Below are 72089 nucleotides of genomic sequence, written 5' to 3'. Positions count from 1 at the left end.
TATGAAAATAAATTCTACTAGGTCTTTACCAGGGTGGCTATAAAGTCAATCATCTAGTAAGATGCTTTTTAAAGAAAAATGGACACTATTAATAATTATGCTGGATGATAGACATAAACTTATCATCCCTGTCCCATATAAATAGGAGTTCTCTCACCTCTGATCCACGTCTAGCACTCACCTGATGATTTTGAGGGGTGTCTCTTATGGTTACCATAAAGAATTAACACCAGGAATTCACCCTTTGCTACCAAAACTTCAAAGCTTGGATCTAGGTATTCAACATTTACATTCCTCCAGTGTGAGGTAAAGGCAGGGTCCTTCTTGGTTCTGGCACAGAATCCTAAGTACTCATGTAAGGAAAGCTGGTGTAAGTATCTGGAGGAGAGATGGCAAACTCACTTTGCCTTTAGTGGTCAGGCCTCCTTACCCATGTCAATCAACACAGTCTTTATTAGTAAGTGGAGGCAGGAGGAGAAGATCAGTTCACGGGCTGCATTTGGTTGGGTTCTGCCTGTGCTCAGCAGACCCAAGTCTTACTGAAGGATGTGTCCAATTCCTGCTCCAAGGTCATGCCTGAAGAAGAGAAGTTGAGCATGGCTAGCATCTCATGACTTCTACCTAATTTGCTTCATCCTAATCTGTTCTCAGAATATTAAAAAATAATAATAAGGGAGTATCCAGAGGCCAAGAATCTCACATCCTGCTTCCACCAGCCTCCCTAATCCCTGCTTTTCTACTAGAACTGGCTCAGAAACTGCTGGACTCAACACCCCCCAGTAACCAGGGCAAGGGATGACCCAAACAATCTGGGACAGGCTTTTGGAAGCAAGAAAGAGACTGATCTTCAAAAACAGAATGTACTTAGAGCAATTCTTGGAAGGTCAAAGGAGGTTGAAGCTGCAGTCAGCATCATTTTACCCCTGGTGGAATTAATGACCTTTCTCACTGATGATTCTCTCGTGATGGATGTGAACATCTGTCTCATAGTGGGGAAAAAGATTGAAAAAACATCTAAAGCAAAAATTTGAACTAGAAGCAAATGATCATCAGTAGTACACTATTTTGTGTGTGTGTGTGTGGTTAATGCCATGTGTTCATCAATTAATTAATTATCCAAGTGTCAATTTTTAAGTCCCAACATGTATTCCTGCTTTCCTAGAGTTTCTAGTTGGGTGAGGTGGGATATAAAATGGGTATGCAGACAATTAAATGGAAAAATACATAAAGTAAGATGTATGCTTTATTGAAGTACAAAATATTATGGGGGTCACCTAATCATGGACTCCCAACCTCAGTCAAGAAGTCAAGGGAAGTTTCTCAGAGAAAGTGATGTAAAAAATGATACTGATAGGATCAATCCTTGAGAAACTGAACTTGGAAAAGGAGAATGCTCACAGCTTGGAAGCAAGAATATGTCTCATTTGATGAACCATAAACTATGAAATAAAGCAGTGTCCCATCACAGGGGTGGGAGAAAGGGAAGAGTTGGCTGGGGATGGGGACACTTCCATGTCCTCTTTCCTTTCTTATAACATAGACTATTTGACTGAAAAGGGAATTTTTAGTCATCTTTCCTCCTAGAAATGAGGAAACCCAAGAACAGAGGAGGAAGTTGACCGGTTAAAACTTACACTTTTTCAAATGGGAAGAATGTGCCAAGTTGAATTCTGTTACCTGCTCTATGACCAGTTTTCTTGTCATGGTCTGGCTATTTTGTTGTTGTTGTTAGAATACCTGAAATTATAAAATCATTAGAAGTAGCATTCTTTGACTAGAGGTTTGTTAAAAATGAGGGACATGAGCTTATTGGAAATGAGGCTGAAAGATCTAATGTCTTTTATCTTCCACCTTTTGATTGTTTCCATAGGATTTTTGGCTCAGCGAGTAATTTGAAGGCCTTTAGGTTCTAAGTAAATACATCTTTTGCTGTTTTCATGACTATTAGCACTAGCACTGTGGCCAAGCTACTCCATGCTCAAAACAGAGGAAGAGTGTGTGTGTGTGTGTGTGTGTGTGAGAGAGAGAGAGAGAGAGAGAGAGAGAGAGAGAGAGAGAGAGAGAGAGAAATAAGGAGGAGGAGGAGGGGAAGGGAGGGGAAAAAGGAGAAGAAGAAAGGGAAGAGAGGAAAAGGAAGTAGAAGGAGGAGGTTGGAGGAGGAGAGAAAGGAGGAGAGCTGTGCGATGAGGAGGGGAGAGGACAGGAGAAGAGGACTGTGTTTCTACTATTTGAATAAAGCCCAGGAAAGACCTTGTTGAGGAAGGTAGAGCTCAACCACTATTGCGACCTATTAGACTGTAGGGCTAGGTAAAGGAAATTATGGTGTTTTAAACTTTCACTGATTAGTTTCGCACACTGTGCTTTATAAATAAACTCTGATAAATAAACTTTATAAATAAACTCTCCCTTTGTCACATGCACAAAAACTTCCATCAGAGAATGGTGCCTTCCCTTCTCTTGATCTGAATTCAGTTCCACATGCCTCCTAATCTGGCTCAGTGACTGCAGTCTTCAGTCTGTTTTTCTGTGAACCACTCTATCCAAAATCAGGTTGGCACACCTGTGAGCATTTGGCCTCGAACCATATCCAGACCAGTGCCCTATAGGTGACATTCAGAGTGCCCGGCCCATCCTAAGTCCCTCTTCCTCTGTAAGGTGGGGTTGATCTTCCTGGCTTCTCATCTGCTTCCTCAAATGTGCAAAAGTCACCAGAGGGCTGGGGATGTGGCTCAAGTGGTAGCGAGCTCACCTGGCGTGCATGCGGCCCGAGTTCGATCCTCAGCACCACATACCAACAAAAATGTTGTGTCCACTGAGAACTAATATATATATATATATATATATATATATATATATATATATATATATATATATATATAAAAGTCACCAGAGCCAACTGCTGCCCAAGATGGGAAGTGTTAATATTAATAATGATAAAACCTACCGAAACGTCTGAAAAGAGAAGCCCCTGCTCATGATGTGATGTTTTCTAAGCAAATGAGGAGGGAAAAAAGGGAGGAGGAAGAGAAGAGACACCAAGAACAATATCCGACTCGGTGCTGCCAGCCCATTCCAGGTCCTGGGAAACAGGACGCTGTATCCAGGCTGGCTTCTGGGAGAGAAAGCGGATCCATGTGTTTGCCTGGAGATACAGTAAGGAAGCATGTGCTTGCCAGTGCAGTGCTGAGACAAACGCTGGATCAACAGGGCTTCCTGAGCAGCTGTGTTCTCTGGTGAATGGGGAGCTAATTAAGGTGGAAAGTCTCTCATTGAGAATCCGCTGACTTCATGTGGAAACCATAATTTAAGGTCAATGAACCAAGGACTCTTGGAGATGAGATTCACAAGCTGAATTGGAGGCTCCTTCCACAGGTCTGCAGGTTGAACCTCTGCTGTGTAAAAGTGGCTTCAGATTTCACACATGGCCAGGGAATGATCAGACCAGAGAAGAAAAAAATAAAACACCCACCGTAATGTGTACCATGCAAAACTCCAAAATGCCTGTGGTCTCACAGGAAGTGCCAGAAACTGCCCGACAAAGACCCTCCCTTAAAAGATGCATTCATCTTACTCAGATGGTAATCTTAATTTCAGTAGGGTCAGCTGATCTGATAAAGGTTATCTTTTCCCTCCAAACTGGAGTGAAGTTACCTTCTCTTTGTTAGGTGACTATTTTCAATATTCAGACCTAAAACAGGAAAGATAGTTTCTACACCTTCAATAATCCACTGTGGGCTTTCCTAATCCCTACTACCATGTAATTGTTTCATTAAATTGTTTGGAAAAAATAAACAAAAGGAGAGAACACATTAACAAGTTGCTACTTGTAATTCAAGGGTGTGAAGTTAAAGAATGACATCTGTTTCCTCACCATCAGGACAAACTTGGCCACTCACCTGCTCTGTGGGCAAGTCAGGTAACATCTTAGTTTCCCTGTATATAAGGATAAAACTGACTATACCACTTTAAAAACCAAATGTAAATAATGTAAAAATGATTTGAAAAGTATAAAATGTGCTTGCAAATGGTAAGCTAGAGTTATGATTTAAGGAGGGCAAAGACTGGCTCAGTGTTGATTGAAAATTAAATTAAAAGATCTACTTTTTAGACATTTAAAAAATAATAAAGGAATCTCCTGCAATTATTTCTTGACTAAGAAATAAAATGTACTGTACTCACATTCCATTTTGCAGACTCTTTGAAAATTGCAAAAAGAAGTTAAATTTCAGTTGTGCGATAAACATCTTGACTCTGTCTGGAAGGGGAAATGTCTTTTTCCATTAAGTGATCCCAATTTCAAGGGCTTCATCTGAGCCATAAACCATCATTCTCTACTTGGAAGGCAGAGGAGCAAATTCTGACACAGGATGGAAATTAAAGAGGTTGGCAACTCACAAAGATTCTTTATTTTCAAAAACTATGGTGAGAGTTGGATTGGCAAATGACAATCATGTGCGTATGTGTGCGTATTTCTGTGTTTTTCCATTTCAGTATAAAGTAAATAATATGGATATGAAAGCAGTAAGTGATTTTTAGTTTCCTATCATAGTTCAAGAAAAGCATGGCTGATTTTGGAGGAGGAAACACCACAGAAAATTTAAAGGAAAATAAAATGAGAATTTTTTAGTGTTGGTTTAGTTACTGGCATTAAAGACTGTAGATTTTGTTGGCTGTCTTTCCAGAATTTCCCCCCTTTCCTTCTTCCTAAGAGAACCCCACTGTGGATAGGGAATTATACCATTCTCCACAAAGCCATCTGTTTCACATCACAAGCATGGTGATTCCAGAATCTTGCCAGCAACTGCTTTGGAGTGGGCATGTGCCCCTACTTTTGGCCAGACACAGATATATAAAGGAAGTTTTCTGGAGGTTTGTGGAAATAATTCCTTCACTTGCTTCAAGATGAAGCCTCTCTTTCTGTGGGGAGATGTCATGGCTGAAATGAGGCAGCCTTCTTGTGACCTTGAGAGGTGTTACCCTAAGGATGGCAGATCAGAAAACTGAAAAGACTCTTCTGTATAAAAGTAAAGAGGCCCTAATGTTATTATGGAGTGGTTGAAGAGCCAATTCTGGAGTTGCCATCCTTCTCAGTTCCTTTTTGGTTGATACATAAATGTCCCAGAAGCTGACTTGATTTGTATTGGGGACTTCCCTAGGTGGCAGCCAGTGCCATCCTTACTGATTCGTTATCCATTTATGGTTGACACTGGTGCTGACAATCAAGCATTGAAAGGACATGAGTGAATGTGAGACAGATGGGCTGAATTGGTGTCACTTAAATAAACAATAACAAATCAGATGAACGAATTGTCAAAGATCTTAGAGGCATTGTCTGCCCTGGGCATCATACTAAGTGCTTTGAGTTAAAGACCCAATTTCTGTTGCCAAGGAGCCTAAGATCTAGTATGTTCACAATTTCAAGTATATGACATTGCATTCTCACAAGCAATAAAGTCTACGTATACTTCTCTAAGTCAGAACTTTTCCCACTGAAGAATCTCTGCCTCTTTATGTGACAAATTGCTTATTTGCAATGATATACTTGCTTGCATATCTATATTTCTCTTAACCCATTTAAGGTAAAAAAAAAATGGGTGTGTTAGAGTTCTACTTCTGGGCTCAATTAAGACCTGCTAAGTAGATTTTTGTTTTCCATAAAACACCTGATGTTAGGCATCCTACCACCAAATGTAGTGGATATAAAACTTGAAAAGACAATTCCTGTCTTCAAATGGCCTACAATTGAAGAGTAAAGAAAGTTACCATCTAAGTGAATTCATACCATATCAACATCATGACTGGGAAACCTGTATGGAGCCGATGGTGAGCCAATCACTGATGTTCTCAGACAAGGATCTTGGAGTGACATGGAATTTGAGCTGCACCTTGAAAAGCATCTAGGTCATCAATGAGCAGGAAGGTGAACGAGGTGAAAGTACCTCCCAAGGGGAGAAGAGTATCACCTCAGGGTGACAGAAGGGCCCTGAAATCTTGTTCACACTGATGGGCTGATCACGTGTCCAACATCTCAGAACAGGGAGGAGACGGCTGAAGTATTTGGATGACTGTACCATTTTGCATTTGATTATTAAAGGGAAAAACATTCAAAATTGCAGCTGCTTAAGAGAAAAGAAAACAGCAATGTGTGTTGAATGTGAGTTTTTATTAATTAATAGTATTGTTTCCAAAAATGCAAAGACATGCCTACGTCACATTTCTCTCCAAAAGTACAGGATATCTTTCTGTTCAAAAGTGATCCTAACATTCCGTATTGGTTTTCTATTGCTACCATAACAAATGACCACACATTTTTTGGTTTGAAACAACAGAAAATTATTTTTTCTTGCAGTTTGGAGTTCAGAAGTCCAGCACAGGTCTCGCTGGACTCATTGTTTGCTGGAAACTCTATGGATGGAGAATCTATTTCCTGCTCTTTCTGGTTGCTGTTGGAATTCTCTTCTTTGGGTTTAAAGAACCAGGGTCCTTGTTTTCTCATTGGCTATAAATGGAGACCCCTTCTCAGTTTTTAGAGACCATCACGCCCCTGAGGTCACAGCCCCCTTCCTCCATCCTCAAGGCAGCAGGATAAACTGGGTCCTCTTCCAATCACATTTCTCTCTCTCTCTGTCACCAGGAAAGGGCTTTTGCTTTTAAGGACCCATGTGATTATATTGTGCCTATCTATAATCTGGAATAATCACCCCCTCTCAAGGTCTTAAGGCAATGTTTCTACAGGTTCCATGGTTTGGGAGATGGACATCTTTGGGGGAGGTGATATTCTGCCTCCTGCCCACTTTCTTCTCATCTGAACTGTTCTGCTCAGTGCTGAGTGTCACTGTCTTAGCTGGACATTGATAAATCGGGGCAGATCCCTGTCAAAGTGACCACAGTGGTTCAAAAATTCAAAACTGCATCACTCCTTTAGTAAGAGCTAAGTAGAAACTGAAAGTATTTCTCCTGGATATTTGGGAATAAGGAGAAGCATAAGACCTGTTTCAAATCATCTGAAAGCCTGTCATACAAAACGGATTTATTCTGTGCAGCACAGATTGCAGTGCAGAATGAATAAAAAATAAGGGCAGTGGTGTGGGTTTTAGCTTCATATAGAAACATAATCTTTGGTCCCAAAAGTGGCCCCAATGGACCGTGTCTCTTGATATGCATGTCCTCATGCAGCCCCCTCCCACACTGAACTTGGATTGGCTTATGACTTGCTTTATCCAGTGAGACACAACTGAGGTAATGACATAAAACTTCCAAGTCCAGCCACCGAGAAGCCCCAACAGCTTCCATATTGACACTGTGTTAGAAGTCCATCACTGCTGCTGTGGAAAGTTGCAGAACAAGGCCAGCAGGGCCATCCAGTTGAGCCCACTGCAAATCACCAGCTCCCAGCATCAAGAGCTAAATGAATGGTTCTTATTGGGGAGATTTGTGATGTAGCAAAAGCTAACTGATGTGCCTGCTCAGCTGATTTGTGTATTTGAACACATACCCAGGCACATTCTGAGTTTCTCATCATACAAACTGGAGTTTGTTTTCCCTTACTTTTGACTGAAAAAAAAATTGGCTTTTGCAAATCATTTCAACTTCCTGCCAGCATTGTGCTTGATTTAAATGTGTTATTTATAGTCACATGTGTACGGATATTTCCTTTTCCTAACCTGATGATTTCCTTGATAACTCATATGTGTAGAACACTCTTAGTCATTTTACTGTCATAATCTGTCTACCTTTTAAAAAATTAAAGTGTATTTATACTGAACTATAGGTCAGTAATTAAAAACAGATGTGTTACAGAGTAGGCCTGAAACAAGTAAAAATACAGAAGATAATGAAGGAGAAGAAAAATGTCCCAAGGTTTTGATGGACATCATGTAGTGGTGAAGGACACAGCACTGAACTTGACAGCAGAGATAGACGCACTACCCCAGTGAGTACAGAAAGTTGGAATGAACACTGGCTATCAGACTAAGCAAACACAGACTTACCCATATTTGTATTTTCTGTGGCAATTCACTGAGCCTAGCCTGAACTTTCTCTAAATAAACTGCTTGAAACTATAAGCAACAACACTTAAGAAAAGGTGCAATCTTGCATTAAAGATTTCAAAGTTTTTGACATCTAAAAAGGGAAAAGACATACAGACAAAATAATGTCAATGATGATTTTTGACATAGTACTTATATACTAGGCCTCGTGTGGAGTGCTTTACACATGTCACATCTTTTAAAGCTGATAACAATCCTGTATGTTAGATACTATGTTTTCCTTATTTTACAGATGGGTAAATCACCACTGAAGCAACTTTTTATTGTTATTTTTAATTGACAAATAATATTGTATGTAATTATGGTATGTATATACAACATGATGTTTTGACGCATGTGTACACTGTAGTATGATAAACTAAGTTTTTATATCCATCACCTCACATCTTTATTATTTTTTATGGTGAGACTCCTTGTCTAATTAAACTTTTTGAGGGGCTTTTTAAAGACGAGTCTCAGAGTCAATTTGCCCAGAAAAGCTTAAAACAATAAGAAAAATATGGTGGCATTATGCACTGTGAATTGTCAAAAACTACATGAGAGGGGGAAGAACCATCTAAGTTTTTCAAAAGTGCCATTATCAAATGACACTATTAAATATTTTTAAAAGACATGTTGAAAGAACAGTGCGAGGGAACAGGTCTTAGCCTGCATGTTTGATGAATGCATGGATTCTAGTTATTTCACTATTACATCGAGTTCTCCTATCTTGTTTATTTATAATGAACATATGTGTTAACAAGTGAAAAGAAATATGTGTGGGAAAGTGTGGAGAAAACTATAACAAGAAGGAGTCAATTCTTAGTCTTTAAGCACACGGTCATTTAGTCTTCAAAAACATCCCCTAAGATCTCAGATGGGTGCTGTGCCAGGTATACTTCATGTAGTCAAGGATTGTTCCAGATGCAGTCAAACCCTCTATTTGAGTTTTTCATTACAGGCATCCTGCATAATATGTGCTATAATTTTTACTAAGACATAAAATTAGCTCTGAGAGGTAAGTGCCATGTGAAGTTTTTGCAGGTACAAAGAGATGGAATAAGCCTTCTAGTTCACATCTTCCTGACTTTGCAAATGTCACTGTGTTTTTCTACCTGAAAGCTAATAGTAGGTTCCACTGGTCATGAAAGGAAAACAAAAGTGGGTATCATGTTACTCTCAGAACTCCATAACCTTGATGGACCTTGAACCATGAACAGTTGATGCTCTGTAGCTTCTAAGAACAGGCATAGATTCAGGCAGCATCATGTTGCTGCTCTGCACTAGTTTCATGAGCATCAGAATGAGGTGTTGCAGAAACAACTAGGACTTCAGATATAAAGGAGTAGTTTTGATGAGAGAGAAAACCTTTTCCAAATAGCTTAGTCAATTTATATTGCCACCAGCAAAAGACAACCTTATGGAAAGATACATGCAAAATATCCTCACTCAGAGACAGTCAAAATTATATTTTATGTGCTTCAACAATTCTTTTTTATTCTGTTTTTCAATAAGTCACCTGAGATCATTGGATCTCATCAGTTCATGAGACACAACTCTCATCTTTGACTAAGATTTTAGTCAAGAGTCCTGCAATATCTCACAGGTGTCCACAATCTTGTCTGTCAGGTACTGTGAACAAAAGGAGCTCAATATATTATCTGCTTCCAGCCCCTTATAGATGTCTAATGTCCATGAAGATAATGGTAATCATGGTTGCTACTGTTGCCTACCAGTGGAGATGAGGTGATCAAGCCAAGTATAGTTTTACTGACATTCCCCAAACCATAATCTTTAAAAATTTCTGATCAAGGTTCAGTTCCCTAAAGTAGAAACATGATCTTTCTTCAGTTTTGGCTGACTGATCTCTCTGTAGGATGCAGGCCCAATGACTTGGAGGTCAGTCAAAGGGAGAAAAAGACAATATGGTGCCTTACCCATGGCCCTGTGTAGCAACAAAATAAACCATGTGGGTTAGGCCCACAGCCCCAGAATGATTTGTTCTGCAGTGATTATGAACTATCTCATCTTCTCTTTCTTCCTCCTCCTTTTTTCTTTGCTTCCTTCCTTTCTTTTTTCCTTTTTAAAACAAAGAGTCTTCTTATGATGCCCAGGCTATCTCTGAACTGCTGCCTTCAAGCAATGCACCTGTCTCAGCCCCCCAATAGCTGGGACTACAGGTGTGTACCACTGTGCCCTGCTGAGTTTCTGTCTCTCATGCTCTTAGTTTCACCTTAAATACTAAGATCCTAACTGCTTAGAGTGTATAGTATAGACTAGCAGCTCCAACATGATTCTGGAGCTTGTTGGAAATTCCGACCTCACAGGAGACCTTTGAATCAGAATCTATAGGCGCTTCCTATGCACCTTAACATTTCACAAATGCTATCTTGGACCCTGTTTTTTCCAAGTCTTTTCCCTGCAGCTTTGGGGGAAAGGATGTATTTAAAAATTGGACTCCAGACAAACTCTCTTTCCATTTATTTCTACCTATAAACTATCTATTCATCCTAGTTCAATTAATGCACCTATATTTAAGTTGATTGATGTATCATTTTCTTTGCAAGCAGCAGAGGAAAACAGCTCTGGAGACACCCTGCAACTCTGAATGAGCCATGTGGCCTTAGACAAAGGTATTTATTTAATCTCTTCAAGCTTCATTTTTAGAAGGGACAGAAGCAGAGGTAATATGAAAACTTGGGCACTGAAATTTTCTCATTCTTCTGATTCAAAGACAAAACTCTAATAATGGGCTTTAATCATTTCATAAATGAAAATACCACTTGAGTGAGGGCCCAGCTAGCAATCAAGGAATCCTGGATGGACACCAGACCCCCGCTACCCTTTGGATGTTTAATCCTCTGCCGACTGTATCAACAGCGAAATGTCCTCAGGCATTGGTAAGCCCCTACAGAAGACCCCAAATAAGAAAACTAGAAGTGCCACCTCAAAGGGCTGGACATGATGTCTCTCTCTGTCTCTTTTACTTACTATTTTGATTGTCTCATCACTGGGACATGGAATAGAAAGTGCTGCCTCCTTCAGAAGACATTGGTTTTATAACTGGAGATTCTGGATCCTCAAAGCTTGCTTCAGGATCTCATTTTGCCCTTCTGGATACCACATACTCCTAGTGGAAGGAAGCAGGAGTAAGGAGGAGGTGAGGTTCCAGGGAATCACAGGCCTAAGCTTCGGACACCAGGACAGCCAGTCCTGCTTCCCACAGGTTGAACTTCGGTGTCATGTTATGTTTTTCATCCTTTATCTTCGTAGGTTTTTAATAGACTGAGCATCTGAAACTTAACATTTATATTTAATCAGCTAATGCTTCCAACTCTTCCTGGAGGCTGAGAATGGCCATTAACATTGATTTAGTGGATGCTAAACATACTGCAATGAAAGGGGAAAATGGTTTGACAGTAAGTTTAAGCAAAGCAGGAGAGAAGCACGTATGCACACAGGTACTTCTGCTTACGTGTGTGCATGTCACACAGCAAGCACACACGCACACACACACAGACCTGTCTGCCAACAGATAGCCCTGACTTTGGGAGGTAGTATTTACTGCTACTCTCATGATTCTCCTCTCTCTGCCTCCAGAGGCTCCCTCCCTCTTTCACTAACCTTCCTGCAGGTGTTACTGTAGGAACTCAGAACAAGTGCAAATAACTCCAGAGATAATGAATTTTCTAGGAAAATTCATAGGAGTTCAGGCCTCCTTCTGTGATGGTTCATTTGGGTCTCTATAATAAAGAAAAATGTTTAATAAAGCCACAATTAGGATTAGATGACTCTCAAATGCAGAAAGGGATGCTAGATAGCATATTTTGAGCAGTTATTCTGTGTTTTCATGTTCTAGCTCCTTTCGTCACAACCACCTTCAGAGGAGGATACTGTTATCCTTATTTTATGATTAAAGTGGGGCTCAGTCTTTTATATACAGCAAAATAAATTCAAATGAAAGGTTTGACATGAAGAGCCTCAGGCCATCTCCTCATTATAGATATTACTTCATGAGCACATCCAAACACAGAGTCTCTGATTCCAAAGAAGCATTTATAGATTAGTCTTTACGGACCCCATTTGAAAGGGAACTTGGGGGAGTTCTCTTTGGCACCCAAGAGAAGATCATATCAATGAAGGCTGTGCCTCTTTCCCTTCTCAAAGGGATTTTAGTATGCCTTTTGGAATGACACAATATTCTTTCATACACGTAAATACCAGAAAGGAGTCAAATGCGTATCACCCAACTTGGCAGTTTATTCTTTCTGCTATTAATTAACAGATGTGTCTTTTTATGTCATGTAATGAAGAATCTGGGGACAGGACCCAGATCTCTACTACCTATGTTAGAATTCATCCTATATTCTAGTTTCATAAGGATGAACCAAGTTGATGACAACAAAGGAAAAAATACTTAGGCCATCAATACAAGTTTTATTGTTGAGGGATAGTAAGGAAATCACAATCCTTTACCCATTGACTGTGGAAGCTGTGTGATAAGTTAGGGAAGGGAACAGCCGCAAATGTGCTGTAATGGAAGGAAGGAAGGGAGTGAGAAAGAGAGAAAGAGAGAAAGAGGAAGGGAAGGAGAGAGAGGGGAAGGGAGGGAGGTAAAGAAAGAGAGAGTGATGAAAGGAAGGAAGGATCGTGAATATATGAGGAAAGAATTAAGAGTGAAAACCTTGGATGTGAGTCCCATAGTCCTGGCACACAGTGGTCACTTCCCCTCTTAAGGACCCAGTGTTCACATGAAAGAAAAGGCCACCATGGGGGCAGGGGTGAGCTCTAAGATCTTCTTCTGCTCTAAAATCTTGTGTTCTATAGCTGTGCAACAAGAGGCAGTTAAAAACTGGGCTCTTTTCCCAGAAGAGCCTTTGGGTATTTGGCTCATTAAAGAGATTAGCTGTCCATTTGTAGGGATGTCTCTCCAATGAGGTAGGGACAGAATGACCCAAGAGTTTTAGTTTTGATTCAATTTATGAAGTGCACATCCAATTTCCTGGCAAGTTCAGTCAAACACATCTCCTATGTTTCAGCAATCCAGGCATTAGACCAGGACAGAAAAAATGCCTCTTACTAATGTGTGACAAATCCGTATGGAGAAAAACACTGTTTCTTCTCTCCCATATGGCACAGCTGAGGATAGTTGGCTGTTCTGGCTTTGAAATGGTTCCACGGACCAGGTGGGTGGTTTATTTCACAGGCTGGTGAAAATTCAGTGTGTCTCTTTCGTGAAGATGGGAACAGGTGAGAATTCTTCTGTTATAGCCTGGGGCTGTCAGCAAAGTCTAAGACACAGTTCATTGGTTTTTCTGCCAGGATGAAAGGGAAGGGAACCAACTACCTTCAGGAGGAAGGAAGGGCAATTTCAAACCCACTTAGGTCCTGCTTCAGAACTTCCCTTGAAGCCCAAGATCTTTGAAGTTTTGGTCTTGTAAGGATAGAGCAGATTTTTCCATGGAAAACCCTTAAACCACTTCACATTCCCATCTCAATGCAGAGAAGGACAAGGCCTTTGGTGGACAGGCAAGGCAAGGGGAAGTAGTTTCTTAAACCCTCTTCAAACTATAGTTACAAAGGATCAAGATTCAGTGGCTTCTAATTTGAAATGAGTCTTAGCCCTTTTTAAGACATAGTGGATTATCTGTGTCCCCCTCTAAGGGTTAATAGTACAGATTGACAAGCACAGAGACTATTGCACTGATTAAATAAAAAAAAAATCCCAAATGAATAGAAGCAACAAAATCCCAACTCATCTACACCTCTGAAATCATCCCACCTCTTTAAGAAGTGGGGAGTTACAAAGAAAGAAAGATAATTCATCTCCTCTGCTCTCAGTTTAATTTGATGTAAACTATAGAAGGATAATGATTTTCATTATACTTGGCGCGTCAAAATGAAACTCTTATTTTTTAGTCATCATCTTCTCAAATTGTTTCCAACTCTTCTTTTTCTTCTTTGCAGTGCTATGCGTGAGATACACTTTTAATACATATGTACTTTATTGATCTACTCATCACAAAGTCTTAAGACCACAATTAAGCAAATAGGCATAAAATTTTCCAGTGTGAAATTTGATGTCATATGCAATTAGGCACAAATATAAGAGGTTTGCTACAATCAAAAAGTAGCTAAGTGATGAAATTTCAGGTTTGAAAGAAAATGCCAAAGGTCTTATTGCAATTTAGAAAATCAGAAACTGGTAAGTTATAAAGATGGGCTTGGATGAACACATACATATACACACACACATTTTGTTCCCTAGAAATGGCAGCGGTAGACATAAAGTTGTGCATGCATTGGAAAGGCTCCGTGTTGAACATTAGAGAGGATTTCCTAACTATGGGTAACTATTTAATAGACCAAATGAATAGAAGCAACATAATCCTTTGACTAAAGGTAGCTATATTCTTTCTTGGATGTATTTGTGGACTCCAATAAAAAAGAAATTTGCATTTATAGAATTTATAAAGATCATTTAGTCCAACGAAAGAATCCCTTCTAACGTTTCTATATAAAAAATTAACACATCCTTGCTTGACCATCAAAGAACTGGAAGTTCATCTCCAGTCATGTTCCAATGTCAAATAATTACAATGATTATTCAAAATTCCCTTATCATACTAAACTAACATCTATAACATTAATTTGTGCTTCATTGGAGCAGTGTCAGATACCTAATTTGTTCACGTGATCAACTTTTGAAATTTTGAGTTTGCTTGTTATATCATCATATTTCTTTTGCTTTCAAATTAAATATATCAAATTATTTGAAACCATGTCATGGTAGAAATCGTAGGAGTGTGTAAGTCTAAGAGTGAGTGGACAAACTGGAAACTCCACCAAATTGGTGAAGATGTTTCAATCAACATTTATTTGTTACATACCATATATTCACAGTTTGCTAAGTTCTGAAGTTCCCTATTAAACTACAACTTTGAACTAAACTCCACTTTCCAAAGAATTATCCTTTGCTCAGAGAAGGAGGGATCTACCATCAGTTATTGTGCTTTGTGGGGCAGGATAGTATTACTAATGGAAAGAAAGAAGAAGATATGAGTAAACTCACAATAGCCTTCATAAGAAGGCTGATGATTCCATAAATAGCCCCAATTCTACAAAGGAGATCAAGATTCTTAGTTTGGAGGCCACAAGAGGGCACTAGACTACTATATGGACCTAGCTCAACTTGGCACAAATCAGGGGTCAGTACTGGCAATAATACACTGATTGCAATAATAGTAGATGGCCATATCTTGTGTGCTCTGAACCTGTGTCTCAGACACGGTGTGCAATGGTAGGTGACATGCAAAGTTATTGACTATGAAACATATTTAGATTCCAGCCTGGGGTTATGCTAAATAACCCCAATGCATGTGCAATTTGAGAAAGAATAAAAAGAAAAGAAGAAGGAGGGAGTGAAGGAGGAAGGGAAGACAAAAAAAAAAAGGGTAAAGGAAAGGAGTAAAGTTCTAAGAAAAAGTAAGGTGGTTCTTTAGGCTGTGAGTTCTGAAAGCAACATGGACATCCCGGTAATAGCCAGGGGTGAACAGCAGGAGTTAGACAGATGGTCTTTCGCATCTGCTTTTGGAAAGGTTGATATTTGATAAAACTCGCGTTGGCCACAGGATACTCTCTAGTTTATGACATTCCCATGGGCATCACCCAAGTCACTCGTTCTATTTCTGAAGTGTTCCGTACTTTACAAGATTCCCAGAAACATAGTCTCAGCCTAATGAAACCACAGTTAAACCCCTTTCATAAATACACTCTAGTCTATGCACTCACTGCTCCATCTGAAAAAGGCAAGAACAGTCAATTACGTTCTAGGTTAGTCTGGATAAAATCAACAGGTTATTTTTGTCAATTAAGAAGTGTCTCTACAATCCTAAAGTAGCCAATCAAGTTAATTCAGCCAAATATAAATCAATACATGCAGGGTGGGTGGGAGTGCAGATCAAAACAACTGCTTGGAATCATAGAGATCACATTCAACTCTGAAGTCCTAGGTTTCTCCATTCGCAACAGTTATCTTAGTATTGTATAGAAAATGGCTCCTCAGGCATCCTAACTATGCATGGGACATAGTTTTCTCTAAAGATAGATGATAGATAAATAGGTTCCAATTGTTGCAGAAATGAGTTATTTGATTGATCAAACTAGATGTTTTTACAGTAGCAAGAAAGATGGGAGAGGGTAATTTCTTGAGGCAGAGTTCAGCTCTTTGGAAGTAATAAAACACTTAAGGGGCATTTCCAAGCACTACAAAGAAGGTGACCATCCTCTCTGGCATGACTTTTTGAAGCTGCCTTTCTGGCCTATCTTCTCAATAAGATCAAAAACACACATTTTTGAAATTAGGAAATGAAAATAATAGTTCTAATCCTAGGCAGGATATGTTCCAGGAGAAGTATGATTAATTTCTGAGACAGGAGATGGCAGCTTGTGAGGAATAACTGAGACATACCTCACAGGTCCAGCCTCAAATCAGGTGAATTGAGCATACTGTTGGGCCCGTAAAGTTAGCCAGGGACTTGAGAGAAAAATGTGTCTCCAGTAAGTGCCTAGTGGGTACACATGACCAAAGGACATAGAAGTTTTCAACTCTTTTGGTTTGTATAAAGAACCAACCTGGACACACTTGGCCTATGGAAAGTTGTTAGAATTCCAGACAGGTTGTCCAGACCTCTTGCATTACATGGATAAGGGCAAATGCTTCCCTTCACTAAGTGCCATGTAGACTTGCTTCAAAGTCCTTCAATGACTTGAGGCCCTTCATGTAGTATGCCTTCATCAAGGGAGGAAAAGGAAAGAGAAAAATATGGAGAATTTGAGCTCTGCTTTGTCAAAGGCTAGGAACTGAGAGTAGAAAAATGTCATCTGATCTTGACTGAATGGTAGTTTTCTACTTCTGTCAACATTGAAATGAAACCACTTGTGGGAAATATTAAAAGTTGCAATCATAAAATTTTATTTCATCTGAGGTTTGGAGGGCCAAAGACTTGTCATACAAGTCCCCAGACGTTCTGGCTTCATGCCAGGTGGTACTTGGTGTTCATGGTCATGGCCCATCACTATCATCATTGTTAACCTACCTCTGCCAACCAAATTTTCATGCCCTACACACGACCCAACTGCTGTTTCTTCCAAGAGAACTCATCTAGATCCTCTCTCATTCCTCATGGTCCTCTAGTACTTGGTCTGGCTTTCTGGGCTCAACTTATCAATTATGGTCACTTTTTTTCTTCCTTAAAAAATGATTTACCAATGATGCCTGCAAAAATAAACATATGAAATAAAAAAGAATTTGCAAAAAATAAAACCTACCTTTGATGCACTTTTCTCAGAAGAGAGAAGAGCTCCTAATTATCCCAAGGACAGTGGGAACACTAAAGAAATGATGTTCACATTTGAAAAGCACTCCCCAAACAGATCACTTTAAAACACGTGACTGCATGTGATCCCTAGATGAGGTTCTTTTCTCTTTAATAAAATAGAGATGGGAGTGATTAAACCAAAGGAGTAAAATCACTCGACCTAGAAGTGGGGCGATTAGAATCAGACCTGGATTCCGCCTGTCCTTTTCTCCCCACTGTGCTGCCTCCCAGTACACCCAGCATCCTTCCAGACAAAGGTCTGGAGGAAGCACAAAGGGACTTCTATTTTCATCTTTTGGTCCCAGCAAGATGAGGATCAGCAGGCAGGCAGACAAACTTGGGAATAATGGCCCTGCTCTCTCAACCAGGACCCCCGCCCCTGTGCCTTTATCCCCACTCGGGGTGACCTCGGCAGAACAAGCTGGCTCTGTAATGACCACTTCGTCAGCAGGGGCTGTGTATTTAGTAGCAGGAAATATAATCTTTTGTGATTGCCGTGACGTCATCCCACCCACTAAACAGGCCTTTATAATTTGACCACAAAAAGGCTTGAAAAGGAGAGACACATCCACACAGGGAAAGAGGCAACCAGCCGGTTGTCCTTCTGCATGGTGAAAGGGACATTGTGTCTTCCAAATGCTTCTCCAAAGCCTTATGTTTGGTCTGCTGTAGACAAAACATCTAAATGATATATAGCGCTGTCTCTGTAGCCCAGTGCCCAGCTCATCCTCTTCTCCGCCCCTTCCTTCTCACCCTCTCTCTTTTTCTCCTCTATTCACTCTCTTCATCCCTGGGCAGTGGGAAACTTCCATTTTTCTCTTCCCTTTTTAACTCTCTATTTGTCTAAAATTTCCAAATATATTTCTTAAAATCCTTTGGTTGTTTTTAAATATGTGGCTATATGACGTGCAGGCACACACCCACACAAACACAAAGTTGATTACTTTTCTCCTGATGTTTCACTGTTAGAAATAGAAAAAGAATGAAAGAGAGAGAGAGAGAGAGAGAGAGAGAGAGAGAGAGAGAGCGAGAGCGAGCACCGCAGGAGCACACAGACATTTAGAAGATGGCTGCTAATATATTAATGCAATATTAACATTTTCTTTCCTTGGAGATCTTAGGGGTTTTTTTTTTTTGTTGTTGTTGTTGATGTTGGTGGTGGTGGTTTTTTAATTTTTTAGAGGGGTCAAGCTCAGTGATCCAGGACCTTTTAAGGTTACTTTGTGCAAACTCAAGATGATATTCCACTTACACACTCCATTTTGCTTTTTATTTTAATTTTAGGTGAAGAAAGGGCAAACATTAGGCATGAATACCCACAGTCTCATTGGTACAAAGAGAAAGAAAACAAAGATTGGTTGATATGCAAACTTTTTTTTAAAGCAGATAAACTGAGAAAAAAAAGATGTAAAACTGAAAGAAAATGTTTATATGATACATGTGTATAAAATTTTCACTAGTTTTTTAGATCTTTGAAGCTGGGAAGCCTCTGTGTGTGTGTGTGTGTGTGAGAGAGAGAGAGAGAGAGAGAGGGGGAGGGTGGGCTGAGCTCCAGCACCAGAGAAGGGAACAATGAGGGAGAGAGGAAGCTGGGAATTGGGGGCTGACGTGTCACCTCTGAATGAAGCTGATGGAAAAGTATGGCTCCCCCCAATTTGCACCGCTGTGGAAACCTCCCTCCCAGAGCTCTGCGCCTTCCTCCAAGGCATAGGAAGCAGGAAACACCTGCTCTCCTTCTCCCCTGACTTTTTTCCCTGTAGGGAATCTGGGTCTTCTCCCCCTCCCTTTCTGCGTACACAAATGGACAAGCAGATTTTCCACATGTCCCCATCTTTCTTAAGAGAGGAAGTCTGGAATCATCTATTAGCAACTGATGCACTTTGATAGCTTCCCCGCCCCCACTCTATTCTCTTTTCCCCTTCCAATTGACCTTATGTATTGCTTCCTCAAACCAGCTCCACCCAACCTTGTTAAGAATATTTTCCTCCCACAATAAATGAGGAATAAGAAGTCTCCACCAAACTGTTGGGAGACAAGTGTACATTCTGTTCATCTTGATTCTTAATTTTGAATTTTGTTATTTTCCTCCCTGCTACCCAGGAGAATTAAATGCAGTTCCACTTGGGAAAGGCTTTTTGATATATATATATATATCCTATACAATGATGCAGGAGGCTATGGCCACCTCTGCATAAGTATGACTACTATGCCTACTGTGCCTCATATATTTCAACTGCTAAAGACACAACCCTTGCTTCCTGAATCTGATCTGCCACAAAGCAACTGGCATAGTCTTTAGAATCTTTTGTAGGTGAGAGATACCTGAGCCCTGGTATATTAGTGTTGTTTGTTTGGAGAGCAGGGGGCACCTACAGCAATCAAGAAACATATAGAACTTATTGTCCACAATCCTATGATAATGTTTGCCTATGAAGACTCAAGATATGATGCGATGCATTTCCTGTAAACTTAAGGAAGGCTTCTGATTGCACTGTGTGTTTACAAGAACCCAGAAAGTTTAACTGTCAAGGACTACTTTAATCAAAGGCCTTAGTCTCTGGCTATGGAAAAAAAGTGGCAGCAGTATCACTGATGACTTGTAAAAATAGCCTAAGGACCATGTGTATGTGCTACTGCCACAGTATGAGTGGTTTCTACTTGTGTGACAGAAAAAAAAAACTGACATAAAGCCAGATGTGGTGGTTCATACCTGTAATCCCCCCTTCTCAGGAGGTTGAGGCAGGAGGAACCTGAATTCAAAGCCACCCTCAGTAAAGATGAAATGCTAAGAAACTCAGTGAGACCACACTTCTATATAAAATACAAAGCAAGGCTGGGATATTGCATAGGGGTTAAGTGCCTGAGTTCAATTTCCATTAACAACAAAACAAAATAAACAAACAACAACAACAAGGGAAAAAACTGATGAAATGTATGAGAGACTGACAGAATTAGAAAATTGTAAGACAAACAAGAAGCCTATAAAGCCAGAGCACAATCAGTAGAGGAGGATATCTGTACTTTGAAAATACCCATCAACTTTTCCCATAGTGTTGAGTGAGTCAGGGAAAGAGAAGCAGGATAAAAGCCAGCAAATCCAGTCAATGGTGATGCATAAAATGAAACAAGAGCAGTCAATGACTCCAGGGCTGGCCCAGCTATTCTATTGCATCATATTTTACCTATTAAGCAGAATTTGTGAACTTATGAAAATAAGTTAAACATAAAGCAAGAGATCATTGTCTGGTTTGTTTTTATGTCTGTATGGTTTAGAGATGAATAGCATTCTATGTAGTGCCTTGAAAATGGAGAAGTTAGCACTGCTCTTTAGAGCGAAAGTTGTAAAATACTCAATGCCATGAGGTTTTTATAGGGCCAAATGTGACTGAGAGCATTACAAGGTGGCAGGGCTTTCAGAGGGCTATGGTTTTAGTAGAGAGCAAAGGTTATAAACTCATTGATTCAGTATATATACTCAAAGTCATAAACATTTCTTGAGTTTATGAACTTACTTCAGTAAAATATTGGCAATGTGCCTTCTTTGTCTGACCTGCAGTTCAAAAAAAGTTCTATGAAATAATTTAGGGGGCTGAGAGCTAGAAGCTAGAGGGTGGCTAGAGACAACTGTTACCTTCAAATAAAGCAACTCTACTATCACACCTGCTCCTCACATCTTCTTTAACCTCCTGGAGCCCTAAACCTTGTTTATGGGGTCTCAGCCCATGCACAGCAGGCAAAGACCTGAAAACCATTTGTAATTTGAGGCTAATAAAAATCCTCTGATTTAAAGCAAGTTCCAAGGAGTATCATTTTTTTTTGTATTTTTGTTGTTGTTGTTGTTATACTCCCAGATGGTATTCTTATAGTGGAGATATGTGTATCATTTGTTTTATAGATCACAAACATTGCCATATTTACTTCTCTCCTTCATTTTCTTATGTGAAATTTCATATTTTCAATTTGAAAAAGTTTTTTTTTTTTTAAACTAGGGATTTAACTCAGGGGCACTTGAACACTGAGACATATCTGAAGACTAATTTTTTATTTTATTTAGAGATAGATTCTCAGTGAATTTCTTAGCACCTCACTTTGCTGATACTGGCTTTGAATTCACAATTCTGATACCTCAGCCTCCAGAGCCACTGGGATTGCAAGCATGTGCCACTGCAACCAGTGGCGATTTACAAAAAATGTTGAAATACAGATACAGTCTTCTGGTTGCAGTATCCATAGAATGTTGCATTATTAACATGCCTATAATAAAGCATATCCATTTTAAAATTTCTCTCATGAGAAAATAAAAACATATTTATGTTTCTTAATTTCTTCATTTCAGTTGTCAGCCTTTTTCCTAGTTTACTTGAAGTTCATTCTAGAGGTTTTGTAAGTCTTTGCTCAAACATATTATTCCCATTGGGGGGATAAAACAGTATGATGTGAATGGAAATTCTACTTTTATCTTATTTATTTGTTTTTTTAAAATAATATTGAGTATTTAATTTAGGGGTAATTAACTACTGAGCTATATCCCCAGGTTTTGTGTGTTTGTGAGCTTGTGTTTGTGTGTGTGTGTGTGTGTGTGTGTGTGTGTGTGTGTGTGTGACTATGTGCTTCTTTTGAGTATTGAACCCAGAGCCCTGTGCAAATGAGGCAAACACTAAACTAATTTAGCTGTATTCCCATCCCTTTTTATTTTTCTCTCTTTTTTTCACAAGTATTTAAATTTCTTTTTTAGTAATTTTGAGACAAGATATTGCTGAGGTTCTTAGAGACTTTCAACATAACTGAGATTATTTTTGAACTTGTGATCCTCCTACTTCAGGCTCTAAATTTTCTAATATTATAGCCATGAGCCACCACATGTGGCTAATCCTATTTTTTAAAAAATAAATGTCATTATTTGCCTTCAAATATAATAATAAAAGAATGAAGAATCATGTGATCTAGGTAAGGTAGGTTCTCCCTGTGGGGTCAAGCATATATAATCCTGAATCCAATTCAAGCTTCTTAATAATTGTGAGGCTGCTAAATGTGGTGGTACATACCTGAAATTCCAGTGATTTGTGAGACTGAGGCAGTTAAGATTGCAAGCTTGATAAAAGCTACAGCAACTTAGGAAGACCTTATCTCAAAATAAAAGTGAAAAGAAAAATAAGAAAGAAAGAATCAGAAATATTAGTCAGGAGTAATAATCTCCTCAGTTTAATTACCAGTACCTGCCCACACACACTACTGGTGGTGTTTTGAAATGTTCTTTGACACTGAGCAGCTCTATTGGCTTTATCTACTACAAAAGACAGAATTATACTGACTGCCAAAATACCGACTGTTCTTTCCTTTATCTGTATACAGAAAGTTGGCAGTGTGCTTTTTCTCCTATTCTAGCATAAATTCAGAATGTGTTTCCCAAACATTGAATCTGGGCTCTTCTTGGTTTTTATGGCTTATGTTAAGCTGTGGTATGAAAAATTTCTAATCACGTACTGTTACCGCTGTTGACCGGTGATGAGTTCTTGCTCCCCGGTGTTGAAGAATAACACCAAAGAAGCACACCGAGGCAAGGTCAGAGTAGAGATTAGAAATTTATTAAAGGACAGAAGAAAAAGACTTCTTCCGGAGGAAGAAGGGGACCCAAAAGGTGGAATCCGTGGAAGTGCAGTTGTTTCCCCTTTTTATAGTTTTGGTGATGGAATATAGGTTGGAAGGCCCAAAGGGTGAGACACAGGTGGGCCTAATTATCACCTTTTGGGATGAGATTATCACTTCTCTGGGATGGGCTATTTCCAAATCTGTTGGGGCTGTTGGTTAACACTTCTTTGAGGTGGACTTTGGCCTAGGGCCTTTTCAGGACTTTATAAACATTCCATGAGTTGTCCTGTGTTTTCCCTGAGTCATTCCCAGCATGGCCTCCATTTTAGATTTCACTCGGTATTAGACCCGATTTACCTAACTACACTAACTACCTAACTTTAAATCTGGCTTCATTCCCCCCTCTAATTTGGGAACTCCTTACTGCTGTAAGGAAACGGGGCGAAGAAGATCTTTCTGGCTTCTTCAGGCTGAAAAGGGACGATGTGGGGCAAGCAGTTTGGAGTCCCCCTTTAAAAATCGGTTCTATCGAGTGGTCCATGATAGGCTGGAGGGCCATTTGAGTGATGGGTGGTCTATAAGAGAAACAAGAATTCATTAGTACTGGAACCATATTGATGTAGCAATAAATCCCATAGCACAGGAATATGCCAATGAGTATGATGGCAAAGACAAAGACTAACAATGTTTTCCACCAGGAAGTACCAAGAACCAGAAGCTAAGATATTGTTTCCATGACAAAGTTGCTGAGGACATGGCTTCTATCTGAGCATGTAAATCTTTAAGGACATTTGTCACATTGCCAGAAATGTCAGGGATGTAAACACAACATTTAACTTTTAGGGTTATAGTTGTCCATCCCTTAAGATATAGTTTAATAATTTAATATCATCTGATCTTGCAAAATTCTTTTACTAGTATGACCTGTGTCTAATAAATTTTGTTACCTAGGGCTGGATAACCATACTAGCAAACACCAAGCCTACCTGTGTAGGTTAGGAATATCTGTGGGCCTTAAACTAAAAACTACTCTGGCAGTTCCTTTTGATAGTTATCAGGCATTTCTACCTAAGAATCTCTTTTGCAGCCTCCAGTTTTACTTATGGTTGGAGGTTACATTTAACTATTATAATTATTTAAAAATGTCCAGGAATAGCTATGTTTTGGCTTTGACTGTCTTTGCTAAGTGTTTAAGATGAAGCAAGTCAAACTGACTTTGTTTCCATCTATTGTTACCAGTCAGCTGAATTACTCTGGGGAGTCCTCAGGAACTTCACAGCAGCTTCTCAGTTCTGCTAGTGCCATTTGCGCTAGGATGGGTCCAGGCCTTGCTTGACCATGTGGCTTCCCTCGGAAGCATCAGGAATATCTCCCTTTTCTGATGACCCTCCTCTTCACAGCAAATGCACTGATTGGCTTTCTGTCCTCCACTGGTCTCATTAATCTCCCTGATCAGGAGGTTATGTGGCCTAGAGTTGCAGAGCCCTTTGGAGAAGACCCTATCCCCTGATTCAGACTGACTCAGAGGGCAAGAGCCAAATATTGGTTTTCTTGGCCCCTTTAATTTAACTTTAATTTTAAAACTTAATCTTAAACATCTAGCAAATAAGTTTCAACAGCCTTATACTAAGAGTACTGGACTTTAGTACCTATCTCTATCCTGTAGATGATAACTCCTTATCTTAAGTTAACCCAGGTTGTGAGTTCTTAAAGCAGTACCTCTTTAAAACATTAACAGGCAATCCTTAGACCATCTAAAAGCAAACTACAAAACAAAACTAACTAGGATAAAAACATATTTAGTTTATGTAATAGCTACCTTGTATTCTGGCAGAGTTTTACATTATAATCCCGTTTGAGATCCTGGCAATCGTGACAAAAACAAACTTTTGGACACAACCTTAAATGCACTGAAATCTGGCCTACTTCTTTCATAGTCACTTTCACATACAGTGAGATGGGACATAGAGCCTTATCTCAAGGTGGGGCTCTTCATAAGTCTTAAATACTATAGTTCTGAAGCTGATCTTTGCTTTTTAGACATCATTTTACAAAGCCTACATAAATTGTTGCTCAAGTTTACATAAATATTAGCTAACACAACATAATATCACATCTAAAACATGAATTAAAGAAAGGCCGAAAGCTTTTAACCTTTTGTAGAAAAGTAGCAAAGTACTTTGGTGTTTTGCAATAAAATCTTTACATAGATTAGGCTTTCATTAAGCTTTCATTAACTTAAAAATACATTTAAATTGTATCTCAATGTAAAAAGTAATATGGAACTTTACATAACTTATTGATAACAAGTCCAGTTATAGAACACAAATGATAAATAAACTTCCAACATGTTTTTTTTAAGCCTAAAATTACCATACAATTTTAGAATACCAGCTTGATATAATGCTCTTTCTAAAGCTTCTACCTTACAGACTTGTATATCTGGAAGATATGAACACATTAATGGCACCAATTACATTGATGTTTTTATATTAACTAAGTTTAGCTTTTAAAGAAATAACATAGCACAATTCTCTAAAACAACAGCACTTGTTTAACCAGCTGTTTAATTTCTTTAAGATTACTTTGCTCAAAAACTTACACTTATAACCAACTTGCACAGACCTTCTTTATCACTTACTTAAACCCTCTTAATTACTCAATCCAGAAACACATTTTCCCTCTATTAAATCCATATCTAAAACCTTCTAGTTTCTCTTTCATCTGTTAACCTCCTTCTGTTCATATCTTGAAACAATATTTGTAAACCTTTGAATCTGAGCAGATTACTTCATAGACATTTATTAGGGCCTTTTTTTGAACACCTAGAATAACTTATAAGCTTAAGATCTCCTTTTTTAATTTGTTTACCAAATTTAAATTGAGCCATTTGAATCACATGAATCAAAGATATTTGGATCCATTTTTAATTTTTTAGAGCGCTCCTCATCTGTCAATTGTCATATCACTGCATGATATATGGACATACACACAGACATACTGACATACAACACTAACACAAGTGTAACACATAACACAAAAGGCCTTGCAGATTTCTCAGGTGAAATCTCATTGCAATGTTTAAAAAAAACTTCAGTTGATCAAAAATAGAACTTATCAGAAAAACATTAACTTGTCTGTAGGAACAAAATCATGAGCTCAAAAGAATATAGAATCTAAGAAAAGGCAAAAGTCCTAAAAAAAATTGACCGGCCAGTAATTAGTAAATGCCATACAATTTACTCTTTGGTTTAATCCAGTTTGAGTTCCCATAAAAAGACACTTTTACTCTTTTTTTTTTCCTTGGGCCTGAGCTCCAAACTGCTTCTGTTTGCATATCAGCGTAAGCCCTGGCTGAGGTCTGGAAGGACCTGGAAAACCGGAATTCTGAGCAGAAATTTTATGCCTAAGGCATTTTAACCATAAGTCACAATTTTTAGGTTTGGAAGTAGAAATAAGATACAATTTACAAAATTTCATCTTTATATCTTCCTACACTAGAAAAACTTGCTCACACAAAACTGAAAATAGGATCTTTCTTGATAATATAAAAGCCACCATCAGAAAAAGTTCCTTCAGGATCATTAAGCTACTTTCTTTGTTCTGAAGTTTCTAAAGTTACATTAAATCACCTGGAAAAAATCCACACACTACCATGTATATCTAAAATTAAGCTTTGAAAATTTCCAAGACTGTTGCTAATTAATGTCATTTTAGTAAGCCAGACCAATGTTTTAATTCAACACTTTTCCTAAATCCTACACACTGAGAGAAACAGATACCAAATCATAATTTACTATCCTTGCCCAAATCAATGCACTGTATACCTAGTGAAATCTCCTTAGGCTACCAGGTTCAACAATTGATGAAAAAATAAAACAATGATTGGGAGTTACTTGCCAACTTGGAAGTAGAGTTCTTTTAATTTTCTATTATAAGTATTTAAAGTTCTCTGGTATTACTATCTGAAATCACAAACTAAACAATTACCTAACCCTAACTTTTAACTGCAAGATTGTGCAATGCTTGAGAAACCCATTCAGATACCAGATTGTTACAAAAAAGCACATTTAGCCAAAATCATCCAAGAAACAATCTATAACCTTTAAAACAGACCAGATAAGAAAATATCTCTCCAGGTTTTGAACCTTCATTTAATTATGACTCCTATAAGTGGCACCTTAGATTTCCCATGAGTGGACCAGATGTTCTAACATAGGGGCAACTATAGGTGTAAAATCAAGGGTCTCAGTGTGACTGACTTTACTGCATTTAGGTGGAGTAATTCTTAAAGTGCAGGGAAATTATGACGAAATTTCCCCAAAGCGAAAATGGCTTTGGCAGCTGCTGGGAATTCCTCAGTTTCCCTTTCACTTGCAGGATTAGCTCCTTTGGATAGATACAATCCCAGGCAATGTGGCATATCTCCTAACTTTCCAGTAGAGTCAGTTTTTATCTGCCTTAGGTCTTGAAGGGGGAAGGGGGTATGTACTTTGATCAGCCCAAATTTTTCTGATTCTTTTTCCTCAGTGAGTCCAAGATTTTTTTCTCTCCATGGCAGATATCATAGCTAAGTCTACTTTACACTGTTGGCATAATTTAGGATTTTCCCTTAGAGCAAAAAATCTGAACATACAACACCTCACACCATTTCCTTTTTTGTAAATTTTATCAAACTGTAAAAAGATATTTTCCTCTGGTGGCCAGGTTTCTCCATTAGAGAATTTGTATTGAGGCCAGGCCAAGAAAATGAGGCGCTTGTTCTTGAGCGTCTGAGGTTCAAATTTATCCCAATTTTTCAATACGCAGGCTAGTGGTGCACCTAGCGTATTGGAGAGAGAAGCTTCTGTCTGAGTGAGGAAAACAGGACTCAGGTGCCCATGCTGCGCCGGAGAAAACTGTTCTCCTTAGGGATGTCTCCCTAACCTTGAGCTTCCTAAAAGGTCCAGAAAATCCGTCTCTCACCTGGCTTTGCCAAGGGGTTTCTGGTCCCCTTTAGCAAAGTGCTAGGGTCTCGGTTTGCCCTGTGCCAAAGACCCTGGGAGGATTCAGACTTAAGGGCCTTACTGCTTTCCTCCCGACCACTAAAAACCAATTGAATTGTGTGCTCTTTGTCGCCTTTGCTCTGTAGACTAGCAGATTACCAGAGCTGAATCTAAAAAAATGCTTCTCTTAGCAGCTTAAGGAACACAGCTCATTTTAAACATTGGGCGGTAAAACAGACTATTGAAAGTTACCTATGCACCTTAGAGAATCCTGGGCAGATTTTACTAATTATCTCATGCCTTTCTCAGTCCTGCAACCTGAATTGCTAATGTTTCTGACCTGCGAAGGAAGGGAAGCATCCAGGAGGAATGGATGCGGGGTTGGGAGTGTTGCATGGCCCATACGGAGGCAAATGTGATTGGGTCTTTCTCTCAGTGCCATTCATCTACTGATCACCCTAGATACCCCTGAGGGCTGTCGGGAGGGGGCTCAAGAGAAAGGAACCTTTGGAAACGTCTGAGAGTAGCCCAGACCGGGATTCCGCAGTTGTTCCAAACTCCTTCCTCTACCTCCACCCATCCGAGGCAGATCGGGATTCGGGACACTGTGTACTCACGCCAATTGCTCTCCAGGCCCAGACATAAAAGTTGAAAACGGCTTTGGCAGAACCCAACATGCCTGCTCTGTACCGAACAGGTGATTGAGAGCTGCTTAGGCCGAGAAACCTCTCACCCGAGTCTTGTAGAGTGGCGGCTGCACTAGTTGCGTTTAAGTAGCCGACGGTTGCCCACCTTACCCTCCAGAAAGAGAGAGAGAAAGATGCACCTCAAACAGACACGGGGTGCGTAGAGAGGGGCTTACCTCGGTGTAGAATATCTCGGTATGGGACCTCCAATATGTTAGCGCTGTTGACCGGTGATGAGTTCTTGCTCCCCGATGTTGAAGAATAAGACCAAAGAAGCACACCGAGGCAAGGTCAGAGTAGAGATTAGAAATTTATTAAAGGACAGAAGAAAAAGACTTCTTCCGGAGGAAGAAGGGGACCCAAAAGGTGGAATCCGTGGAAGTGCAGTTGTTTCCCCTTTTTATAGTTTTGGTGATGGAATATAGGTTGGAAGGCCCAAAGGGTGAGACACAGGTGGGCCTAATTATCACCTTTTGGGATGGGATTATCACTTCTCTGGGATGGGCTATTTCCAAATCTGTTGGGGCTATTGGTTAACACTTCTTTGAGGTGGACTTTGGCCTAGGGCCTTTTCAGGACTTCATAAACATTCCATGAGTTGTCCTGTGTTTTCCCTGAGTCATTCCCAGCATGGCCTCCATTTTAGATTTCACTCGGTATTAGACCCGATTTACCTAACTACACTAACTACCTAACTTTCAATCTGGCTTCAGTACCCAGTCAGAAACCATTTTGAATGCTTTTGCTTTTACTTTTAGAACACTGTCAGCTTCATGATAACAAGCCCACATTAGTTTGATCATGAGATATTCTGTTGAGGAGAATCAGGGTGATTTTTTTCAAAGTGAGATCACCCTCTAAAGTTAGGTAATCTTATCAAACATCAGCTAAACATATGCAGCAAAAGTATCCCAGATGAACTCAATGTAACTGGTGGAAAAAAACAAATATGATTTAGTAAGTTTACAGTGATTAAAAAAATACACTCACTGTATGCAAGATGTCAAGAATCAATAACATGTCCTACTGAAATTATCTGGAAAACAGCATATATCTTATAGGTAGTGATTTAATTTTTTCTAGCTTAAGATTCTGTTAGGGTCCGGCGGAGCATCAGAGAAAGAGACCACACAAGAGACTGGCTCCATGCAATTGGCAAAAGGGGATATATTGGGGATCCATTCCAGCACGCTGGGGCTCTGTGCTCACACAAGAAGGGAGAGCAGCTCAGAGCCCAGAGCAGAGGTCAAGCAGAACTTAAGTACACTTTCTGGAGAGGGCGGTGGGCTTTGCATACATCAGAACAAATCATCATGAGGCATGGGAAAATTGAACAACAACTCTGAGATGTGATTAGCACATTCATTGGCGGGAACAGGTCGGGCGGGGGTGATTGGTCACTCCTAAGGGGGATACACATTCAAACTGATTGGTTCAGGCCCTGTGACGAACTGCACAGTGCCCTAGGCTAAATGGCCAGTAGGGCGTTGTCTTAACTATCTCAGGAATCTGGGTGTAACAGAGGAACTTAATAATACCTAATCTTTTACATTCAAGCTTTCCAGCTTAGAAACTTTACCCTTTCAATTCAAGTTGAATCACTCAATATATGGTATTTAATTAGTTAGAAATATGTGAAGACACATATGCCTTTCATTTGTACTAATATTTTCACAGTAACCTATAGCAAAAAAAAAAAAAAAGACATCACAACCCTGCCATTAGGCTAAGAACAAAATTGAAAAATAAAATGTTCTTTAATATGTTTATACTTTAGATTCTGGGCTACTGAAAAGTCTGAATACCTGACAACCTCCACCTCCTGAAACACCAAATTTTTTTACTTACAGTTTGATATCTGAAGTGTGAATGAATCTGTGGCCAACATCTAGTAAGAAACAGTTCACACATTTGTAAACTTCTTTTTTGGAGCCACCAGCTGTCTCAAAATGCATCGTTGCTCCTTTTTTTTTTTTTTTTTTTTTTTGACTCTGATGAGAATATATCCAGGAAGTGTATTCCATCACCTAGGACATAAAAATGAGTGGTTCAGACTTTTCATCTTCCTGGAGTCAAGAAATTCATAGCTCTCAAACATGAAATTAGGATCAGTAAACTGAGATGTGCCTGAGACTTCAGGTAAATAGTGAATATTAATATGAATTTCCAAAAATACCTATATTCATTAATTAACTTGTGTGGTCAACCTATGATAATATTCTGGGTAGAGTGGCTTAAGTTATTACAAGTTATTTCATGTGTTCTTGTTTTAAACATTAATACTAGAAACTTTAAAGTAATACTTTTGCTTCACAAATATTTTGATGGATATTGCTGCTTCAGGGATGGATTACAAATTGAAAACTCAAAGATTCTTCTCCCTAAAACCATAGAGCAGAATTTTATGTAAAATTTAAGGTATTTTTTATCATGTAATGAGGGGGCATTACCAGGAATTGGCAAGGGAAGTCAACTACTGAGCCACATTCCCCAGCCCTATTTTGCATTTTATATAGAGTCAGGGTCTCATGGAGTTGCTAAGCACCTTCTGTAGAGAGTGGTTTTGACTCATTATTTTTCTGCCTCACTCTTCTGAGCTGCTGGGATTGCAGGGGTACAAATCATGCCCAGAAGCATTGTTTCTATTTATGAGTAATATATACAAATATGTTACTCATAATTTGAGTTGACCTTGTATATAGTCATAAATGAAAAATGCTAGATCCTAGTACTGCCTTAAAATAACCATGTTTTGAGCTGTGGATTCAGTTCACTGTTACACAAATCAAAAAAAAATAAAAACAATAGGTGCATTTGTGCATTTCAGTAATATCAAGTATTTGAGAGACCATGGAAGGAGGATTTGAGGCTACAATGAGCAAATTAGTGAGACTCTGTTTCAAAAAAAAAGCAGAAGTGATTATAGGCATTCACAGCAATCTCCCTTGTAGATTCAGTGCCAGTATTAAAAAAAAAAAGCCAAGAACTTGTCATTCTAGTCTGTTTCCTTGTTGGATGCAATAAACTCAGAACATAGGTTCACTAAGTTTAGCCTGGGACAGTGCCTGAAACCCTGTCCAGTCATAGGCACTTTCATTAAAACTGTCCAATCCACACACAGCCAATGACGAGGTGGTGAGATTTCAAAGTCTGGGTTATTATGGCAAGTCTGCCATTTTACACATTTGTTTCTAGGTTTCCTCTTCTATCCTCAGGAGCCCCATGCTTCTGTGTCACACAGATGCTGAAAGAATCATAGAGAGAAGTCTGGGCACTGTGAAAGCCAAGAAATGGTGAGTATCTGGTATCTTGAGATTGGATAGGAGGCTGTTTGAGTTAATGGGCTTGGTAATATAGGGCATTATAAATGGGAAATGGGGACACTGCATTTTCTTCTTCAGTGTCTGATGGCCACAAGGCTTTTCTGTGGCAGCTCTGTTCTCAGTTGCCTCTGACCATTCTAGTGAAGTGTAGGTAATTAGCTAGATTCTGGGCATCCTGTCACATCACTTTATCATGTTTTTAGTAATTTTTGGAAGGCCTGATTGAAAATCAGTGTGCCATAGCCCAGCAGGTCCCCATATTGTGTGATGAAGACTTGGAAGATAATGGGGAAAACCCTAACTTTATGTACTCTTTTTAATCATGAAAACAGATGTGTTCTGAAGGAGCCCACATTTCTTCTTTCTCCTGAGCTTCCCAAATGACTGAAAAGCAGTACCTAAAATCAAGAACTCTGTCTTCCAGCCTAGCTCTTTATATGTCTCAGGATATATTTCTACATTTCCAGGTTTCTATTAATATTCTGTTTTTGGTGGGGTACTGGGATATAACTCAGGGACACTAAAACCCTGAGCCAAATCCCCAGCCCTATTTTGAATTTTATTTACAAAGTCTCACTGAGTTGCTTAGTACCTCACCCTTTGTTAGCCTGACTTTGAACTCATGATCTTCCTGCTTCAGGCTCCTGAGACACTTTAAGATTTCAGGTGTGGCTCTGTTCAATTTTTAGAGCTTTCATTGTGTCCTTTTTTTGTCGATTATTATTTTTTTTCATGCTATATTTAAAATGGATGCAGTATTTCTAATTTTTTTCAAGAACTGAATGGAATTGTTTGAAGTTTTGGTTTCTTTTTTTGATCATTTCACATGAGAGGAAAAAAGACAAGTGTAACTTGACAATTTGAAAAATAATAACAAAACCCTGTCTCTCCTCCCTTTGCCTTCCCAGGTAACAGAAATTATATCACAACCTCTCATTTGAGATTTCTCCTTGAAGAATTATTGTGTGATTTGTCCTCATTGCAACTCCCCATATTTGAATGTTTTGGGTTTCCTAATGTCCTGACACAAATTTTTAATAGATACAATGCCTAAAGTCTTTGGGGGTGCCTAGAGATTATAATTCTGTGAGACTTTCCTTTCTATAAAATAGTATGAAGTATGAAGTAGAGGCTCTCAAGGGCATCTTTGGAAGCCCTTCAGCTGACAAGAATCTTTTAGTAATACATGGCTGAAGCCCTCTGGGAAACTGAGATAGTGTGAAGACACACCCATTTAAATGCATTTTTTTTTCAATCAAGACATAAAGTTTTTATACTTATCACTCAGAACAGGAAGCCATGTGTTTATTAGAAGTGATGTGGGAAAAAAAAGAGGCACTCTGCAGGGAGACAGTGGATCCTCTAAGAGATGAAAAAGACAATATGGCTCTTATTCACTCCAGTTTTATTGGGGATATAAGAAAATATTCCAAAGAATCCTGCCCCAATCCACTTTTTGACTTTGGACAGAGCATAGGATAACATCAAAAACTCAAGTACCCACATTCATTAAAACTTTAGGTTAACTATGCCCATGCTCACAATTTATAATTGGATTCTTAAGCATAAATTGTTGTAAATTTTATGGCTAATAGAAATTATTTTTATGTTCCTGAGTTCTGATCTTTGATAGGGTGAAAATTTTTCCCTTTAGTGTAACTTGGGTTACTCTTATAGACAATATTTAGGGACTGCATTTGTTCTTCATATAATGTTTTGTGGAGGAAAATGACATATCCTCTCTAGTTAAGCTAGGCAGTGCTGCAGGTAAATTGCTTCTTGGAAAAAAAAGGATGGAATTAGAATATTGGGCCCATTTTAAAGACTTTTTCTTAATGTGCTTCTACCATTCACATATTTCTGTCCCCTATCAGTAGGGTACCATTTATTTATTTATCTATTTATTTATTTATTTATTGGTTGGTTGGCTTATTGTTGGCACTGTTTATTAAAACAAGGGCTACTCAAACAGTGATCTATATAACTAGCCTTTTTATAAATATTATTTTATAAAAGTGTTGATAGTCTTTTGAGTTAAAATCTTGTTTAGTCACTTAGTGGCTCCCTGACTTTTTAAAGCTTGTTTTTAACCTATGACCCTCCACTTTTAGCCTTTAAAACTGCTGAAAATTCCCAGCCTACCCTTTAACCTGAAGGTGCTTCTGTTCTTTTACCAGGTTTGTGAATAATTCTACATGGAAAATGGGAATACAGTGTTTTCTATGATGTAATGACTCAAATTTCCTTAGGTAGATACACAGAATTCCTAACATTGAATCATTAGGCATTTTAATTTTGAATATTTTGCAGAACCTTAACACCATTTTCAATAACATCTTTATTCAATTTATGCTCTCACTGACATTTTTACAAGATCCATGTAAATATGATCTAGAGTACCCACTATCTTTTGGTAGGTACATTTTTTTGTTGTTTTACTCCTAAGTATTCTTTTATTTACTTTTGTTTAGTTGCAGGTGAACACAATGCCTTTATTTTATGTTTATTTATGTCTATGTGGTGCTGAAGATCAAACCCAATGTCTCACACATGCTAGATGAGCACTCCACCACTGAGCCACAACCCCAGCCCCTAAATCTCATATTTTTATATTAGCCATTCTGACATCACTGTACAGGTTGCAGGAAATTAGCTGTCTGACTGAGGCATTAAATTTTGGATATAATTTTGTTAGATTCCAGGCTGTCAAGTAGCCAGAGGAAGAGTGTATTCTAAATGTACTCTGGGTTAAAACAGGTAATGTGGTTTCTAATCTATTTTCTGCAATACTACTGTAAATTTTAGATCTTGGAAGTAGTTATAAACAATGCAAATCCAATTGTTTGCAATCTATGAAGATTTGCACATGGTCAGTCACCTTTGCTTCTAGAGCTTGATGTTTAGGCTATACTCCCTTGAGCAGAGTAGAAACTCAGTGCATGGACAAACTCATTTTGGGAAAATTATGTAGGCTTGAAATTATTTCTGGAGTGAGCAAGGGTAGTGGTGGCTCAGGAATTGCTAAGCTGTCAATTATTCTATCATTAGCTTGATGAATTTTGCCCTATTAAATATGTAATTGAAGCAAGAGAGAAATTCATGTTTTGGCAGTGGAAGTTGGAAAAAATGCTTCTAGGGATAAAATAACACCTTTGAGATGCAATTTCTCTGCCCTGCTTTCAGGTGATGAAACACATGGAGAGACTTGCTTAGCCATAAAAGATTACCACTTTGTCATTTTGATACTTGCATATCACCTTTTCTCTGACCACTAGGTAAATTAAAATGAAAATCACAGAGCATTCTACAGTTCTAATACTAATCCTCTTTATTCAAGGTGACCCTGACTTTGGGGAAATTTGTTCCAAATGTGTGGCACTTCATTCAGCAATTCTAATGTCCAGGTATACCCTAGCTTTTTCTACCTGTTTGGAAGGCAGGCATTTTCTCAGTTGTCTAATGGGTCTATGTCTCTCAACTCACTTATGACTTTGTCAAAGAGAAACACATAACATGAGTGGATGTTGATTCAGTGTATCAGTAGATTGAAAGAGAGTCAGAAGTCTCATATTCTGCATTATTTCTGTCATGATTTTTGATGTGACATATTCCCCAAAAGTTTATCTGTGAGACAATGCAGGAAGGTTTGTAGGAAAAAAGGATTGGGTTATAACCTTAACATAATTAGTGAATTTATCCATGGAGGGCTTAACAGTATGGTAACTGAAGTGGTTAGTTGTGGCTGGAGAAGGGTGGAATCGAGGGTGTGGTTTTCGCATTATATTTGCATATACCCCAAATTCAGAGACTCTTTCACTGATTCATGATTACTATGTGAGCTACTTCCCTCTGTCACACACTTCTACCTTGATGTTCTTTCTCACCTTGAGTCTTGAGGAATGGATCCAGTCTTGTACGGACTAATGCCTCTGAAACTGTAAGCCTCCAAATAAACTTTTCCTCTCTACAATTTAGTGTTGGGTCTTTTAGTCACAGTGGTGAAAATCCTATTTAAAACAAATTTCATCTTCTAACCTTACAAGTCCCATCCTTGAAATCTACATTTTGTTTTGAGTTTGAACCCAGAATTCTAACATACTCTGTACACAAACTCTCAGGGAACATTTTTTTTCAAGCCCTAACCACTGATTTTAGATTGCATTTATTATCCATTTAGATATAGAGTTACTTTTTATGAGCTAGATGTAGACCACTTTATTGCTCTTCACAATACAAAAAATTACATGTTTATGAAATCATCTTTATGTTTGGTTCATACTATGACTTTTTTATCTTTGTTATTGTATTATAGTTTTAGAATATACATCAGTGTCACTTAATGATACTGCTACTTCATTTGCTTCTCTACAGCATAAATTTTGAGGTACTTATACATAATTTTCTTCACAGATGAATTCTATGTATTTATTTATTTATTTCACTTTAAGTTTCTTCTTTCATTAAAAGGCAAAAATGCTCAAATTTGATGGAAAATATTATAGATTACATTGAGAGAAAATTCTTGTTTTTGTAAGGCTGAGTTTTATCTAAACACTTTATGTGAATAATTGAATATTTTATGTGCTTCTGTAAGTTTTTATTTCTCTGTAAAGTGTACATATTTTTCTTTAAAACTTCTATGTAATGTATGAAGTAGTATGCAAATGTGACATTTATAGAATACTGATGTGGTTTTTTGTACTGTTATACTACATGTGCATGTCTGAGCTTTAGCAAAATTCTTCCTTGCACTTTACTATTTGTCCCTTTTTAAATGTACTTTTTAAAAACTACCTACCAGATTTTAGCTGTATACAACAATACTAATGTATTTTTATATGTTATTATGTTTTACAGAGACATATATTTCAATAAGTCCATGCTACGGGTGGGAAATAATGATGTATATTCAATAGTCACATAATTTTTACAAAGAGTAACCAACTTATACTGCATTGGTAGTTCATGATAAATTTTTATTTTACATCATCATCAATACTTTTTAATTTTATGTATTTGTTATTTTATTCTATAATTCTCTAATTTCCTAAAGTGTTGACCTTTTTATGAGTATTGAACACTTAGATATCACCTATCTAAGGAGGCTATTCAAGATGCTTGCTATTCTCCTCTTGGTGTCATATTTTCTATTAAGTATTTGGTTATAAGTGAGATAATTATTTCATCTCATCTGTCACTTTGTATCTTTAATGGTGACATTTCATTAATTGATTATTTTAAAGCACAATGTATTTATTGTTTTTTTTTATATTTTTATTTGTAGATGGACACAACATCTCAATTGTGTTCATTAATTTTTATGTGGTGCTGAGGACAAATCAAGTGTCTCACATGTGTGTGGCAATTGCTCCACCACTGAAACACAGACCCATCTTCAATTTATAATTTTTTAACATTTTGTTTTTTGTTACTTTGAAAAAAAATTCTCTTTTTTCTTTGTTATTCTTAGGTTTGAAAACAATTGTTTCATTCTATTCAAAATTAGACCCCAGTATTATTGTTGTTTTGAGACAGGGGCTTTATAATCACACAGGCATGCCATTGTTCCAGCAGCTTTCTTTAGAAAGGATATCATTTATCTACTTATCAGCAGTGGAAACTCTCACTTATCATTGTGCAGTTTGTGTCTTTTTAAAGATTCTCACTTCAGTTTCACAGGTCTATTTATTTATAATATTTTAAGATATACACTGATTTCTCTAAGTTCATAATATACAGTAATGTGTGGCATAATGGTCTTTTGGTCAGTGATGGAAACTATGTATAATGATAGCTACAACCTATAGCCTAAGCTTGTAGTAATATAAAATCTACATGTCAGTACATGGTATGATGTTTGCAAACATTTTTTAAAAAATGACTTTTGAATGCATTTCTCAGAATGGATGCCTATAATTTAAAGAGACACTTTTGTATACATACTGTATATTACAAGTAGAGATATAATTAGTATATGATTATTATATTTCATATTTACCAGAGCTCTTTCAATTTTATTTGTCATATTAAAGCACAAACATCTGACATTACTGATAAGATGGGCATTAGTTCATCTTGAATATTTTTAAATTTTGTTATTTTACTTAGAATTTTCTATATTCTCTCTCTCTCTCTCTCTCTCTCTCTCTCTCTCTCTCTCATCTCTCGTTTCTTTCTCTCTCTCCTTTTTTTGTAAAATTTGCCTTTTCTAAACCATAGAAATTTTCACAATTAGCTAATAAAATGTAGATACTTTTAGAAATCTAATTAAGTTTTATGTTTTCTTTTTAAGCTCAGCTTTAGATGAGGGTAAGGGGCCTAGTAAAATAATTTGTGTAGAATCTCATTGGAGCATATCTGTTTTTCCTAGAAGTAGAATTGGTGGTTCATAGGGCATGCTTGATTATATAGTGCCAAATAATTTTTCAAAGTAGCTTTATAAAGTTATGTGGCCACAAGCAGTGTTTGACAATTCCAGTCATTTAATATTTTGTAATTGTTAGGTCTTTATTAATATGTGTATGCCTGTATTGTCATTGTTTTTAACATTCTGCTGAGTATACAATACTCATCTGCATTTTAATGTTAACTTATCTCTCATCATATTGACATACATGTATATACATATGTTTACTCATTATTTGCAATGTTTTCTCCCTGTTAAGTGCTTTTTAAAACCTCTCTTTTTGTGGGACTGAGGTACCTGGGATTGACCTCAGGGGCACTTGACCACTGAGCAACATTGCCATGTCTATTTGTTTTTTGGTGTATTTATTTAGAGGCAGGGTCTCACTGAGATTTTATTTTCCCACCATTGTTGAGGCTGCCATTGAATTCATGATGTTTCTGTCTCAACATCCCCAGCTGCTGAGATTAGAGGTGTGCGTCACCACACTTGGCTGTTGAAAAATCTTTTGACTGTTGTATTTCTTTGTTGGGATTTTTTTTCTTAGCCATATGTACTATTTCCAGTATTCTTCACTACAAGCCTTTTACTAGAAATGGGCGATACAAACATTATCTCTATTGCTATGTCTTACTTTCATATAGTCTTAATTACATTATTTTGTCTACATTATTCTAGTTCTGATAAAATTCAACATGAGTTCATTGTACTTATTTTTTATATTTTATTTAATTTTCATAATCAATGTAAGAATATTTTTCCACTAACACAATAATTTCTTTTCTGCAAAATTATTTTGTTGAATTTGAATTTATTGATTTTCTGTATAAGATGAGATTATAGAGATTATATGTTTTGTTTGTTTATTTTATTTTATTTTATTTTATTTTATTGGGGCACAAGCGATTAAATTAAGACATTCTTTACCACTGAGTTAAATCACCAACTCTTTTCACTTTTTATTTAGAGATAGGGTGTCATTAAGTTTTTTAGGTCCTCACTAAGTAGCTATGTGATTTTTGAACTTGTAATCCTTCTGGCTCAGCCTCCCAAATCACTGAAATTAACAGTGGGTACATTTATTTGACCCAGCAGCTCTGTTTGGAATATTGGTAATGATGTAATACAGCAAAAACTACACTTTACATCACATTTCTACCATATCAGGATTTGCATATACACAACCTCATTGTACTTTTGCAAGTTTAGTAAAGTATGAGTACTTATATTAACTTAAAAATTAAAATGACATTCTTAGAGCTTAGCATGTTATCCACAAATAAAAGAGTGTGTTTCCATGTAAAGTGGTGAAAAATTGTTTGCTCAGTAGCTAGGAAGGCTGAAGCAGGAGGATTACAAATTCAAACCCAGCCTCAACAATGGTGAGGCACTAAGCAACTCAGTGAGACCCTGTCTCCAAATAAAATACAAAATAGTTCAATTCCCAGTACCAAAAACAACAACAACAAAGAATAATATAATACAAAAAAATACAACAATACAAAACAAACCATACAAAAGAAACAAAGAATCTGTAGACTCAGTAAATGACATTCACAGATTCTTCCTGTGGGGTTTTTGATTCAAATGTGAAGATTCTCATTTTCTTAGCAAATGTTGCACAAAGAGCAAAGTAGAAATACTAACAAGTGCTGAGGAAAAATATTCAGCAAAAATATTAATACACTGTTGATAGATAAAAACCTAAAATAGAACTGATAACTACTTTGTAGTAGGAGGACTCCAAAATATGATTGGCCTTAGAATTGGGTTCTTATATGAATCAAATGTAAATTTATTGAAAAACGTGAGTCACTTCCAGGGCAGCATCATTAAAGTGTTCCATAGAATTTAAAAAATCTTTTTTGAAAATCAAAGTTATGATACCCAAATGGGAATATTTTTGACAAGAAAATTTCACAGTGCCATTTCCTATACATTCCAGAGGAGAAGTTGGGTTAGCTTGAGGATCTCAGCATCACATTCTGTGCCAGGTGGAAATGGAAAAGGCAGTGTCTAAAAATTTTGTTAATTTGTCTTCTATGTAAATATTTTTAACATTATAGGGAGAGTAAATTAAAAAAAAACTTGGTGAATTTACTTATAATCAATTGGAATATAGTTTGAAATAATACATCAAACAGCATCACATATTGTAAAAATAAGTTTAATTTTTTATGTGTTTAGGTGTATAGGTAAATATAACAAAAATGAGTTTTTTACTATTGGATAAATTTCATAAAGATTTAAAAATCTCACATTATACTTACTTATTTTTCCTGTAAATAGTTTTCAATATATTGCCTCTTATTTATACTTTATGTATTACACACCTCTCGTATTAGAAAATAAAATATTGATTTTAAGAAGAATTAAATTTTTGTGCCTTTATGTATTAAGTTTGTGTGTGTGTGTGTGTGTGTGTGTGTGTGTGTGTGTGTGTGCATTGTACAGAAGTTGTCCACTACTTTATGACACCAGGCCTGGAATAAAAATCTCAACATAAATGTTCATTTATATATTATTCAAGTCAAATTATTGCGGCTCATATTACCACCAGATATAAAGTAAACAAGGAGATGATGGGCTGAGAAGACTCAGGTACCTGGAAATGCAGTGGAAAGTAGAGTAAAAATAAATGTCGAACAGAAAATGTTCACACCTTCCATAGCATGAGCATGATCTTTATAATAACTTCTTCCAAAATTTTTCCCACACATTTTCACCATAACTCTCTTAAAGCCTTCTTAAAAACTAAATACTTCCACCTTTATCCCTGGATCCCTTACAAATATGTGATGACATGAGACCCCTTGTATCCAAGAAATATAAAATGGTACCAGAAACTTGCAGAAGATATTTATATGTTATTTTCTGGATCTCTCCATTATTTGGGGGTTCTTGGGCTCTTTCACATATGCTTGACCCCAACTTGTTTGTTCCTACTACTCTTTTCCATGATGTGACCCTAACGTTTGTTGGTTTGGAAAGAGCTGACCTTCACTTCAGCAGAAAGAGTAGATGCTTTGTCTTCAAGATGAGAAGGAAAGAATAATAAATTAGGTGTCAATATAGCTCCCTTTATTATTCCAAATTTAGAGGAGCGACATTTAGAAACATTACCAATTTGTGATGAATATAAGGCTTTTGGTTGCCTCTTTGCATGCTCAAGTTGTAGATGTGTCATGTTTCCTGTGATTTAGAAATTTTCTCTTTTTTATACAATTATAGCCTGGCTCCTCTAAGCCTGATTTGTACTAGGTTTTAGCTATTCCCTATGAAGATTTAATTTAAAAAACCTTATATTGTTCATACAGCTCTATCATGTAGGCTTGAATCAAACACCTATTAAAGTGAATATTTGAGTAAACTGAAGAATGTATAGAAATTTCTGTTTCTTTTCCCATACATACCATAAGATAGGAAGCATGTCTCTCTTCAATTTAGTGGAGAGCAGAAGCAAAAGTTACCAAAGTAACAGTTAATTAACCCAGATGACTTTCCCATTGACCAACCCACATCCTATTTAAAATTGTCTACCTCTTTAAAAATATTGGGTTTCTGGTCATCTTCTGTTTTGTTTTGTACCTTCTTTAAAATAATCAGTCAACTCTGGGCTGGGGATGTGGCTCAAGTGGTAGCACGCTCACCTGGCATGTGTGTGGCCCCGTTTCGATCCTCAGCACAACATACAAACAGATGTTGTGTCCGCCAAATACTAAAAAATAAATATTAGAATTCTCTCTATCTCTCCCTCTCTCTAATTCTCTCTCACTCTTTCTTTAAAAAAGATAAGCAGTCAACTCTGTTATAGTTGAAGTTTAGTTCACGTCACTCTTTTTTTTCTAATGCACTAATATATTACTCTTCAATATCTTTTAAAAATCAATTTAATTAAAGGCTATTTCTTTTTTTAAAAAAATAGGGAATTATTTCCTCACCTGCATAGGGCTGGTAAATTTCCCTTGTTTCCAAATGAGAATATGTCTTAAAAATTAGTCTTGTGAAGTGTGATGAAAATGATGATTCTAAGCATTCTATATAATATCCACATCCAAGCTCTTTGTAGGGAGGAACATTAAATATTTAGGACCAATAAAGTACATTCAATAAAAACACACATACAATTGGTCAACCTGGAGTGTTATCCTGATGATTCAGCACCACAAATGTATATATTTGAGAATCCCTGAAACACTGTATATGAGAAGGTGGGTGAAAAATAAGTCATTTAGTAGCACTGAGATTTGTTTTAATTTATAATGTATAATTAGTCAAATAGGGTTGGCCTTGAAATTTTCACATCATTTTCAACCACATAAAATAAAGCATTTATACACTGACTTCAAGTGTTAAGAGTGAATTTAAGGGAAATGACATCAGAAATTTTCAGAACAAAATCATAGAAATGTGGGAAGAATACCTGTACATACACAAAGAAAGAAAAATATATATATTTGCACAAATATGAGGGTAAAGCCAGTGGCCCACAAGAATTGTTGGTGGCATATAATGATAACATGCAAATAATATGTTAGTGAGGTTGATGCATGGTTCTTCAATTCTGGGAGATGATAATAGGGGTATAGTAAATAACATAGTTAAACTCTCTGCATGTGCCTCTTTACTCTACCTTAAATTGATTTTGGGTTTGGTGATTTCTGAATTTTCTTTGTTCAGAATATCAAAGGTGATGTCCTCTAATATCTTATCCCATATCACATTTGTGGCAGATTTATCATCTTTTTCAGACTGCAGACCTAAGGAATCATCTAACTCATTCTGGGAGAAGATCTGACTTACCTAAATCTTCATTTGAAAGAAATAGCATATTGAAGAATATTTCATAATATTTTTAGTACTTTATTTTTTTACATTTTATTGGTGTGTTATAGTTGTATATAATATTGAGATTTGTTATAAAATTTTCATACATACACACAATAAAATTTTCTCAATTTGACTCCCCAGCACCCCCTCACTTCCCACTCCTTGGTCCTTTTTCTTGACTGATCTCTTTTTTATTTTCAGGCAATCCACCCTCACCTTTTATTTCATTTGTTTTGCTTGCTCAATTCCATATATAAAAGAAAACAAATGATCTTTATTTTACTTAACATGATGTTCTCTAGTACCATTGATTTTCCTGCAGATGTCATAATTTCTTTTTTCTTTATGGTTAAATAAAATTCCATAGTGTATATATAGCACATTTTTTCTTACTTTTTCCATCCATAGTTGGACATAAAGGCTGATTCCATAGTCTGCGTATTGTGAATTATGTTGATAAATATGTATCTTAAACATGGATATGTATAGTAAAATAACATTCTTCAGAATACATACTGATGAGAAGTATCACTGAGTCATATACTCAATCCATGACTAGTATTCCTGAGGAACCTCCATACTGATTTCATAATGGTTATTCAAATTTACAGTCTCTCTAAAAATATATAAGTGTCTCTTTTTCTCCACATCCTCTTCAGAATTTATTATTATATTTTCATTTATTACTGCCATTCTGACTGGTATAAGATGAAATAATACTATAGTTTTCTTTGTATTGTCCTTATTTCTAATAATGTTGTGTCAGGTGTCACTCTAGAAAGGAGACATGAACACACCTTTAAGACCTGAATAAAGATGTGCTGGACTGATATTACACCTATTGCAATGCAAGTGCACTTGCCCCTTTTGAGATAAAAAGGTACAGCTCTGGGAGTGGGTGTTACTTAACTGGAGTGGAGCTGCCTTCTTGTTTCTTTGTAGTACTACTTCTGGCCTTTTTTGGATAAAATTTTTTATGGAACCTCCCCTTGTTTTTCCCCTGTATAATAATAAAGAATTTCAGTGGCTCACTCTTTCCATGGACCCCTAAGATCACTGTGACATCTGTATATTTTGAAAAGGTTCTTCTATATGTTGTGTGCTTTCTTCACCATTTTCCTAAGTTATTTAAGTAGTAAGATTTTGTGTGCTCAGCATAGGTTGTAAACTCAGTTTGATCATGATAATTTTGAAATTTTGTTTGTTTATTTATTTTTAAAAATATCTTTATTTATTCATTATGTGCTGCTGATAATGAAACCCAGAGCTTCACCCATGCTAGGTTTGCACTCTAGCAGTGAGCCACAACTCCAGCCCCTAACCATTTGTCTTTAATCTTATGAGAAGTGTTAGGTTAGTTAATTTGCCCATTTATTAATGGGTTACTTAACGTTTTGTGTAAAGTTTACTGGGGTCTTTGAATACTCTAGATATAGAGGCAAAAGATTAGATATATATTTAAAATATATATATATATATATATATATATTTACCAGTACTGTCAGTTCTATCTTCACATTACTAATTGTTTGCTTTCTTGTGCAGAAGCTTTTTAATTTTATGTTGTCTCATGTATTAAGCCTTGGCATTATTACTTGAGCTTTAGGGGTCCTATTGAGAAAGTTGTTGCCTGTGACTAAAAGATAGAGTGTCAGTGCTCTATTTTTTTGAGCTTTTATGGCCAAAAACTAAAGAAAATCTAAAGCCTTCATATTTGCAAAGCTACAAAGAATGATTCTCTCTGAAAGCCTTTAGAGGTAGTATGGCCCTGACACTATTTTTACACTATTCTATTTTCACAAACTCACACTTAAGAAATTGGACTCATAACACCCAAAATTGCAAAAGGAAATATCTCTCTTTCTTTCTCTCTCTCTCTCTCTCTTTTTAGCAACAATGTAAAACCAGACTTTCAAAAAAGTATCTTTAGTTGTAGATTAACAAATTATTTTGTCTTATTCATTTTTATGTGATGCTGAGAATGAAATCAGTGCTTTATACATACCAGTCAAACACTCTACCACTGAAAAAAAAAACCCAAATCTCACAAATCAGACTTTCTTTTAACTTACATATTCTCTATTATGAAATTTGTCTTTTTAAGGGGAGGTTACTGGAAACAAAACCCAGTGGTGCTTAAAAACTGAGCCACATTTCCAACTTATTTTATTTAGGCACAGGCATTCACTGAATTTCTCAGATCTTTGCTAAACTTCTGGGATTAGCTTCTAAATTGTTATCATTCTCCCTCAGGTCTCCATGTTTCTGAGATTATAGAAGTGAACCACTGTACTTGGCTATGTCATCAAATTTAAATCATAATAATGAAGTGAACAGTAAGTGATAGCTGACAAAGGAGTGAATGTTTGCTGGAAAACATGACTGAAGCCTTGCTGACTGCCCTGAGTGGCAGTGAAGCTCCATCAGGAAGCTTCTGAATCCTGATTGATCTCTGAATGTATTGTGACTGCCATATCTGAATGAAATGATAGATTGCTGAGTAGGCATATGACACAGAGCTGTTCAACTGAATGAGAGAAATTTCCCCACACACACATACATTTAGGTGATTACAGGTAAATAATTCTGTGCTGAGTGATTATGTTTCATTCAGTGATATAGTAGGAATAACACTTTGGTTGTTCCTCCTATACTCCTGACACCACATCACAGTTCAAGAAAGGCAAGATAATTAGCCCCAACTTACTGATTCCATTCAGTGCCTTTCAACTAAATAAAGAAGCCATTTTGTAATCTAAATAAGATACACAAATATCATAAATAGGAGTTTCAAAATTTTCTTCCTCATCTGTATAATCAAAACTCACACACTTAAAATTTGTTAGACATATAAATTAACAAATCAATATATCCCAACTTCATCATCCAAATCCAACCAACTTCAATTCATTGGAAGTCTTGATGCCCCTCTTTCTTTATTATGGTCTTCTCTCCATGATTTTATATATCTTGAATTCTTACCTTCACTCTCTATTTTTTTTTCTTTTTTTCTTTTTGTTTTTATTGTTCTCCATGCCAGATTCCTCATTTTGTATCTCAGTGGTGATGGGACTGACCTAGATAACAGGAGGACACCTCATTCTGGTGAGAACAAGAGCTTCTCAAAAAATGCCTTTCTGCCCATGTGGCAGAGTTTCCCAAGGTAAGCAGGATTCAGGAAAAGGTTTCCTACATTTATTTTTCCATATTGGAATGCAGGGGTATATTGGCCCTACATAATCAAACTAGAACAAATGAAGTGTAAAGGCTCCACATATTCCATTTTCTTTCATTATTTCTATATAGAGGCCAGACTTGAAAAGAGAAAAGTATGAAACTCTCCAGAGAAGTGGGAAAGGAAGTTTACAATTGTAATAAAATATAAATATAAAGATACTGCACAGATACTGGCCATTAAAATGTTCTATGGGGTTTTGGGGGGCTGGGGCTGTAGCTGAGTGGTAGAGCACTTGCCTAACATGAGTGAGAAACTGTGAACAATCTATATAATCACGTAAAAGTAAACAAACTAAACCATTCTGTCCATACAAAACTACAATCAATCAATCAAGCAATCAATCAGGTATTGTATGAGAAACCAGAAAAAAAATCTGTCAATAAAATAAGCAAATTTGTTTCTTTTGCCTTTATTTCTGTGTAAGTAAAATAATAATAATAATAATAATAATAATAATAATAATAATAATAATAGGCAATAATAAATACAAACTGGACATAGTGGTTCAAGCTTGTAATTCAAATGACTGAGGAGACTTAGGAAGGAGGACAGCATATATCAAAGTAAACATCAGCAAATTAGCAAGGCCATAATCTACTTAGTGAGACCCTTGGCAACTTAGTGAGACCCTCTATCAAATTAAAAAGAAAATAGATAGTGCTGGAGATTTGTCTTACTGATTTAACATGCCTGGGTTTATTCTCTAATACAAAAAATAAAGAAAGAAAGAATAAGAAAAATATTTTAAAAAATTCATAAATCTCCATTTTTCAAGTATTTCTCATAATTAGATCATTTTACATTTTATGACCTGGGGAAGACATTTGTACATTTGCCCTAAATTTTTTTCTGTTTATATAAGTCAAGTAAGAATTTAGTGGGTTTCCCATCTTTTTGGCTTTTAGAAACACCATGACTGATTAGCCAATGCCAGGGATCAACATAAGTCAGATCATTGTGTTAATTTCTTCCTCTTTACTTTCTATTATGTTAACTACAAGCACCCTGATTTTGGCAATTAAGGGTGACCACTTGGCCTTTTCATTCTTTTAATTCTATCATGCCCATCACATTGAAATTTAATAATTGATTGACCACAGCTCTCACAGTAAGGTCTGGCCTACAAAGATGAGCAACCATCACATGATATCTCAGAATCAAATAAATTAAGATGGACTTGTTCTCATCAAGGAGATAGTATTCTAAAAGCAAAAGCAAAATTATTAAAAAGTATTTCCTGACTAGGTACCTGAAAACTACTCTTTCATAGCCACACATATATATAAGCCATAAAAAATAAGAAGAGCCCTCACCCAAAGTTTGGAGAATACATTCTGCATTTGGCTATAGTAGGAGTAAAATCACATTACCAAATTTCTGTACCCAGATAAGGCTAAAGGACTACTGATATTATGGCACTAATTCTGCCTTTTGTAAAAGATGAGGTTTATACAACTGTTTGGTATCAAAAAATATTTTCAAAGTCCCACAAGTACTGAGTGTATGTGTGTGTATGTGTGTGTGTGTGTGTGTGTGTGTGTGTGTGTGTGTTTATATGAGTCTAGTACTGGTGGATAAACTGAGGAAATATTATTCCTGAGCTATATCTTCAATATTTTCTTTTTTTTTTTTAGTTTTGAGACAGGATCTTACAAATATGATTTTTTGTGTGCTCACAATTTTTAAGTACATATCAAGAACAAATATACATGAACCCAAGTCAAATCTTATCTCTTTTAGGAGCCATGATTCATCATTATTTTTAAATTCTCTTAAGAGTTAAGTAGTCACATTTTTTTCAAAAAGGGGGGTTACACACATATGGTGGCTCATGTCAGCAATCTTAATAATTTGGGAGACTTAATCAGGAGAATCACAATTTCTAATTCAGCCTAAATATTATGAGAGGGCCCTAAGCATCTAAGCAACACTTTGTCTGAAAACTGAAACTAAAATAAAATACAATTAAAAAGGGCTTGTGATACAGGGGTTTAGAAGAACTATCCTGTATTAATTACTCATTCCTCTCCCCTTAAAAGGAAAAGAAAATAAAAGAATTAAAAAATTACATCTGGTGAACTTTCTATTAAATGGGGATAATATGTTTGAGAAAAACTTCTGAAGCTTATAGCAAGGATTTAAAATAAACTTGGGAAATGGCTGAGAACTGAATTGAAAAATCAAGGACAAGAAAACATTTTTAAAATTTCTTATCAGGAGAAACTTAAAAACAGGTATATTTCATTACAGTCATAAAAATGCAGCATGGTATGGAAAATGCAACAAAACCACTGTATTTGTATCACAAATATTTTATAAATGGAGAATATGAAACATAAAACACTACATAAAAAAAGTGAGGGGGAGACAACATTAAGGCAATATATGTAATCTAAAATAAATAAATCACTATATATCCACTATATAAATATTATCTGGGAGCATGTCTACAAAACAAAACAATAGTCCTTGCATAAAGCAGAGGATTTGTGATAGTCTCACATTAAAAATAGTTTCACATATGTGGTTGCTGTTTAGGGGCTCATATCAAAAAAGCAATGTTTGGGGCTCAAGCAGTTGAAAGAAGATGTGAGGAACTTTTTTTTTTTACCATATGATTTAAAAAATTTTTTTAGTCATACATGACAGCAGAATGTATTTTGACATATACATACATGGAATGTACATACATCAATCATATTGTCTATTGTATTCTGCTGCCCTTTCTATCCTCCCTACTCCTGCCCTCCTGTTCCATCCTTTCTCTTTATTCAGTCTAATGTAACACACTGCAACAGTCTGTCTGGGCACAAATAACGAAGCCACCACAAAAGCCTTGTATGTTCAAACAGCAAGTCTTTATTCCTGAACTCTCACCAGCTTTCTACACACACTTCTCAGAACACTTCTTGGAAACACACAACACACTCCCTCCACCGGGCTCCATGTGCCAATCCTTCATGAACACCCCCCACCCCACCCCCACCTCCGCGAAAACTCAACTGGAACTCCAAAGTAGCGGGTACCCAAGGCAGCACGATCTGCCCTAATCCTGAAACTGCCCTATTCCCGGAGCAGGGTCACCTTTCAACTATTCCCTCTAGCAAAATGCCAGGTGTCATTCCAACTAAACTGTGGGTCTCAGCAACACACTATTTTTTTCTCATCACAACATCATATATGTATTCTGTGTAACAATGAGGTCCTCCTTCCATCTTCTATGCAACTCCCCTTCCCCTTCTTTTTCCCTCCCACCTCTTTTCCTATTTAGTGGTAGTCTTCTTCTCATGCTCTTCTTCCCTATTCCATTTTGAGTCACCCCTCTTATATCAGAGAAGACATTCAGCATTTATTTTTTAGGATTGGCTAACTTCACTTAGCATAATCTGTTCTAATTCCATCCATTTGCCTGCAAAATCCACGATCTTGTTATTTTTTTAGTGCTTTGTAATATTCCATTGTGTACAAATGCCACATTTTTTAATCCATTCATCTATTGAAGGGCATCTAGGTTGGTTACAAATTCTAGCTATTGTGAATTGTGCTGTATATCTATCTACCTATCTACCTACCTATCTCTCTCTCTCTCTCTCTCTCTTTATATATATATATATATATATATATAATCTATCTATATCTATATATCTGTATATCTATATATCATCTATCTATCTCTGTGAATTCCTGAACTCCCAGTCAGAAGAAAGCATTCAATTCTGTCCTTGAGTGTGCTGATGGTGATGTGATTTCTAGACAGAGCCCTCTGTGCTCTGAAGCAGAAACTAGCCCCCTCCTGATGTAACTTAAAAGAATAGCCTCCAAATTTTCTCATTTCTTTGCTGGATACACCTTTTACAAGAACAGGATAAGCCATTTGGTTAAATAGTTCAGAAGTTAATTCTCAAAAGATGTGAGAACATTTTTCTTACATTCCTCCACTCTTAGAGGGAATCTGATCAGCTCTTCTTGCTGGATTCACAAGGCTACCTACCTTTGGCTCACGTGTGCCCAACTCTTCAGGCCTTCCCACCTACATTCCATCACTGAAAGATAACAGAACAAAGGACAGGAACACTGATATAAATGCAGGAAAGCTAAAAGAAAACCTTAGCTATAAAAAGAGAAAGACATCTCCCTTTGATGGATACCATCTCTTGGGTCTCCTTCTTCCTCCGGGAGAAGTTTTTTATGCTGTCTTTTAATAAACTTCTACTTTCCAATCTGACCTTGCCTCTGCGTGCTTCTCTGGTGTTATACTTCAAAATTGGAGAAGCAAGGACTCCTCACTGGTAAACAACGATAACACTGGTGTCCGAAGAAGTGAGGATTTCTGTCTTTTTTTGTGTTCTAGGCTTCCTTTGTTCTCCTACCTTTTCTTATTATTTTTCTCCTTCCTGAATCCTTGACTAGGCCCAAAACTAGGGCAAGAAATTCTTGGTGGGGTGGCCAAAAGATGGAACACAGGTGAGCTGAAGGGGGAAGGGCAGTGCAGAGAGCCAAAGACAAATGAACCACCTTAAAGCTTCCTGTAAAGAGGGGCAATTATTGGGACAGATTAGGTTACAGGTGGAGGTGTGAAGTTCTTGAAAAGGGTCAAAGAAGCACTCTGAGAGAGTTAAAATTCTTCCCTACAGGACAGTCTCCAAATGGTTGGAATCACTCAAAATTAATCTATCTGTACTGACTGCCTGTCTAATTCTGGCTTCATGAACACATTTGCTTTTCAATTTTCAGTATTTTTTCTATAATTTAACCCTGAAAAAAAAACAAAGAAAAAAAGAACCATCAAATTATCAAGAAAAACAATTAATGGAATGCTCGTGGGCCCCTTTCCCTCAGTCTCAGGACATTCCCTTAGCATTTCTGCTTTTTTTTCTGCCAGGGTTTCACAGAAATCACCTGGGATCACTGTGTTAAGATGATGAGAGTCACAGCCTCAAGAAAGAGTGCTTTTGTAAAGTGATCCTGAATAAATAGTGAAGGAGAGAGCAGGGCTCAAAACTAGGTTCTCCTGAGCACTCAGGCAGAGGATATGCCCAGTATTCATTTCTATTTTTTTTTAATCTTCATACAGATTTCCATATTTGTATTAATTTGCAGATCCACTGAAAGACCTAAGCAACCTCATTCTACTTGTGACCTCATTTTGCTCTGAAACTTAACCTTTGTCCTACTATAGTCCCAAAGTCAGGAAAAATACCACTGAAAAGCTCTGTGGAAACAGTTCTAAAAAAGCCACAGATGGTGATCGCTGAAGATAGGCCAAGATATTGAAATATCTGAAATTCCAGATGCTCCCACCTAGGTGTGGTGGCCAATATCTAAACTAGAGGCCCTGCTAGGTGTGGTGGCCAATATCTAAACTAGAGGCCCTGCGGCTGGGCATGTGCCCCTCCTTGCCACACCCTCATGGTTTAAATCAATCACTTTTAATTGCATCAACCCCTTGAACTAACCAAGAATCCTTTCCCTATTCTCTCCCGCCACTTAATTCACTAATCATGTTTTAGAGTTGTTGTTGGATTTTCTGTGGTGTGTGTTGATTTGCTAAGAGATGCTGTGATGGATGTGGGGTGCCTTTCTTCCCCAAACAGTGTATAAACTTCTTCAGACCCCCAGTTGCTGTGCATGAAGGACCCAGCTAGCTTGCAATAAATGCCTCTTTGCTGCTCACATTGATGTGGGTCTCTGGGGGTCTTTCTTGGGCCCCAAACTAAAGCATGACAGCACCTGGGTTTTAATCCTTCCAGGTCAAGGGGGTTGGTAGAGAGGTTTCCAGGAAGGGGATATGGATAAAAGGTCCTGATAATGGCTAGTTCTGACCCCAGGCTCAGGCTCGGTGACCCAGACCAGTCTGCTGTCCCTGGGGTGAGGGCGGGGGAGTGCAGAGAGGAGTGGAGTCTCGAAGTCTCGAGAGAACTGGCGGTGGTGGGCTGATATGTGAGTGGTAGGTGGCAGCGGTGTCCAGTGGGGGCTAAGGAGGTTGAGAGCGGCAGAGACCAAGGCTGCAAAGGGAGTGGGTCGGGTCAGTGGTCCGCATCTTCAGAGGCAGCCCAACATGCCCCGAGGCTGCAGCAGTGCTGCCCAGCCCCTTCCATTTGGGGACCCGGCACAGGGTGAGGGGCCAGGTGCCATGGGCCAGTCAGTCCTCACACTCGGGTGTGATCTGGAGCCTGCTTCAGTTTCCCAGGGTTGCGAGGTTGGCACTGCTGGCCATGGCAGCACCACTTTGCTGTGTACCAGGCAAGTAACTTGTGCATTTTCATGCTCAGGCTGAACAGAGAGGTGCAGCAGCCTGCCCAAAGTCACACTGCTGGGATGTGGTGGGATGAGCTTCCAATACCCCTGCAGGCCTTCACCCTTCCTGGCCTGTGGTCCTTCTCCCAGAGGTGCTCACAGCTAGTTCCCTCGGGTCCTAGTGGGGCTGCTGATGGTGTGTCTGGGACTTACTCTGAAATTGGATGCAGCAGGGTGTGTGTGTTCTTTGGGACAGGCTTTTTCCATGCCTTTGTCCAATTCCTGAAAGGTCTTTCTGTTAGGTGCCATCTGAATCTGGCTGCAACCAAATAAAACTGTTTCCCCATCTTCAGCGCTATCTTAGGTGCCTTGTCTTGTCCATCATTACAACAGTATATTTCTATACACTTAAACATTGTTTATGTTTTCATGAAATGGTAAATAGATGGGATAAATTGTGTACTTCAAATAACAAAATATCACTTATTAAAATAGAATAATTTGCCTAAGTTCAGAAATTTACAAGGATAGTTTTAAAGTGTGAATAAAGAAGGAGTTAACAGATGTGAAAAAAAATTAGAAGGTTCTAAGTATGGATTTAATAGGAGGAAAATGTGTTTTGGGATAAGAGAGTGTATATGATTAAGTAAATAAGAGGGTTTAAGCTAGTGATAAAGAAGGTATGTTTATGTTGGCTATATAGGATTCAGTAAGTGATAAAGAAGGTCTGTGTAAGTTGATTATATATGTAAGTTATTCTAGCAAGTAATCTTGAAGGAATTAAGCATTATGCAACTGTGGTTAAACAACAACTGTTATTTTGCAATATTGTAGTATGTTATTTCTTTAAGAGCTAAACGATTAATATTAAACCATCAATATTAATTGTGGTAGTATTACTCTTTTTTGTACATTAAATGTGTTCATGTTTTCCAGGTATGTAAGTCTTTAAGATAGAAACTCAAACAACAACAACAACAACAACAAAAACCAAATATTATATCAAGCTGGTGTTCTCCAAACTAAAGGTGCATGGTAACTTTAGACTTATAAGAATAACATATAGGAGATTTATTTATATCATTTAATTTTCTATAACTGGACCTGTTATCAATAAGATAAATATGAAGTCCTATACACTGGGTGGAATTTAAATGTAACATCATATTTTGTTAGCTATTATTCATGTAACATCAACCAACAATATATGTAAACCTTATAAAATTATATTTAAGAAACAAAGATCAATTTTAATACTAGAATACCTAAGATTTATAAAGAACCTTGCCTTCCCTGAAATAAGGTTCTGCCTACCATCTTACTAAATATCAGAATGCCTTGCCTTCCCTGAAATAAGGTTCTGCCTACCATCTTACTAAATATCAGAATGACTCCAAAGTAGCCCTGACTTCAGCTAAAAGCCAGTACTCTTAATTTAAAGTGAAACTGACTTTGCTGGATCTTTAAGATCAAGACTTAAAGTTAAATTAAAATGCCCAAGAAAACCAATATTTGACTCTTGCCCTCTGAGTCAGTCTGAATCTAGGGAACAGGAAACTTCTCTAAAGAGCTTTGCAACTCTGGGCCACATAACCTCCTGATCAGGGAGATTAATGAGACCACTGGAGAATGACAAGCCTATCAGTAAACTTGCTGTGAATAAGAGGGTTATTTGAGACAGGAGATGTCCCTGATGCTTCCAAGGAAAGCCACATGGTCAAGCAAGACCTGGACCCATCATACTGCAGATAGTACTAGCAGAACTAAGAAGCTGCTTTCAAGTTCTCCCATGAGTGATCCCTATGGGAACTCAGCTGACTCTTAATGATAGAAACAAAGACAATTTTGACCAGCTTGATCTTAAACACATACCAAAAAGAGTTAATCTAAAACACAGTCATTCCTGGGAGTAATGAAGGACAGGAATATCTAGAAAAGAGGAGACAGCAACTAGGCCAACAGGCTCCAGGGCGAATGTTCAATCAAGTGTAGCCTTGGCTCCTGCCCCTCACAGGACCCCTATTAGTCCTCTTTATTTTTCTCCTAATAGAACTCCGTATTTTAAATTGCCTAGAGAAGTTCCTGCAAGATCAGATACACAAATTCACCAACCAGCCATTCAATCAACTACTTCTTTAAAACTACCAGCCCCTGATTCCCAAGACAGAGACCTACAACTCATGACTAACTCTTCTAGTGAAAAACCAGCCTCTGCCTCAGAGCTAAGCCTCTCCAAGAAAGGGACATGACATTTGTTCTTGGAAAGACCCACAGAGCACTCCTAGGCACATTCCCACCCTGATAAGTGGTTTATCTACAAATAACAGGAGAGGTCTGCTGCGCCAGGTATCCCTGACTCAGTCAGGCTAGGTGGAGACCCATAGTAACCCCATAGCAGCCACTAATCAGCATAAGACATGAATATATCTGGGATGCTATATGACCCTCCCAGTAATTACATGTTGGGAAACCACTTAATTCAGCATGAAAACCCCTCTTGGCTTAAACCAATCAGTTCAAATGAATATTTGTAACCAATCACTTTTACCCAACTTGTTCCCACCAGTGAATGTGCTAATCATGTTTTAGAGTTGTTATTTGATTTTTCTGCCGTGTCTGATGATTTGCTAAGAGATACCATGATGTATGTGGGGGTCCCTGCCTTCTCCTAAGAATGTATAAAACTGCTGCAAACCCTGGGCTCAGGGCCTCTCAGTGTCACCAGTTGCTGTGTGTGCACATGGAGGACTGAGCTAGCAAGTAATAAAGGCCTCTTTGCTGCTTACATCCATCTTGGGTCCCTGGTGGTCTTTTGGGGGTCCCCAATTCGAGCATAACACTATCTTCAGGGAATCAGACACCACCTAACACCCTTCATAACCTCTTTTCCAGATTCTACAACCTCTCTTTCACTTCCTAGAAATGAGATCTGCTCTCTGGCAGGTCCACTCTGCTTGGTCTGTCTGCTCTACAGCATCCCCACAAGACAGCATCAAACCTAATCTCCCCACACATCAGATCAGGGGCCACTAGCCAGATGAAGACTGGCAGATCAACTTCACTCACATGCCTAGGCACAAAAAGCTTCACTATCTACTTATTTTCGTTGATACTTTTTCAGATTGAATAAAAGATTTCCCTACATCCATAGAAACTGCTGACACCATCACCTCCATTCTCATCAAGGAGACCATTCCTAGGTTCAGTCTTCCCACCTTCACCCAGTCAGACAAAGATCCAGCCCCCACTTCTCAGGAAACAAGCAGACCAGTGCCTTCCTGCAACATTCATTGCCTCAATCCCAGCACAACCACAAACTGAATTGGACCCTCTTCAACTGAGTGACAGTCTTACTTCAAGAACTGCATTCTCAGTTGTTGCAACCCACTGGATGGGACCCCATACAGTCATACTTACTACCCCAATGGTGACCAAGCTTTTAGAAATTCTCCCTGGTACCATGTCTCCCACTTGAAAAAGGTACCTGTTCCAAATATCCCGTCTTGGATTTCCACCATGCTCACCAAAGTCAAAATTTCCCACCAATCCTGTTCTTCTTTTACTAATCATTAAATTTCTTTCAAGTTTCTATCCCAACCACAGATGGTGCTTTAACATCCAAGTGACATGGCATCAGGATTACACCACCCACTCTCAGTTTATGGGTTGATTGCCCTTCCACTGGCTGAAATTGGGCTGTCACCCTTAACATTACTGGATTCAACCAAGCTACCTCTGATACTTTCTACAGTCCCTATGACAGGACCAATGGCATATACCAAAAATCTTCTCTGCCCAGGAGTGATTTGATGCCATCGGTGACTTGTGGTTTCAAGGAAATTTTATAGACTTCACCCCTGCCAAATAACTGTTTATACCCACTGGGTGTTATTTCTGGCAGCCTGGTGTACCCAGACCTGTCCCTGAACATTCCTTCACTTCCCTCCTAGGTCCCATGCTGCCCACTATTAAGCAGGATGTAGCCAGAGGATTTTATGATTTCCCCATGTCACTTAGAAAAATAAATGGGAGGAATGTTAGGTTCAGGACAGGCTGAACGGATGTTAGCTACAGGATAACACATGCACTCAACCCCCCTGTCTGGTTCTTTATCACCTGTTTACATCAAGTCTGAACACTCGACCCCCACCCATCTGGTGCTACAGAAACCCACATCTGACCCCTGCCCCATCTGCCTGAAGTCAGAAGAGGATACCCTTAGCAACTACCGTGTAATCCAATCATTGTTTGCCAACAAGGCAGCTTGCAGACCAGAGACCCCATTAGAATTTGGCTTTAAAAATTCCCTTCTGCCAGGGCCCCCATCTCTTGTTCTCTCTGTCTCAATCTCTTGCTTCACTCTCCCTTGCTCTCTTTTTCTTCTCTCTTTCTTTCTCTCTCCTCATCTTTTGCACTGCTGCAATAAAGATCTCTTGGTCACTCAGAGTATTTTGGTCACTTTTCTTTCACTTCCACCCCTAAACTATCAGTTGGCCCTGTGTGAGAGAGCAGAGGTGGGCTTAGTGTAAACTTTGTACTCTAGGGGTGGGGTCACTCGCCCAAGGAAAGTGAAATACTGGAGCTCAAGACTTGCCTCAGGCAAAGGAACATTAGATTACCCTTGAAGCATGGGATTCCAGTCTGGAACAGTTGGTTGTCAACCACAGAACCAAGGCTCCTCTTTTTGGTATTGAATTATCAAGCCCACTTTGCCACTGAGCAGTGAGGTTTGTACCCAACAGAATCTGCCTACACACATAAGTTAAAGTGGGTGTGATACTTTCACTTACATGCAGAAGAGAAATAAAAGGAGGACAATATATGACATGCATTGAAATCTTACTTATAACCAGAAATTTCAGCTGTGGAAAAAGACAGCATGTGTTCGAGTGCTTGCATCTACTGCTAGTGAAGAAGCTTGAGTTGGTTAAAAAAAGAAAGAAAGAAAAAATACTAGGATCTTGTTCAAACATGAAAATCCAAGAGGGAGATGAAGATGGAAACTAGTGTTGGGACACTTAGTGTTGGGACAACCTTATTTAAACTAATAAAAAGGAGAAACTAGATTGAACTAGGGATGACATGCCAAGGTCAATTACAGGCTGCCTCAGTCTACCCACAGGTTGTACTATGACCCTTCCATGGATCCCTTCAGTTTTCAATAATAATGTAAGGGTAAAATTTCTAAGCTGATTCTAAACTGTAAAATTAAAATGTAAAAGACCGAGCATTGCAAAGTTCCTGTGCTACACCCAGAATTTAATATTCCTGAGATAGTTAAGACTTCCTGTGCTACATCCAGAACTTGAAATTCCTGAGATAGTTAAGACAATGCCATACTGGCCATTTAGCCTAGGGCTTTTTGCAGTTTGTCACAGGGCCCAAACCAATCAGTTTGAATGTGTACCCTGCTTAGGAATGACCAATCACCCCCGCCCGATCTGTTCCCACCAATGAATGTGCTTATCATGTCTCAGAATTGTTGTTCAATTATCCCCGCACCTTATGATGATTTGTTCTGATGTATGCAAAGCCCACCGCCCTCTCCAGAAAGTGTACTTAAGCTCTGCTTGACCTCTGCTCTGGGCTCTGGGCTGCTCTCCCTTCTTCAGGGAGCACAGAGCCCCAGCACGCTGAAATGGATCCCCAATAAATCCCCTTTTGCCAATTGCATGGAGCCCCTCTCTTGTGTCGTCTCTTTCTCTGACTTTTCGCTGGACCCTTACAATAACAAGTATAATATTAACAAGATTGAAATTTTTAGATTCATTGGGGTGAGATTTACGTGCCATCTCATACTGTTAGCATATAGTCTATGTATACTCACTATAATTTTATTTATTTATTTATTTATTTATTTTTTAATATTTATTTATTTTTTCTTAGTTCTCGGCGGACACAACATCTTTGTTTGTATGTGGTGCTGAGGATCGAACCTGGGCCGCACGCACGCCAGGCGAGCGCGCTACCGCTTGAGCAACATCCCCAGCCCCAGTATAATTTTAAATTTATGTTGAGTTAATGTGTAGTGTGAAAAACTGAGCACTAATTTTCAGAAAGTTTTCTTATTCTCCTGAAGCACCCCTTACTACTTTGTCTTACATAATTAGAGGCAAGGGGTGGAGTTTCCTATAAAATCTTTTAAATATTGTGTCTTAAAGTAATGGTCATTTAAAGTAGGCTTGATTAAACCATTTTAAGATCAAAATTCTTGTGACCAGGATGAATCTTGATGATACAGATCCATTCCGCCTAAGCATTGTGTGAAGCCTAGTTCCTGGCCCCCAAACACTAAATTGGTGTCCCTCAATATATTTGATAACTAAAAAAAAATTTTAAGAACTGTTCTTCCTCTTTGAGAATACTATTAAGAACATATCCATTATCTAGTTTATTTAAATAGGAAAGGGATGACAAACAACTTTTTTCTGGGAAAATTATTTTTTTCTGATGAGTATGATATATAAAAAAGGCCATGATCTTGGTTAGTGACACCTTTGTCAATTATTCTAGAATCTTGGAAGGCAAGGTTGTGTTTGTCTGTGTTTAATGGGAATTCACATTATAAATGTTGACATCTAAACACTAATATCATTTTAGCAGTTTGATGTGAGAACAGACTTGGGAAGTGACAGCAGTGTGTATGATAGCAGTTCTGAGTTGAGTAGAATATACATTCATGTCATCATTTGGGGGGGGTGGGTTACTTACTAGGGGTTGAGCCCAGAGGCACTCTACCACTGAGTTCCAGCCCTTTCTCCCCTTCTTTAACAGTACTCCACTTCTTTAACAGTCTCAAACTTGGGTTCCTCCTGCTTCAGCCTCCCAAATTATTGGGATTAACAAGCAAACAGCAGCATGACTAGCTGTAATCACTTTAAAAACAACCCTTTCTACTTACTGGTGTTCATATTAGCAAATTTGGAAAATACAGATAGATGTACATAAACCAGATCTCATGGTATGACTCATTACAAATTATCTTTTCATTTGAAACACTGCTAGTTATGATATAGAAAAATTAAAATAGCGTTTAGCTCAAGATAGTTTTAATGTAACAAAAATTTCTTCAACTTGCTTAACTTTAAAAAGGATGCTTACTTTGACTTTTTAAAAATCTTTTTAGGTGTTTGTTGCTTATTACTATTTAAAGGTGCTGTGGAAACAAACATGTAAGTAAAGACTTCTCAGAAGAGAATATATTTTCAATTGTGTAGAGATGTATCGAATCTCTTTGACCTGAGAAGTCAGCCAAATTGAAAATAATTACTTTTTTAAAAATTTTAAGCAAGTAAATTGTCCCAGAGTAAAAGAGGTCAGTACTGTTAAAAATACTGTTAAAAATCATTACTTTTTTTTATATTCACATATTCCTAAGTAAACTAAATAAATAACGAGTTACAAAGATATCGAAAATGTTTCAGTTTCTAAGCATGGAGGAAATGTCAAATGGACAAAAACATCCATGCCTTTATGAAGTTTTACATTTGAGAGACATAAGAATTAATTGGAAAAAAACCCAATAATCTACGATCCAATTCTGTGGTTTATAATTAAGGCATTTCTTTGATTTTTAAGTTGCACATCTGAGATGGATGGAATCTTAAAATTGGCATTTTGTAACCACCTGGCATTTTTTCTTCTGAGTTGTACATAGAATAAGAATGTTCTAAGTGCCTTAAAGGTGATGGCATCTCAGAGACAATGAAATAGGAAATATATAAAAATGTCATAACATTGGTTAATTTTACCACCAAAAACTATTCAAAGGTGACTTGCAAAGAGAAGTTACAGATTTCTATATCCTTCTTTTTTTTGGAGGGGGGTGAGTCCCAGGGATTGAAATCAGGGGCACTCAGCCACAGAGCCACATCCCCAGCCCTATTTTATATTTTATTTAGAGACAGAGTCTCACTGAGTTGCTTAGTGCCTCACCATCCCTGAGGCTAGCTTTGAATTTGAGAGACTCTTGTCTCAGCCTCCAGAGCTGCTGATATTACAGGCATGTGCCACCACGTTCCACTTCTAAATCTTTCTGTCTAAACTAGAATTCTTTTTTTTTTTTTTGCAAAGGTCAACAATGTTTTATTGCTGCTTGGGGGAGAGGGGAGCTCTGTGCTGCCCTGCATCCTGAGCAATTGTTTGGATCCCAGAGGTGGGGAGAGGGAGGTGGAGAGGCCTGGCAGCTAAGGCCAGCTGGCCAACCGGGTCCTGCCCATTGGCTCATGGGTGGGCGGTAACCAAGGCTACAGCCATTGCTAAGGGCCAGAGCCAATCAGGGCTCACCTGGGCTGTTTCAAAAATCTCCCTGCAGCACATGGGGGAGGGGAGGCCAGAAAGATGTGTGGGGGAGGGGAGGTAAAGTCGTGGCCCTGGGGGATGGTCCCCCTCCACATTGTCCCCTGTGGGGGCAGGGCGCTCACTTGCAGCCCTTGGGAACCTTGGGGACACTGGACTTGGCTGCCTTCTTCAACTTTTTGCTCCTCACCGCTGCCTTCTTGGTCTTGGTGCTGCTTATGTTGCTGACCTTGTCCTTGGTGGCAGCGGCCTTCCGGGGTGCATGCTTGTTGGCTGCGGCACCTTTGGTTGGTCAGGGGTTTGCATGGTGCCATGCTGCTGGCTTCTTGGGTTTGTGCAGAGCAGGTGCAGAAAAGGGGCGCACCTTTAGCTGGCTGCCAGCTTTTGGCAATGGAGCTTGAAGGAGCCCGTGGCACCTGTGCCCTTGACCTACAGTAGCAAGTCATTCTTCACCAACGTTCACCAAGTACTTGAGGTAGGTGCGGCTGTTCTGCTGGTGGAACCCCACCACCTTCCTGGCCTCTGCATAGATGGCTGCCAGCGACAAGCCGCTGCTCGCCCAGCCTGCTGACGTCTCCACCACCAGCTGGCTGTACTTGCCCAGCTGGTTCTTCTTGTAGCTGCTCTTACACTTGGGGCAACCACGGCCCTAGTCTCTGCCCCCCACGCATTGCCGCCCGCCTCTCATGGCCCCCTCGGCGCCCAGGAGTGGCAGGGCCTCCTCCAGCTCCAACGACATGGTGGCCAGCGGGTTGGTGGCAGGAGGTGCCTGGAAGAGGAAGGTGAGGGGGCGGGGTGCTCAGGGCGCAGGTCCTGGGGCTGGGCGGCAGGGCTCGAGTGCCATAGATGGACGAGTGCCATAGGGGAGCCAGGGTGGGAGTCCAGGGCAGCTCTGGGGCTCAGGGAGGGTTCCAGCTGGGCCGAATCCCGCCGCTGCTGCGGCACCGCTGCTCCAAAGCTGCTCGCCTTCTGAGCATGTGCGCTGCACTCTGTTACACTAGAATTTTTTATTCAGAAGATTCCTATACAGATCTTTCTCTTTGTGTAAAACAAATGGAAGATCAGTGTTCATCAACATGAGAACAATTTGTTTTTTGAAAAGGGTTTGAGGGAAACAAACTTCTTGATGCTTTTCCATAAAAGCACATGGTGGGCAGTTAATGCATTTGAGGTTTAGTTGTTCAGACAATACAGAAAGAATTTATGAAATATTGATTATTTTTGTTTCTTTGCCCTATTTCTGAAAGTTTGTAGGTACACTTATAAATTTTTTCAAGTGAGACATCCTTAAGTTGAATTTCAATGATTCATAGTTGTTATTGTTTTTATAAGAATGTATTTGAAAACATTTATTCTCTGTGTACACAGTTTATGTAGGAAACTAGCTCCATGATATATCTTGGCTAGGAAGCCTGTCTAATGACTTTTTCCATCTGATACTGAGTACAGGTTTCATGGGAAACTCAACCATATGAAGGTTACATACCTTTTTCCTCCAGGAGGACTTCAGCTTTCCTTATCCAAGTGTGGTTCTACATCCTGGAGCTTGCTTGAAATGCAGACTGGTGGTGTACATGAACCTGTGCGAAGAACCAGAAAAGATATGTGACTCTCAGACTTGAGGGTATTACCAGGATTGCTGGACTAGTACAAAGTTTCTGATTCAATAGTCTCGGTGGGAGCCTGAGAATTTTAATTTTAACAAGTTATCAAATGATGCTGATGCTGCTGGGACATGGGCCATACTTGAAGAACCATTATACTTGAGTGTCCTCATTGTACATTTTTCTCCCCTTTCCAAATTTCTTACTCATTCAAATAGCTTTTTAAAAACAGATTATCATATTCTTTAACTTGCTTGAAGAGGAAAAAAGCATTATTTTTATTGCAATGACCACACCAAGATTGCTTTTCAGCATCTAATTTCAGAGCAAAAAAATCTCTTTAAACCTTGGTTTTAAGTCTTATCTACGGGTCTCTCTTTCTCTTCTTTCTGTAAGTATTCTTTTTAATGTTTAAAAATTCTTTTAGTGTAGATAACATGTTATTATTATTCAAAAGTTAAAATGACACAGGCATACTTGGGAAAATGTGATTTCCAACTGCTTTTGCCCCTCCTTTACCCCTCTTTCTTAGATAACCACCTTTAATTTATTTCCCATAGATGTCAATTGTTTCATTTTATAGTAGGAGAAATGCCAGTGTACTCTATTCTTTTTATATAAAATGTAGTATACTATGTAAGTAATTCTATCCTATGGCTTTTTTTATATGCTCTAGAGATATTTCCCTATTAGTATTTATTTAGAAATTATATAATATTTGTTTATAGGAAACACTTTTTTAAAAAACAGCTGTATTTAAGCAGTTTATATTAAGTGCCTTGTTTACGTAGACAGCCCCCGTGGTTCCTGTTTGGGTTGTTTCTAGTTTTATCACAGACCATACTATAGTGAAACAGCTTGTATACATATTATTTTATACATGTGCAAGTACATCTGTGAGATACATTCCTAGAAGTGGAATCGCTGCACCAGTGGGCAGTGCATTTATAATTTAGTTAAATGCTTCCTTTCTTAGGAGTTGCACCATTTTAAACTCCCACAAGTACAGTTGCTTCTCATTATCCATGGAGGATTGGTTTGAAGACCCCTTTATGGATACTGAAATACAAGGATGCTTAAGGCTTTTATATAAAAAGCATAATATTTGCATATAACCTATGCACTTTCTCCACATAATTTAGATTGCTTAGATGATGTAATACAATATAAATACCATGTAAATATTCATTACACTGTATTGTTTAGGGACTAGTGACAACAAAAATGTTGGTATGTGTTTAGTAGGACAATTTAAAAAAAATATTTTCACCTATGATTGTTGAATCCAGTCTGAATACCACAGATACAAGAGAGCATATTGCAGTGTATGAGAGAGTTTCTATTTTTCTGGGGCCTTTCCAATGTACTGTGTACAACCCTTGAATTTGTTAACAGTTTGATAGATGAGAATTATCAATATAGAGTAGTTTAATGTGGATTGTTATTATTATTAATAAGGCTGAGAATATTATGCTCAAAAACTAATTGTATTTTTTTTTCTTGTTAACTATCTGTTAATGGTTTTTTTCACATTTTTGTTTTGGGTTGTTTTTTTCCCATTATCAATTTCTAGAAATTTGTAAATTGGAGAGATTAGCCCTCTGTGATATCAATTATAGTTTTCCCCAGATTGTCACTTATTTTTATTTACCTTCACATATTTTGATATTCAAAAGTCTTACATTTTTTCTTTAAATATTACAGTTTATATTAATCATTATGGTATCTTGATTTTTAAAAAATCTTTCTTTATTTCCATGTGCTGCTGAGGGTCAAACCCAATGCCTCACAAGTGCTAGGTAAGCACTCTATAACTGAGCTGTAGCCCCAGCCAAGGTATCTGAAGTTTAAGTCACTCCTGTACAAAGAAATGGCCAGCATTAACTCACTTTTAGAAACTTATTGATAGATATGAAAGTATATATAAGACTTTAAATACACAGCAGTCTCTCTCTCTATGTGAAGCTATGTGGTCATTTTTACTGTGTTCTATATGTATCTCTATTTGTGAGTTGAACTTGATGTGCATAATCATGGGTGATCATTTTACTGGCTGCCTAGTTTTGTTTTTTTAATTCTTTTTCTTAGTTGTCCATAGATATTTATATATGCAGTTTTGAGAATCAAACCCTGTTCTTCACACATGCCAGACAAGTGCTCTACCACTGAACTAAAACCTAGACCTGCCTTCCTAGTTTTCTATTATTTAGAGGCATCATACTTTATCTAGATACTCCTTTCTTAACCATTTAGATTGTTACTAGTTTTATTCACTTGTCTTCTTAGAGGTATAACTGCCAGGTCAAAGATTATGTACATTTTAAATATTGATGAATTCAGCTAAGCTGTTATGTGTAAAAACTGTCCTCCTCAATGTCCATGAGAATCCTATTTTCAAAACCCTTGCTCACACCAAGTTTTGTTAATTTTTTAAATCTTTGCTAATCCAATATGAAGAAAAAGGACATTTTTTAGATAAAATGTTTATTATTGGTACTGGGGATCGAACCCAGGAGTACTTCACTAGTAAATTAGATCCCCAGCACATTTTATTTTATTATATTTTATTTTGAGACAGGGCCTCGCTAAGTTGCTGAGGCTATCCTTTAACTTGTGATCCTCCTGCATTAGTCTCCTGATTTTCTGGGATTATAGGTGTGTTCCACTGTAAACTATTAAAGAAACCTTGTGTTATTCAAAGATTTCTTTCATTCAACATTCTTATTAACATAAAGAATTCTCTTCCTTAAAAACATCCTACTGATACTTACATGTCTGATATTCTTAGGCATTTAATGTGATGAAAACATTTAAATATATTGAGTAATTTTTAGGTCTTTTGCCTTGATTTTAACTCATTGTTAATATTTGAAAACTTGAGGGTTGGGGATGTGGCTCAACTGGTAGTACACTAGCCTGGACTGTATGAGGAACTGAGTTTAATCCTCAGCACCACAAAAAAATAAAAATAAAAAGATTGTGTCCATCATGAAAAAAAACCTAAAAAGCAAATATTATAAGCAATATTTGAAAACTTGATAAACCAGCTATAATTGTTTTGAATACAGAATGTTTTCTTCTGTAAAGAGCAGTACTTTTTTGTTTTATTCACCTGAAGGAAAGACTAAAGTAACTTTCAAAATAAATTTCTTAACAATTTTCACACATGGCTACCAATGGCTGAATAGGATACAGAATATTATTTCCATAATTGGGTAATAATATAGTTATACTGTTTATGAGTTATGTAAAGTATATGATTGTGTGATCATGTGTAAAACTATGTGTATCTCTTCTTTCCAAAGATTTTATCACTTTCTGATGTAAATATAATTTTTAATTTTATGTTTGCTTTAGATTTTATTTCAATCAAATAAGAGTTACATATAAAGATGGCCTCACATGAAGCAGATTCACAACTTTATCATTGACCTACTGTTTATTCTTTGAACTGTCTTCTATATATAAAGTACATCTAGATTGCCTTTACTGAGAATGCTTTTCTTTTCACTTCAATTAACATTGTTTACTGAATAACCCAAGGCTGGGACAATATGGTCCAACTGGCGATTTATTCACCAGTTTTCATTAAGCACTGAATACCTGGTAGGCATCCACAGACACCCAAATCATTATTTACTTATTTGTTTAATTTTTTGGTACTGGGGATTGAATCTACGGGCACTTTACCACTGAAACACATCCCCAGCCCTTTTGTTTATTTATTTATTTTTTAATTTTTGTCAGGATATTGCTAAGTTGCTTAGGTCCTCACTAAGTTCCTAAGACTGGCCTTGAATGTAAGAGTCTCCTGCCTCAGCCTCAATCTCCCAATGGTTGATGTATATTGTCATTATTAAGTTCAAGATGCAAAAGAGAATAGTATACATTTTAATTTAGAGAAGACTAAAATGGTTTTTCTTAAATTTAGATGTGCATAACTGTATGGCACTTGCTGCCATAACATTTGATGGTACTTTATTTCAAATTTTGATTTGGACTCCATTCTATTTAGGTTTTAGAATCACATAAGTCCTGTATTTTAAATCTTTTCTTTTAATGGGCAGAGTAAGTATTTAAACTAAGTATGCTGCTTGATCTTGTTTAAGATCTGTTTATATTTCTCAGTATAGACATGGCAATATTTTTCACAATAGGTTGTCTGAAAATAATGATAAAGTAAATGCCCCCCAAAATAAAGTAAATGTAATTGTATGGTTCACATTTTTTTTAAAAATAAAAGCAGCAAATTAGATTGCCAGACTTTGAGTAGAATGAATAATAAGTTTTTGTCTGAGGCTTTCCTGTGAAGCTTTTCTGACTCCTAAACCAGTTTTTCACAGCCAAAGTAAACAGAGAGATGGAATAATTAATGATTTAATAGATTTAAGCAGTATTTTAGTCTCTATTTTATATACTTTATTTGTATTAGGATACAGGATTCTAAAGAATACATGTAACTTGTTTTAATTATTATTTTTGCAGCAGTCATTTGCATGTGAAACTTTTAAAAGCAATTAAATAGTCCTATAGCAAGTTTTATTTGCACTTTATTTTTCTAGCAATTGTTTCTTTTTTTACTATTATTTTTTTGTTGTAGTTGGATACAATACCTTTATTTTATTGATTTATATGTGGTGCTGAACATTGAACCCAGGGCCCTAATGTGCCATGCAAGCACTTTACTGTTGAGCCACAACCTCAGCACCTAGCAATTATTTCTTAATACATAGTCTTAAATTAAATCAAGGCAGACTTGCAATTACTGAGTCTTCATTATTTGGCCAAATTAATGAGGTTTAACTGGACTTTTCCTTCTGGTATCTTATTGTGCCTAATGATGTTATCTTCTTTGTTTTCTAAAATATTGAAGTTTTAGGTTTTTAAATATTTTCTGTGGAAGTATAGGAATTTGTTTATACAGTGCCTTTCATTTTACTGATGAGTTAATTTCTTTAATTTTGTGGCCTAAAACCTACTAAAAATATTCCTGGAAAGTGAGGGATTAAGCAGAAGTTCTAATAAAAATGATGCCTTTTTCTTTATTTCTCCTGTTAGCTGCATTTGTTAAAATTTTTATACTACATTTAAATAGATATTAAGACTTTATTACAGGGCTGGGATTATGGCTCAGTGTAGAGCACCTGCCTGACATGTGTGAAGCACTGGGTTTGATCATCAGCACCACAATAAATAAATAAATAAATAAATAAATAAATAAATAAATAAACCAATTATGTCCATCTACAACTACCCCCTCCAAAAAAAGACTTTATTATATAATAAATAGGTTGGTTTTTCTGTATTTGAAACAGTGTCTTTCTATATTAGGCATAAATTTTAATGTAGACTGGTAGAGTAAATGATCATTTGATTGGAAATTTGGGTAGAGAGTCTTTGGTTATTTAATTCTGTAACCTTCCAGATAATTGTTGAATTGCATACTCTTTTGTTCTTTGTTCTTTCTACTTTGGATCTGGTTTTATGGTTGGTTGAAACAGGGATTTATTGATAGGAACTTAGATTATTTTCTCATCTGAACAGATTGTGTGTCTTTCTGACAGCTGATTCTGTCACAGGCAGAGTGAATCAACCAGACCCTTGTGCAGAGGTGTTAGTATATGATTTGGGCAGCCATTTAAAAAAATAACACCTTTATTGATATATAATTCATATTACCATCAAGATCACTCCTTAAAATTACAATTCACTGAGTTGTAGTATATTCACACAGTGGTGTGCCTATCCTGCTATCTAATACTGAAAAAACATTTGTCATAACCAAAAAAGACCCATGCCCTTTAGCAGTCAGTCTCCACTCACTCTTGCTCCATGTAGGCATGTATCTTCTTTCTCTATTTGTGGACTCACTTGTTCTGGACATGATATATAAATGTAATCATTCAATATATGGCCCTTTGTATCTGTTTTTTAGCCTGTTTTTGAGGTAGCACATATCAGAACTTCATTCCTTTTATTGCTACATAGTGTTCTGTTATATAGATACATGGCCCTTTGTGTTTTTTTTTCAAGAGAGAGAGAGAGAGAGAGTGTGTGTGTGTGTGTGTGTGTGTGTGTGAGAGAGAGAGAGAGAGAGAGAGAGAGAGAGAGAGAGAGAGAGAGAGAGAATTTTAATATTTATTTTTTAGTATTTGGTGGTCACAATATCTTTTTATGTATGTGGTGCTGAGGCTCGAACCCGGGATGCACGCATGCCAGACAAGCACGCTACCACTTGAGCCACATCCCCAGCCCCATTATGTCTGGGTTTTTAGCCTGTTTTTGAGGTAGCACATATCAGAACTTCATTTCTTTTATTGCTAAATACTGTTCTGTTATATAGATACATTGCAGTTTGTTTATCCATTTTGGGTAGATACTTAAGATTGAAATTTATGGGCAATAAGTCACTCTGCCAGACTGTTTTATAAGGTGACTCAACCATTTTATATTCCCATCAGCAATGTTTGAAGATTCCATTTCTTTATATCTTTGCCAACATTGTGCCATGGTATTTTTCCATAGTAGTCATCCTATTGGGTATGAAGTGGCATTGCATTGTGGTTTTGATTTGCATTTCCCTGATAACTAATGATATTCAATATCTTCCTGTACTTGTTAGCCATTGTTTATCTTTGTTAGACAAATGTGTATTCAGATTCTTTACCCATTTTAAAAATTGAGCTTTCCTATTCTTGTTTAGTTGTAATAGTCTTCTGTATTCTGGATATAAACAAATGTACACTTATCAGATATATGAAGTATAAATTTTTTCTTATTCTATAGTCTCTTCATTCTTATAAGGCCAGTAGGTTTTTTGTTCAAGTGCAATTTACCAGTTTTTTGACTGCTTATGCAGTTTTCTTTGAAATTTTTTATGTTAAAAAAAAAGACCTTATTTCTCAACATCTTCCATTTATTTATTTTTTAAGAGAGAGTGAGAGAGGAGGGAGGGAGAGAGAGAGAGAGAGAGAGAGAGAGAGAGAGAGAGAGAGAGAATTTTTAATATTTATTTTTTAGTTCTCGGCAGACACAACATCTTTGTTGGTATGTGGTGCTGAGGATCGTACCCGGGCTGCACGCATGTCAGGGGAGCGCGCTACCGCTTGAGCCACATCCCCAGACCATTTATTTTTTTTTCTACAGAAACAATGATTATTTAGTTAACTACACAATGGGTTAGAGATATTAATTTTTTGTTTTCAAATATTTTTATCACATTTAATGAAAGAAGCTCAAGTGTTCTAACTTGATATGCAGTGCTCTTTTTTAAAATAAGAAAATGTCTTTAATTTTTCTGCTTAGCTCAAAATGCACACATTATTCTGTAAATATTTACAGGTGTCTAATGTATTCTGAGGACTTGACTGGGCTTGGAGATCTAGGGATGCTTGGAACATGGTCCTCTCTTTAAGGAACCAGAGATTATGTGCCAGGCTAAAGATTTCTACAGAGGGTAGTGGCACCAGTGGAGGAAGTGGGCACTGTCTGGGTGAGAAAGCCTCTCAGGGAGTCAGTGCTGGTGCTCTGTCTGCAGAGATTCATCGGTGGTCAGAACCTTTTGTTATAGTCTATGATTCTTCCTTTCAGACATTTGCTGCTGCTGTGTGTTTTATACTTTGGCACCAGTTATTTGTAACAGTAATATTTAGGGATATTGATGTAATGAAATGTATACATCAATGTGATGACATGCAAATGCTTTTCTGGGTTGGCTGAAATTTACTTCTCCAAGGATACCTTGCCTTAAATTTGCTGCATCCTGAGGATTTGGATTTCAATTACCAGAACCTCAAATGAAAAATAAATAAATAAATAAATGTTCAGACAAGACCCTACAATTGTGACATCATTTTGTTTCTGGATTTGAAGTTATCTCCTGACTCTCAAAAAACTCACTGGGCTCAGATTGAGCATATGAAGAAATAAGTTGTGTCTAATCAGGACCCCTTATATAAGCATTGTCCAATCTACACATATTCAGTAAAGAGAAGCAAGTTTTGACCATCTGGTATAAAGTCTGTCAGATTGGGTATCCATTTCTAGGCTTCCTCACTTATGTTCAGTGAACCTGACTTTTTCTTCTGTATAGGCAATTTGTGATTTATAGAGAGGACACGTGGTTCCTAAAAATACAGTAAATGATGAGTGTGCAATGAAATCCCGAGACTGGATGGTGAGTCTGGTTGAAACTGGCTGCACTGACTATGGTGAGAACTGGCAATGGTTGGCTACAATCCCTGGTGTAATCTTTGGTTTCTGCAGTCCTGCGTCTTCTGCTGAGAAAGGTCAGCCATGAATTTCCACTGGCCAGTCAACTGGACCATATATTAACAGTAGACACTTGAAGTCCTATAGTATCCTATAGAATATCTTTTAGCCCTTACTTTAAATTCTATATGAGAACATTTTTGGCAATATTTCCGAATCTTCTCAGATTGTGTTGTGGACTCTGCAGTGAGGAGATCATCCCAATCACAACTCCATGTATTTTTTTCTCCAGGAGTGGGGTGAGATACACTATAGGTATCTCAGTTTTTTTTTTCCTCCTGAATTTATTCTCCTTCGTTATGGAGATTGTGGTATTGTGGATTGAGCCAGAGGTACTGTACCACTTAGCTACATACCAGGTACTTTTTAATTTTTTTTTTATCTTCAAACAGTTGCTGAGTGTCATTTTAAATTTATGCCCCAGTATTGTGAGCTGTATTTATATATAAAATTTTAGCTTCCTGTTCAATGACAACTTCCCCCTTTCCCAGTATTATCAGTTACTTTTTTGCATTATTATCAGTTACTTTACCCATATTATATTTCAAATGAGCATGGTATTTTAAATTGTTATACCAAAAACTGGATGAGACTTTAAAGCATTTTTTTTCTCTCTGAGTGCAATGGTATATGCATATTAATTACAGAGACTCAAGTGACTAAGTCAGTAAGATTGCAATTTCAAAGTAAACATCAGCAACTTAGGTATACTAATTAGACAATTAGAAAAACCTGTCTCAAAATTTTAAAACATGGCTGGGTATGTAGCCCAGAATTAACATGCTGCTGTTTTCAAATCCCCATTACCATAGAAAAAAATCAAAAACAAAATTTTTTGTTGTTGTTTATGAACATTTTTACATGATTGAAAAGTAAAGAAGAATTACTTGGTCTTGGAAAAATCATGTGTTTCTATACTTCCTTTGTGTCACCAAAGGCACACAACCTCTCAGAGTGTCTTGATGCTCAGATTTCCATTTGTGGAATGTATATGAGAGCATTCTCATTTCATACTCTGGTATTTTTCTGAAACTGTATTTCAGAACTATGTAATATGAGGATTCCACAGCTTGCACATCTAATGCCTCTCATAAGTCCAGACCAGTACTTGTGGCTTTTATTGTTCAAGAGCAGTATAAATGTAGAGAGCTTAGTTTCTCAAAGAAATAACTGAGAGAAACTCTCAACTTCCATTTCTTAAAATGTTTTCAG

General features: G+C 37.5%; 1 long non-coding RNA gene across 2 annotated transcripts; it reads left to right on the top strand.

Annotated features, from left to right (window-relative positions):
* Window positions 1-31864: 31864 nt before the first annotated feature.
* LOC144371326 (uncharacterized) lies at window positions 31865-53695 on the top strand. 2 transcript variants are annotated; one of them, XR_013431413.1, is made up of 4 exons: window positions 31871-31963; window positions 35331-35397; window positions 46270-46392; window positions 53641-53695. It is a non-coding gene; the product is annotated as an uncharacterized LOC144371326 (long non-coding RNA). The 2 variants fall into 2 exon arrangements; XR_013431412.1 differs by lacking the exon at window positions 35331-35397 and having other exon boundaries at window positions 31865-31963.
* Window positions 53696-72089: the final 18394 nt, after the last annotated feature.

The sequence above is a fragment of the Ictidomys tridecemlineatus genome, chromosome 16 (genome assembly GCF_052094955.1).
Source record: "Ictidomys tridecemlineatus isolate mIctTri1 chromosome 16, mIctTri1.hap1, whole genome shotgun sequence".
NCBI classification, from domain to species: Eukaryota; Metazoa; Chordata; class Mammalia; order Rodentia; family Sciuridae; genus Ictidomys; species Ictidomys tridecemlineatus.
The sequence above is the reverse complement of the archived record's forward strand: the minus strand, read 5'-3'. Positions and strand labels throughout refer to the sequence as shown.